Source organism: Hyperoodon ampullatus, assembly GCF_949752795.1.
Source record: "Hyperoodon ampullatus genome assembly, chromosome: 14".
Classification (NCBI taxonomy): domain Eukaryota; kingdom Metazoa; phylum Chordata; class Mammalia; order Artiodactyla; family Ziphiidae; genus Hyperoodon; species Hyperoodon ampullatus.
In genome coordinates, this window is record NC_136927.1 from 88,632,074 (window position 1) to 88,703,473 (window position 71,400).

General features: G+C 48.8%; 1 protein-coding gene across 2 annotated transcripts; it reads left to right on the plus strand.

The window, feature by feature from the left end:
• Positions 1–17,980: 17,980 nt before the first annotated feature.
• PCMTD2 (protein-L-isoaspartate (D-aspartate) O-methyltransferase domain containing 2) lies at positions 17,981–29,387 on the plus strand (the record flags this gene model as incomplete). 2 transcript variants are annotated; one of them, XM_079719992.1, is made up of 5 exons in its annotated part: positions 17,981–18,287; positions 22,840–22,942; positions 24,320–24,491; positions 26,233–26,356; positions 29,008–29,387. In XM_079719992.1, 5 exons carry the CDS (start codon positions 17,981–17,983, stop codon positions 29,385–29,387), a joined length of 1,086 nt encoding a protein of 361 aa, XP_079576118.1. The 2 variants fall into 2 exon arrangements, with proteins under 2 accessions (XP_079576118.1, XP_079576119.1); XM_079719993.1 differs by having other exon boundaries at positions 26,314–26,356.
• Positions 29,388–71,400: the final 42,013 nt, after the last annotated feature.

Genomic DNA, 71,400 nt, shown 5'->3' on the forward strand with positions numbered 1-71,400 from the left:
CCATCGCATGTCCCTGGGAAGCCAGCTCAGAGGCATCTGTGAGAGGGCTTCACAGTGGTGGTCATCTCCATGCCTCAAGGCTCACCCCCGTCCGCAGAGCTCTGCCCCAGGGGCCATCCACACCCACCCCGCACTCATGCTGGAGGGGCCCTAGGGCACCTCCGACAGGTTTATGCGCCCCTGGGTGGCCAGTGGTGTGGGGGAGGGGATGCTGCTGCTGCCCTGCACGTTGGAGCCCTGGGTCGGGACTGGCGGTCTTCAAACATTGTTCAGTCACCTAAACCCTTTAAATGGAGTGTCGCCTGGAGCCCGCATGCTGCTGTGGCGGAGGCTGAGGGTCAGACTGGTGTGGCCGTGGGCAGCCAAGCACAGAACTCCTGCTCAGCAGGGTGGGGGATCTGCAGGGTGGGAGGAGGGCCCAGGAAGTGTGTCTGGACAGTGGCCAGGAGCAGCACATGGACCTGAGTTAGGAGTGCCGACGAGACGCCCCTCATGGGGGCTCCTGGCTTCTGATACGTTAGCACAGGTGTCAGCTCTCTGGTTTGAGTCCAGGCCCGTCTCACACCTGGGAACCTTAAGCAGGATACTTCCAGCCTCGGTGGCTCAGTTGTCTTCTCTGTAAAGGGGTCCACAGCACATGCTGCTGAAGGAGAGTGGGAGGGAGTAAGCGGGAGCCCAGGCCCCGGGCCACATGCCACCTCTGACACTCTGGGGACACACTCTAGCCCGCCTCTCCTTCTTGCACCCCCCCATCAGCACCAGCCACCACTCCTGGCTCCAAGATCTGCCCCTGGTGGGTTACCAGACACCTGATGTCTGACCACAGCTGCCAGCTAAGCCCTGGGTTTGGAGGTGCAACCCAGGGCACTCCTGTCTGCAAAGTCTAACTGCCACCCACCTGGTGCCCGCAGAGTGAGTACGACTGCTGCTGCCACCTGCACTAGCAACTGGTCTTGTCCACTGACAGCTGCAGCCAGAGGTTCTGGAGTTCGCTCTTCCCAGGCTGGCCCCATGTCTCTAAGGCTGCTACCCGCTCACGCTGTCCCCTCAAGCTTTCCCTCTCATAAGTCATAAAACACAGTGAGAGCTGGCTAAGGGGGAGGGGCCCCTCGAATCCTGGGAACGGCACCCTAAGAAATGCGGGTGTCAGCCCCTCAGGGTGCTTCCACCCCAGGTGTCCTGTAGACAGACCTCTGGACCCTGATATGGCACCACTCCTGTGTCAGGACCCTGTATTAGCCAGGGTTCTCCAGAGACAGAACCAAGAGGAGACACCTATATCAGCTGTATCTGTATCTGTATCTGTATCCATATCTATATCTATATCTGTATCTGTATCCATATCCATATCCGTATCTATATCTGTATCTGTATCCGTATCCATATCCATATCTCTATCTGTTTCCCTATCCGTATCTATCTGTGTCTGTATCTGTATCTGTATGTGTATCTGTATCCATTCCGTATCTATATCTATATCTATATCTATATCTGTATCTGTATCTATTATCAATATCCGTATCCGTATCTACATCCATATCATGTGTATCTATCTATACCCGTACATCTATATCTATATATGGAGAGTGGTTTATTTCCAGGAACTGGCTCACGCAATGTGGGGGGGACAAGTCTGCAATCTGTAGGGCAGGCCAACAGCCTGGAGACCCAGGAAGAGTTGATGTCTGGAGGTGGGTGGCGGTGAGAGGGTGGGGAGTGGGATCTCCATCTTTGCTCTTAGGGCCTCAGCTGCATGGCTGAGGCCCTCCTCCATTCTGATGGGTAATTTGCTTTATTCACAGTTTACTGATGTAAATGTGAACCACGTTTAAAAAATACCCTCACGGCAAGACATAACTGGTATTTGACCAAATATCTGGGCACCATAACCTAGTCAAGTGGACACATAAAAGTAATCATTGAAGATTCCTGTGCCCGGGCATTGCTAACATTTTATTAAGGTGGTTTGTTTTAAGATGAGTATTTTTCAGAATCCCTTCCCAGTCATTTTACTTATATGAATACATTTGAGTTCACCAGTATTTTCAGATCAATATCAAACTGCCGTCACCATATAGTACAAATAGCAGAGAAGCCTCAACTCATGTCTGAAACTGTGGTTAATTCCACCACAAGTGGCTACAAACGGCTTAAAATGAAGAAGAACAAACTTTTTTCTCTTTTCAGATGACCTAGTTTGGACGCTCTCAACACAACAGTGCAGCGGCGACGCCTTGTGGTCAATGTTGGGTCTCATCATTGCCATGGCCTGGCCCTGGGATGCGGATCCGTCCTGCCTCACTTCACAGCTGGCCAGAGGCAGGAGAGAAGGTCCAGGTGTAACAGCATTCACTTGCTCTGAGGCCCCCCCCTGACCCCCCAGTGGAGTCTGATGCCTCTGTGGGCAGTAATCTCGCTCCAAGGCCCCAGATGCGTAGAGCGGACGTGAGCCCTTCCCCCTCCGTTGGAGGAGACGTTGGAAGCGGGGCTGGCGGTGGGGTGGGGTGGGGGAGGCAAGTTTTAGTTACTGTAATTGCAAAGGCAATTCTTGTCCATCGTAAAAACAGCACTGAAGTAGGTAAAGTGAGAAGCGACGTCCTTGTCCAGGACTGAGGCACACTAAGAAATAATCTTATATATTTACCCACACAGTTATCACTTCCAGGGCTCTTCATTCTTTTGTGTAGATCTGTATTTCCATCTGTTATTACTTGCTTTCTGCATGAAAAACTCACTTTATCATTTCATGTGTCAACTTAAAAAAATGCACAACGTGAGAGTTGCGAGTTAAGTTTTATTTGGGCAAAATGAGGACTGCAGCCCGGGAGACAGTATCCCAGATATCTCTGAGCAACCGCTCCACAGAGGTGGGGGGGAGGGTCAGTATAGATGTGATTTTGGTGAAAGGGGAGTACGTGCAGTCAAACTTTCTGCTAGTCGCGAGGAGCAGATGTCACCATGAAGGATTTAGTGCTTTTCTAGATATGAGGAGGTACAAGAAGTGGGCTCATAAAATCGGCTCCGGAAAATATCTAACTATCTGAAGCCCTGTTCTGCCACTTTTTCCCAAAGCACCGAGTGCCTCATCTCTGCTCTCCACCCTGAGCTCCTTTCAGGGGGTGTCGAAGGTCACCAGCTGCAGCACCATGTGATTTAATCCTTGTAGAGGTGGATGGCAAGTGCCCATGGCAAGGGCTGATTTGTTGTTGACACATGTTGTGTGGGTCTGCTGCTGCTTCTAGCTTTTGTATGTCTGAAAAAAATTTCATCTCCTTTTAAAAAAATTAATATACTTCATTTTTGCAAGTAGTTTTATGTTTACAGAAAAATAGGCGATAGTACAGAGGCTTCCTGTATACCCTCTCTCCCCTGCACACGGTTTCCCCTATTATTAACATCTTGCATTAATGTGGTACATTGTTACACTGACATACCAATAATTGATACAGTATTAAAGTCCATAAATTACATTAGGGTTCACTCTTGGGGTTGTACATTCTGTGAGTTTTGACAATGCATGTGTCATATAGCCACCATTACAGTATCACACAGAACAGTTTCACTGCACTAAAAACCCTATGTGCTTTGTTTATTTATCCCCCCTTCCCCCAACCCCATCCCTGGCAACCACTAATCTTTCTACTATTTCTACAGTTTCGCCCTTTCCAAAATGTCGTATCATACAGTATGTACGTAATCACACAGTCTGTAGCCTTTTGAGACTGGTTTCTTTCATTTATTTAGAAATAGCATAAGGTCCCTCCCAGTTTTCATGGCTTGACAGCTCATTTCTTTTTAGTGCTGAGTAATAATATTCTATAGTTGGGATGTACCACAGTTGTGCACAAAAATTGGCAATTATGAATAAAGCCGCTGTAAACGTTTGTGTGCAGGTTTTTGTGTGTACATAAGTTTTCAACTCCTTTGGGTAAATACCAAGGAGACTGCTGTATCTAATAAGACTGTTTAGCTTTGTAAGAAACTGCCAAACTGTTTTCCTAAGTGGCTGTACTATTTTGCATTCCTACAAGCAATGAATGAGAGTTCCTCTTACTCCATATTCTTACCAGCATTTGGTGTTGTCAGTGTTTGGGGTTTTAGCCGTTGTAACAGGTGTGTAGTGTATCTCATTGTTTTAATTTGCATTTCCCTGATGACATAGGATGTTGAACATCCTTTTATATGCTTATTTGTCATCTGTATGTCTTTTTTGCTGAGGCATCTATTCAGGTCTTTGGCCCATTTTTAAATTGGATTATTTGGCTTCTGTGGTTGTTGAGTTTTAAGAGTTCTTTATATATTTTGGATACGAGTCCTTTATAAGTTATGTGTTTTGCATATAGTCTCTCTCAGTCTTTGGCTTATCCTTTTGTTCTCTTAATAGTGTCTTTCACAGAGCAGAAGTTTTGAATTGTAATGAAATCCACCTTACTGGGACTTCCCTGGTGGCACAATGGTTAAGACTCTGCGCTCCCAATGCAGGGGGCCTGGGTTTGATCCCTGGTCCGGGAACTAGATCCCACATGCGTGCTTCAACTAAGAGTTTGCATGCCAAAACTAAGGAGCTGGCGAGCCGCAACTAAAGAGCCCGCCTGCCTCAACTAAGATCCAGTGCAACCAAAAAAAAAAAAAAAAAAAAAAAAAAAAAAGAAATCAACCTTACCAGTTGTTTCTTTCATGAATACTGTCTTTGATTTTGTATGTAAAACATCATCGCCAAGTCAAAGGTCACCCAGGTTTTCTTCTATATCATCTTCTAGAACTTTTATGTGATAATTGTGAGGTTTGTGTCTAGATCCCTTTTTGTGTATCTGTATGTCCAGTTGTTCTAGCACCATTTGTTGAAAAGACCTTCCTTTCTCCACTGAATTGATTTGCTCCTTTGTCAAAGAACAGTTGACTATATTTGTGCATGTCTTTTTACGGGCCCTCTATTCTGTTCTGTTGATCTATTTGTCTATTCTTTCATCAATACCACACTGTCTTCATTACTGTAACTTTAAATTAAGTCTTGAAGTCGAGTAGTGTCAGTCTCCAATTTTATTCTTCTCCTTCAATATTGTGTCGGATATTCTTTTTATTTTTATTTTTTTGCCTTTCCACATAAACTTTAAATCAGTTTGTTGATATCCACAAAATAGTTTTCTGGGATTTTGCCTGGATTGCATTGAATCTACAGATCAATGTGGGATGAACTGACATTTTAAGAACATTGAGTCTTCCTATCTGTGAACATGGAATATCTATTCATTTATTTAGGTTTTCTTTGATTTCTTTAATCAGAGTATTGTAGTTTCCCTCTTATCCATCTTGTACTTTTTTGGGTTAGATTTATACCTAAGGTTTTTTGTTGTTGTTTTTTGTTGTTGTTTGTTTGTTTTGGTGCTAATGTAAATGCTGTTGTGTTTTTTATTTCAAATTCCAGTTGTCCATTGCTGGTAAATAGGAACGGGGTAGATTTCTGTACATTAACATTGTATTCTGAAACCTTGCTGTAATCATTTATTAGTTCAGGAGGTTTTGGTTTGTTTATTTTTAATAGATTTTGGGGGTATATTCTATGTAGACAATCTTGTCATCTGTGAACATAGACAGTTATTTCTTCCTTCCAAATCTGCATACCTTTTCTCCCCTTTTCATGTCTTATTGGATTAGCTAGAGCTTCTAGTACAATGTTGAAGAGAAGTGGTGAGAACATTCTTGCCTTATTCCCAATTTTATGGGAAAGTATCTGTTTTCTCATCCAGTATGATGTTCGCTGTGGGTTTTCTGTAGATGTTCTTTGCTAAGTTGAGAAAGTTCCCCTCTAATCCTAGTTTGCTGAGACTCTTTATAAAGAATGGGTATTAGATTCTGTCAGATGCTTTTTCTGCATCTGACAAAATCCAATTTCATATCCAAAATTGATATGATCATAAGATTTTTCTTCTTTAGCCTGTTGATGTGATGGATTACTTTGAAATGTTAAATGTATCCCTGGAGTAAACTGCACTTGGTCGTGGTATGTAATTCATTCTATATATTATTGGATTCAATTTGCACATATTGGATTTTTGTGTCTATGCTCATGAGAGATATTGGTTTGTATTGGGTTGGCCAAAAAGTGCCTTCAGTTTTTAAGTAAAAATAAAAGACAAATTTTTCATTTTCACAAAGACCTTTATTGAACAATGTATTCACTCTTTTGTTCCACTACCTTCTGCCATTTTTCAGGCAACTTCATCATTCCATCTTCCCAAAACTTTTTGTCTTTTTGAGCAAAGAACTGTTCCAGGTGCTTTTTACAGTCTTCTAGGGAATTGAAAATTTTTCCATTAAGAGATTTTGTAAAGACCTAAATAAATGGAAATCCAAAGGTGCAATACCTGGGGAATATGGCAGATGAATCAGAACTTCCCAGCCGAGCTGTAACAGTTTTGCCTGGTCATCAAAGAAACATGCGGTCTTGCATTATCCTGATGGAAGATTATGCATTTTCTGTTGACTAATTGTGGACGCTTTTCGATTTTGTTGAGTGCTGCTTTCAGTTGGTCTAATTGGGAGCAGTACCTGTTGGAATTAATCGTTTGGTTTCTGGAAGGAGCTCAGAGTAGAGGACTCCCTTCCAGTCCCACCATATACACAACTTCACCTTCTTTGGATGAAGACCGGCCTTTGGTGTGGTTGGTGGTGGTTCATTTCGCTTGCCCCACGGTTTCTTCTGTTCCACATTATTGTACAGCATCCACTTTTCATCTCCCGTCACAATTTGTTTTAAAATGGAACGTTTTTGTTGTGTTTAAGTAGAGAATTACATGCAGAAATACGGTCAAGAAGGTTTTTTTTTCACTTAACTTATGTGGAACCCAAACATCAAAGCAATTAACGTAACCAAGCTGGTGGAAATGATTTTCAATGCTTGATTTGGATGTTTGAGTATGTCAGCTATCTCCCGCGTGATATAACATTGATAGTTCTCAATCAATGTCTCAATTTGATCCCTGTCAACTTCAGCTGCTCTACCTGACTGTGGAGCATCGTCCAGTGAGAAATTTACAGCACAAAACTTCACAAACCACTTTTGACCTGGTCAGTTAGTCACAGAACCTTCTCTATACACTGCACAAATCTGTTTCTGCGTTTCGTTGCATTTTTACCTTTCTTGAAATAATAAAGCATAATATGCTGAAAATGTTGCTTTTTTTCCTTCCATCTTCAATATTAAAATGGTTACACAAAAATTCACCAATTTTGATAAGTCTTGTTTTAAATGTATGCTGATATGACAGCTGTCACATACAATCTAACAAAATTGCTTCGAATGAAGTTAAAGACAGCTAAGTGCTACTAGAGCCATCTTACAGAAAAAAACAAATGAAACTTTTGGTCAACCCAATACTTTCCCTTTCTTGTAATGTCTTTGTCTAGTTTTGGTATTAGGGAAATTCTGGTCTCGTAGAATGAGTTAGGAAGTGTTCCCTAGCTTCTGTTTTGTGGAAGAGATCAAGTAACTGGTATCATTTCTTCCTTAAGTATTTGGTAGAATTCACCAGTAAACCCATCTGTGCCTGGTGCTTTCTGTTTTGGAAGGTCATTAATTATTGATTTCTTTAATAAATTTAAATAATTTAATAAAATAAAATTAAATTTCTTTAATGTAGGACTGTTCACATGATCTATATATATATCCTTGTATGAGTTTGGTAAATTGCATCTTAAAAGGAACTGGTTCATTTTTTTTAGATTATCATATTTGTGAGCTAGAGTTGTTCACAATATTCTTTTTTAAAAAAATTAATTATTTATTTGGCTGCACTGGGTCATCGTTGCTGTGCACAGGCTTTCTCCAGTTGTGGCGAGTACGGGCTACTCTTCACTGTGGTGTGCAAGCTTCTCATTGCAGTGGTTTCTCTTGTTGCGGAGCACGGGCTCTTGGTGTGCGGGCTTCAGTAGGTGCAGCACGTGGGTTCAGTAGTTGTGGCGCACAGGCTTAGTTGCTCCGCAGCATGTGGGATCTTCACGGACCAGGGCTCGAACCCGTGTCCCCTGCACTGGCAGGTAGATTCTTAACCACTGCACCACCAGGGAAGTTCCCACAATATTCTTTTATTATGCTTTTAGCATTCATGGGACCCATAGTGATGGCCCTTATTTCATTTCTGATAATTAATCATTTGTATCGTCTATTTTTCTCGGTTAGCCTGGCTAGAGGTTTATCAATTTTATCAGTCTTTTCAGAGAACCACCTGCTGGTTTCACTAATTTCCCCTATTGATTTCTTGTTTTCTGTTTCATTGATTTCTGCTCTAATTTTTATTATTTCTTTTCTTCTGCTCACTTTGGATGTAATTTGCTCTTTGCTGTGTCAGTCCCAGCCTGTTGATGGTGATGCTCTCAGCTAGGAATGCCTGAGGCACTTTCTGGGCCTGTATTACTTGTAGTGAGCCCTGGAGACATCCCCCCCTAACCCTGCTACTGGGGCAATGTTGTGGCTGGACTGGCTCTGTGGTTCTTATTATGATCACTGGATGCACTTCAGCAAAAAACGTGAGGGAACTCTGAGGAACAAGATTTATTACTCACAGGTGCTGGAGGGAACATGGCACAGCTCAGGGCCACACAGCAAGGTCAGAGGGGGAGAAAAAGAGCCTGGGGCTTTGCCTTTATTAGGGTCTGAGGGTGGGTTGTCTAGGATCATGGGGTCACTCATTACTGGCAAGCCTGGAGCATAAGGGCAGGAATTAGGGTGTAGGCAGGATTATTCAGGTGCTCAGTTTTCTAGGTCTCCCAGGGTTTTCTGAAATGGGAGCTCCATGCAAGGAGAGAGGGGAATTCCCTACCTGATTGTTTTGCTAGTAGTCGTGTCATACAGCTGGTGATATGTTTATTCACGAGCCATGTCATCTGACGTGGATGCCTCGGTAATCAAAGCTTCACGCCAGGCACTTACACTACACTCTTCTCCCCTTTGTTTTTGTTTTTTAATTTATTTATTTTTGGCTGCGTTGGGTCTTCATTGCTGCACGAGGGCTTTCTCTAGTTGTGGCGAGCGGGGGCTACTCTTCCTTGCGGTGCGCAGGCTTCTCCTTGTGGTGGCTTCTCTTGTTGCAGAGCATGGGCTCTAGGCGTGTGGGCTTCAGTAGTTGCAGCATGTGGGCTCAGTAGTTGTGGCACAGGGGCTTAGCTGCTCTGTGGCATGTGAGATCTTCCCAGAGCAGGGATCAAACCTGTGTCCCCTGCATTGGCAGGCGGATTCTTATCCATTGCACCACTGGGGAAGCCCCTCCCCTTTGTTTTTGAAAGCTAGAATCCTAGGGTGGCAGGGTTTGGTTCTCCCTTTTAGTATTTTAAATATGTTACTTCACTGTCTTCTTGCTTGTATTGTTTCCATCAGGAAATCTGCTGTCAGCCTTATTTTTATTCCTTTGTACATAATGTGTCTTTTTTTCTCTGGGTGTTTAAAATTTTTTTCTCTTTATCACTGGTTGAGCAACTCGATTGTGTTATACCTTGGTGTAGTTTCCTTCATGTTTCTGAGCTTGAGGTACATTGAGGTTTGTAACTTTCATCAAATTTGGAAAATTTTCAGCCTTTGTTTTTTCAAATAATTTTTTTCAAATAATTTTTTCTCTCCCAACCTGTCTTTCCTTCTTTCTGGGACACTAATTACATGTATATTAGGTCACTTGAGGTTGTCCCACAGTTGTCATTGAGGCTGTTAACTTTTTATTCTCATTTCTCTTCATGTTTTATTTGGGACAGTTCCTATTGCTACCTCTTCAAACCTTTCTGCAGCAATGTCCAATCTGCTGCTAATAATATCTGCATATTTTTCAACTCAGACATTATAATTTTCATTTCTAGAAGTTATATTTGAGTCTTTTTTGTAATCTCTATGTCTCTACTTAACTGTTTTCAATACTTGATATTCACTTATAGCACCCATGTTAGTGTCTTTGTCTACTGATACTAAGATCTATGTCGGCTCTGGGCCAGTTTCAATTGCTTGATTTTTCTCCTCATTATGAGTTGTATTTTCCTCCTTTGTGTACCTGACAATTTTAGATTGGATGCCAGACACTGAATTTTACCTTGTTGAGGGTTGGATATTTTGTGTTCTTAAAAATATTCTTGGGCTTCCCCGGTGGCGCAGTGGTTGAGAGTCCGCCTGCCGATGCAGGGGACGCGGGTTCGTGCCCCAGTCCGGGAAGATCCCACATGCCGCGGAGCAGCTGGGCCCGTGAGCCATGGCCGCTGAGCCTGCGCGTCCGGAGCCTGTGCCCCGCAACAGGAGAGGCTGCAACAGCGAGAGGCCCGCGTACCACACACACACACACACACACACACAAAATATATATATATATATATATATATATATTCTTGAGCTTTGTTTTGGGATACAGTTAGAAGGAAATAGTTTGATTCTTCCAAATCTTTCTTTGATTTGTTAGGTGGGGTCTGTGCAGTGACCAGTCTGGGGCTAATTATTCCTCACTACTGAGGCAAGAGCCTTCTCCGTCCTCTACCCAATGTCCAATGAACCAAGAGGTTTTCCAGTCTGGCTGGTGGGAACCCGCACTACTTCCTGCCTTGTTACGGTGCGGGGCGTTACCTCGAATCCTTCTGGGCGGTTCTTCTCCCAGACTTGGGTTGTTTACTGACATGCATGTGCTGATTAGTTCTCTGCTGAAAATTTGGCGGGGGGGGGGGGTCTCCTGCAGATCCCCAAGTTCCTTCCCAATGTCGCTTTCTCCTCACCAGCTGTGGCCTCTAGCTGCCTTCGCTTCCCTGAATTCTCAGTTTTATCTCCTTGACTCAGGGAGTCCTTCTGGCTCTGCTTGGGTTCCCTTTCTCTGCACTGCAGCCTGGAGATTCTCACAGTGGTAAGATGGGGGCAATTGCAGGGCTCAGCCCATTGGTTCTTCATCTCTCAGGAGTCACTGAGCTTTGTTGCACAATGTTTAGTGTCCCGAGAACTGTTGCATCACGTATTTTGTCCATTTCTTTGTTGTTTCACGAATGGGGGCAAGTCCAACTCCTGTCACTGCATCTTGGTAAGAGCTTCAGAGTTTCTTAGTACAGAGTTTCAGTTTGGAATTATGAAAAAATTCTGGAGATCGATAGTGGTGATGGTTGCACAACAATTAGAATGTACTTGATGCCACTGAACTGTTCACTTAAAAATGGTTAAAATGGTAAATTTTATGTTATCTACATCTTACCACACACAAAAAAAACCACCTTAAAAAAAAAGGGCGACCTGAACAAAGAGCCTCGGGGATGCTCCTGCCTCAGGCCGATGCGTGACCACCCCTGTGCCTGCGGACCCCTCCTCCAGACACATCAACCATGAGTGGCCCACACATCACCCAACCCAAGCCTACAGCTTTCAGTGAGCTTTCCCAATACCCGTTAGAGGCACCCCACAGCTCCCCATGGTGTGCCCCCCACTCCCTGGGACAAGGAATAATCCAAGCTCACCCAACTACAGTGTGTCTGGTGGCCTTGGCAGGGCACTGACATCTCTTTTACAGACGGACACATTCTGCATGGGCTGGATGCTGTCAGGAAGCAGGGGCGTCTAAATGAGTGATACCTGTGACGGGCAGGGCAGAGGGAGGCTCAGCCATGCTGAGGCAGGAGCAGGCCTCACTGCTGTCGGCCGGGAGAGGGCACGCTGGTGGCACAGAGACCTGGTTTTGGCTTCTGCCTGGACACAGTTATGATGTGGTGTTTGTCACACTGCAGCGCTTCTGCCAGATGTCTGTGTCCAGCAGGACAACCTTGCTGTGGGCCCAGGCCGACTCCCATCGTCAGGACCGCTCTTCTCCTTGTAGGAGAGCACGCTAATACCTATGCCAAGGAAATAATCTCTGTAAAGTGCTTAGCATGATGCTCTACAAAGACCAATACTGATGGTATGTTGTCTATTATTTATATCAGGAAGACCAGTCGGCACAGCAGAGGGAGGGGTGGTGAGATGCGAGGCTACAGCCTGGCCCCACAGAGATGAGGGAAGCAAGGCCAAGGCAGGGTGGGGTGGATGGAGGGCCTATACCCTCACAGCAGGGAGAGGGTCAAGGATGGCTCCAGGGCCTCTGTAATTTGAAACAGCCACAGACTATCACAGGCAATCAGGTAGGAAGGGCTCTGAGAGCCAGTGTGACCGTCACCAGGTTGGCGGCAACCACAGGGCCACTGATTCGGGGCTGTGGACCACCAAGAGAAGCAAGCCTTCCCTGGAACATGGAAAGTGGTGACAACCATGCCCCCAAGTGGAGCTCAAGTCTGGCGAGGAATGTGGGGGCAGGAGGGACCCAGGCAGCAATGCTTGCAGCTGTTAAATATAAGGGCTCCCTTATAGGACTGTGTCTAAAGAAAGGGCTCTGCTGCTAAAGACTCAGTTGGAAAACCTATGTGAGGTTTGGGCTGAGCAAAAGGAGGTTCGGGCAGATTTCACAAAGTTTACTGGGTAGGCCGGGCAGGTGGCCCACAAGGGACGTGTGGCATCGGGGCAGAAGGCCCCCCCGCGTCGGTGGGCGGCTGGGGAGGTAACACCGAGGCAGGCCACTTCTGAGACGCCGAATGACCCTGACTGATGCCCCAACAACTCTCACAGGAAGGGCTGATCAGGAGGCGGCGTGGGAGGCGGCGGTGAAGCCAGCGAGGGTGGGTGTGCAAGTCGGGGCTGCGTGGAGCCCTCGCAGGGGTGGGCATGGTAGGGGCTCCTGCCCACTTCAGCTCTCCCTGGCCTGCAGCCATTGCACCCTCTCTTGGCACAGCTGGATCCTTCTGGTCCTGCAGATCTTCGCCTGAACGTCCCTTCCGTGTCATCCAAGCAGCAGCAGCCGCCGCTGCCGCCAGTTACTGTCCATCCCCTGTGTTTTCATTTCTTCCTCACCGGTCGGTCCCCTCCTGGAAGGTCACTTCCAAGGAGTGAGCCCTGCCTGTCGTGGTCACAGCTGAGTCCTGGCTCGCGGTGGGGCGCGGAAGAGATAACGCTCACCTGCGGCTGCCCTTTGACTTCCGCCTCCCAGCGGAGCGCATGGTCGGCCGGGACGTCTGGATGGGGCCCACCGCTGCGCCGTTGCCCCTTTAAGCGCTGGGCCCGGGCGCACGCGCAGTAGGGCGTTCGGGCGCGCAGGCGCAGTGGGGCGGTGGATGTTTACGGCGGCGGAGGTCGGGGCTGCGTAGTGGGAGGCGGACTGGCGAGGGGCGCCAGAAGAGCTGCAGGTGCGGCCCAGCGGCCGATCCCGCGGGCCCGCCGAGCCAGGAGGTACTGAGCCGCCGCCGCCGCCGCCCTCGGCCCGGTCTGTAGCGGGGTATGGGGGGCGGTGCGGCCCCTCGTCCCCCTCCCCCTCTCTCCTTCCTCTCCACCCCTCCCCTTCCCCTCGTCCCGGGCTCCCGGACCCTCCCCCAGGGCCGCCCTCTCCTCTCCGCGTCTTCCTGTCCTCTTCCGCTGTCCCCTCGTTCCCCACCCCCCAAGCATAAACACCTCTCCGCGTCCCAGGCGTCTCCCGTCCCCGCTCCCCCCTCCCCGGGGGTCCGCCCGTCAGTGTTCCGGGGGTTCCCGAGGTCTCTCCAGGTGCGCATTGCTTACATCCCTTGGGTTGACTTAACTCTCCAGACGCGTAGCTCGTCCCTAACTTACTAAGTAGGAAACATTTGCAATTAGCACGGCAAGTGGAGAGTTACCAAGATTTGAGACAGGTTGTACCTTTTCAGAAGGTGATAGAGTCTGTTAAGGAAGTATTGGCCCTTCAAGCCTTGGGGACTTAGCTTCAGGCAAGACCTGAAAGAGGCGTTCGGTTGGGAAAGGAGAGCTCGCCGGGCTTTGGGGCGTGTGTTTTGTTTGTGTTTGCGAGGGCCTGTGTCTCCCAAGTTGATGTTTGCACATCAGAGAAGTCTTTTATCTCCCCCCTTTGCTCATGTGCCTGTCAACGTTTTCTTCGTTCTTTTTGGCCAAGGAGGGGCTGAAGTGAACAACTGCATTCTCAGTGTTGGGTAGACCGGCAGGTTCCTGTATAAACAAGTCCGAACTTGTGGCTCTGCCGGGGGGGAAATAGAGCCATACGCTAGGGTGGGAGGGGCCCTTGGAGACGGTGGGTTTCGGCTCCTGAGACCAGCGCCTGGGCCCCCTCCCTGTTGGTACTTGGCGCGGGACGTCCCTGGCGGGGAGAGACTCCTCGTTCTGACAACGTGTCAGTATTTTCAGTTCCAGTTTTAGAAAGCTTTTTTTGGTGTGTTTAGTAGAAATTATCTCCATCCAACACGTGTTCCACTGGCCTGGCTTTTATCAGGCTCATGTATAGTGTGTATATGGCAGCCTTTCAAGTATTTGGGAAAAAAAGTCCCTCTGCATTCCTTGTAAGAGTTTTGGTTTTCAAAATGAAAAAGTCTCCCTTTCTTCCATTATGCCTGCGGCAGGAGGTGTGGTTTTGGTTCCTTCTCCCCAACTCATCTTCCAGCTGAATTACTTTGTCCGTGTTGCCCTTAATAAGTAGCCTGATAAACGCAGCGTCGACTTGAATCTTGGCCCCGGGTATCAGAGCTTCATGCTCTGTTAGCCTGGCCACTGTCACAGCCTCCTCCATTGTCCACCTGAGACCTTCCGATGCCTCCTCCTGCTCAGCCGTCTCCTCCCTGTGCCCTTAACGGCTGGTTTTGAAAGAAGCAGCATTAGAGGAAGGCTTTCTTGGGTGGTGCCCGGTTACTGCGGAGCGGTGAATTCAGGGTTGCAAAGTAGAGTCGAGTGCAGCATCCGAAAAATGACTTGCCATTACTTTGAAAAATTGAATTTGAGTGGCTTGTAGGTCCAGATTTGGTTTGGCAAGGACATCTCTTAACCTGTTGTTGGTGTTTTTGGTGGCGTTAGGACTGATCACATTCATGGTCAGTAATAAGCAGGGATTGTTTGCAGTGTGGGGGAGGGTTAGATTGCCCGGGAGAGTTAATAGTAAATATCAGATCCTACAGGTTATCCCGTGCAGCCTACCAGTGGCAGCAGATAGGGTTACCACACAGTTATTTAGTCTGTCATTTTGGAGAGAGATGACCAGTGTGTTCATTGACAAAGAGTTTTGCTCCCTTGAGAACTGTTTAAAGCTGTATTTGGTGTGGGGTAGAGAATATAGGCCCGGGGTTGAATGGCAGCCCTGTCCTTTCACACTGGTGTGTCATCATGAGCGGAGTGACTTCTCAGTCCCAATATGCCTGATAATGTTGTAAAGCCAAGATGAGGTCGTGACTGGCAGGTGGTGCCTGTAAAAAGGTTGCAGTTAGTTGCTAGTTTTACTAAAAAGCTAGCCTTTGCACGTGGAATAAACTTTCAAAGTGAGGCAAAGTTGAAAATAAGGGATAAATACTTGGTAGACAATGAAACACACCCAACATATACTTCGTGTTTGCTTTCTGAGGATAGAACATTATACTTTGCAGGCTTCTGGGTGAAGAGGTGGCTTTCAGATCCACCCTGGAGGATGTGTGGGTGCCAGACATTTCCCTAAAGCAAGCAAACATGACTCAACTTTTAACTAGTGACCCAAATTTTAAGATGACTGTCCAAGACTAGGGGTAAAGGCTTTAGCCTCAGAACTAAGTGGCTCATCCAGGATTAAACTTGACCTCATTAGCACCTTATCCCATCTGGCTAAGTTAACTGGCCGTGGACTGTAACCAGCAAGGTCTCTGAAACAGTTTAAAATGGGGGTGAGAATCTAATAATTGGAAGATCCTAGTGATTTGGAAGTCTGATATTCAGCTCTAAAATCTTTATTTTATGTATTTTTTATTTTTTAAATTAAATAAAAATTTTTTATTTATGGCTGCGTTGGGTCTTCGTTGCTGCGTGTGGGCTTTCTCTAGTTGAGGCGAGTGGGGACTACTCTTCGTTGTGGTGCACGGGCTTCTCATTGCGGTGGCTTCTCTTGTTGTGGAGCATGGGCCCTAGGGCATGCGGGCTTCAGTAGTTGCAGCATATGGGCTCACTAGTTGTGGCGCGCAGGCTCGGTAGTTGCTTAGTTGCTCTGTGTCATGTGGGATCTTCCTGGCTCAGGGCTCGAACCCACATCCCCTGCGTTGGCAGGCAGATTCTTAATCACTGTGCCACCAGGGAAGTCTTCAGCTCTAAAATCTTGCCGATGAACATGAACTGTTCCAGCCATAAAATAGAAGAGCGTTTGTATTAAAAGTCCCACCTTTCACACATTTTGTGTCCTTGTGAGAAGCTGAAGATTAATCTGTGTGGTCGGTGGCTTTCATTCCTGGGGAAATCTCTCCCACCGCAATTGCCAGTTTTGTGTGTGGGGTGTGTGTGTTTGGAACTCTTAGTTGTGGCATGCAGACTCTTAGTTGTGGCATGTATGTGGGATCCAGTTCCCCGACCAGGGATCAAATCTGGGCCCCCTGCGTTGGGAGCGCAGAGTCTTACCCGCTGGACCACCGGCAAGTCAGTGCTGTTTTCTTTTTTCCCAGCAATTTATAGCAAATGTTTTGTAAACATTACCATTTTATTTGAAGTAAAAGTCCCTAGGGTAAGTATAAAATTGGAGTTGTTTAGGAAGAGTAAAACCTCTACAGGTGAAGGAGCATTTTCCCTGTGAACTAGAGGAGGGTACGCGGTGTTTTGGTAGCCGGCTCAGAGGGGAGCACATGCTGTTACTTTGTCTTCTTGAAGGCCGTTGGGAGGAGAGCGGAAATGTACTTTCCGATGTTGACGAGCTGGAAAGGTTGTGTAGTAGGCATTTCGAGGAGTTGAGGGAGTTCTAGTAGCAGCTTCTCTTGCTCTGAAGCTGTAGCCTTGAGACGGCTGCTGTGTTTGTTACAGTGAGGTGTTTGTCACAATATGTTTCTTGGGGAAGAGGGTTTTGTGGATGTTGTTTTTGCCTGAATTTGTACATCAGAACGTCCAAATCAGAGATTGAATGGATTGCTTGACTTGATGTTTATGCGTATGTGGGATGTGGAGTTGCTAGATAAAATATAAGACAGCAGTTAAATTTGAATGTCAAATGAACAATGAATAACTTTTTATTATTTGTTGACCTGAATTAAAAAAATTTTTTTTTGCTTTTGAAGATTTATGTACAAAAAAAAAAAAGGATCTACAGCACTTGAAATATTCAAAGAGGTTGATACTAGAATGATTTTCTAGTCGACATATCTGCTCCCTTTTTATGTTTACATTCAATGATTTTTCCATATGTGGATATATACCTGTTAAGATAGATACATGTTCAGGATTTCCATGGTGGTCCAGTGGTAAAGAATCCGCCTTACAATGCAAGGGACGCAGGTTTGATCCCTGGTCGGGGAACTAAGATCCCACATGCAGCGGGGCAACTAAGCCCGGTACCATAACCACTGAGTTCGTGTGCCTCAACTAGAGAGCCTGAGTGCTGCAAACTACAGAGCCCACTTGCCCTGGAGCCTGCGCGCCACAACTAGAGAGAGAAAACCCACATGCCACAACTAGAGAGAAGCCTGCATGCCGCAATGAAAGAGCCTGCATGCAGCACTAAGACCCGACCAAAAAAAAAAAACAAAAAAAATCTTAAAAAAAAAAGAGATAGGTGTATATTCAAGATGATTTTAATCCTAAATGCTTGACTTTCTAGAATGATGACTTTTAGTAAAGTTTTGAATTCATGCTTTAGTGATGTTTTTAAGTTGTCAACTATGTTTTAGGGATTGCATGTTCATTTGTATTCAGTCGATACTATAAATTACAAACTTATTTTTGGATGGATATAATTGAATTTCAAATGTAACTTTTTTTTTTGAATCTGGCCTTCTTGGGAGTGGAGGGGGACGGGGTGGGGTGGAGGGGGATGGGGTGGGGGGGTGGGTGTTGAATAAATGTATTCCATCTGTGTTACTTTCAGAATTCAGAATCTGGAATTGGTAAGTGTTTAGAACTTCTGTCGCTCTGCCCTAACCTTTAGTACGAATTGCTCTTTTGAACATTTTAAAACGGCAGCTTTCCGTAAACGTGGTCTCGAAGATGGGAGGCGCCGTGAGTGCTGGTGAGGACAACGACGAGCTGATAGACAATTTGAAGGAGGCGCAGTACATCCGCTCTGAACTGGTGGAGCAGGCCTTCCGAGCTATCGACCGCGCAGACTATTACCTCGAAGAGTTTAAGGAGAACGCCTATAAAGACTTGGCGTGGAAGCACGGTAACATCCACCTCTCCGCTCCGTGCATCTACTCAGAGGTGATGGAGGCCCTGGACCTGCAGCCTGGCCTTTCCTTCCTGAACCTGGGCAGCGGCACTGGCTACCTCAGCTCCATGGTGGGGCTCATCCTCGGTGAGTCTGGCCCTGTCCCACGTGTCGGAGGGAGAGCCTGCCGGCAGCGTGTCCTTTTGTGGGGACCGAGTTGTAACTGCTCTCGGCCTTCCCAGCCGTCGTGGTGTCCGCACAGTCCCTGGGTGGGGGGGTGATTGGATTAATCGAGAAATCCCCATAAGGAATAGAAGGGTCCTTCTGCAGCTTTCCTGTCCCCCCAACCTGCGCCTCCAACATCTGATCGGCACACCCTCCTTTTGGACAACAGAGGACCTAGAGATCGTATAAATCTGGACCTCATGGTCATTTCTCGATTAATCCAGTCACTCAGCCCGCCCTGTCATGGTCTCTAAACTGGGAATAGTTAACTTTAAAGTCCCCTGGAAGTTAAAGTTCTTCCAAGCACTTTTTGTTTTAATACTAAAAAAGTTAATACTTGTAAGTTGTTTATTTTAAATATATTTCAGGGATGGGAAGGATTTCACAAGTTATCTCATTTGAAGCCATTTAGCCTGTTTTCCCAGGTTTGCTAAATATCAGAGCTTTCAGCTTAAGTATCTTAACATCATTACTAGGTCAGTATAAGATTCCAAATATTGGCGATTTCAAGTAATAACGGCTTTAAATTCATATTTAAATCATTAGCGGTCCATCACAAGATTGTTTCTTTGTGGCTGATATAGGCACTTAAGAAAATCTTAGCAGTAACAGTTGCTTTTTGTGGATATGGAATGAAACTTTTGGTTTCTTTATAAGTTCATATACTTTAGAATTTGCTGAAGTTTTGAGATTCTGATCATCTGACTTTAGGCTATAAATTGCTACCCTCAGATTATTAAATGGGAATTTTTTTTTAAGCTAAATGCTTTTTGAATTTAACTTGTCTTGGATTGAAACTGCTTTGCAAAGGGAGCCTGGGTTGTTCATCATTCTGGAATTAATGAATTGTAATTCCCTCTGGTGGAGCTGAAAAATTGGAGGAGCTAAGGATAAGGTGGTCAGGATATCAAACTGATTAGATTAGAAATGCTATTGAAAAGAAATGAAATGCTCAGGAAAAGATGACTTAAAGTAAACCTCAGCTGCCCTGCTGCACTTGATGTTGTGTAGAAGTTATAAAGAAATGGCTTACAGTTGATGTTGTTGTTTGTCTTTTCTGAATCCCCTCTTTCTTGGGAATTTCACTAGATACTAGGGGAGGAGAGTTCTGAAGGAAGGAAAGCTGTGTTTTCGGCTGCAGTGGACACTGCGTGCTGCTTTGATATATTTGAAGGAGGTAACTTGAGAGTTTGCATTCACGGGTAGACATCTTGGATCTGCAGGGAGAAAGCTGCGCGCACTGGACTGTGTTCACTGTCTGGATGCTGTGTGTCCTGGGCCTCCCTGTCTGGTTCATTCAGCCGTGACGGTGCTTCGTGCAGATCACTGCAGAGGTGAAAACCTTGCTGGCCTCCCCGTGCCTGCAGATGTGAGGCTTGGAGTGTTTCGTCTGACTTAGGGGCTCTTATTCTCTGACCGCAGCCTTTCTGCCCGGCTCTGAACCGTGTCCCCTTTCTGCCACATTCCTGTGCTCATTCTGTGGCTCCACCCCTTTGCTGAGGGCGCTCCCTTCTTGAGGTCCCAGCTGGCGGTGGGGAGGATGCAGCACTTGTCAGCTTAACCTGAAAGTGTCGTGTGATGTCGTGTGCTGCTCTGCTTGGGGGCCTTGTGGGACTAGTTTCCGTGTTGTGTCTTTGGTGCCACCGTCCTGACCGCCTCCTGCACTCCCTCCGCTTTTAGTTCTCTTTTTATTGGGGTGGGTCAGGGGATATGTGTTTTTAGTCTGGTGTGAAGCTTCTTGGGAATAGGAGGTGTGTCCTCAATAAGTGTCTAACAAAGGTGAGGGGCTAATGAGAACATGATGAATGGGGAAAAAAAGCAAGCTTTCTTGGTCTCTGGCAAGTGACCAAGAGAGCAGTGGGGATGGAAACGGAATAATGTGGATGTGATATAAATACTGGAAATGTGACTTCTCAAGTAGGCTGTGTTTTTGCTTTTTATAACTATGTTTAATTTTTTTTTAATGATATTTTATTTATTTATTTTATTTATTTATTTTTGGCTGCGTTGGGTCTTGGCTGTGGGGGGGCTTTCTCTAGTTGCGGCGAGCGAGGGCTACTTTTGTTGCGGTGTGCAGACTTCTCATTGTGGCGGCTTCTCTTGTTGCAGAGCGTGGGCTCTAGGTGAGTGGACTTCAGTGGGTGTGGCACGCAGGCTCAGTAGTTGTGGCTCGTGGGCTCCAGAGCACAGGCTCAGCAGTTGTGGCGCATGGACTTAGTTGCTCTGCAGTATGTGGGATCTTCCTGGACCAGGGCTCGAACCTGTGTCCCCTGCATCGGCAGGCGGATTCTTAACCACTGAGCCACCAAGGACGCCTGTAGGCTGTGTTTTGATGAGAGAATGTTTTAGCAGCGGCTCTGTACATGACAGGTGTTGAGAAAGGAGAGCATGTGAGTCATCCAGCAGAGGCAGGGAGGCCTGGGCCTGGGGCCAGGCTGCTGCACCAGGAAGGGGCCAGATGAACCAAGTGGCAGAATGCAAAGCTGTGGGTGCACAGATGGTTGCATTTACCAGTATTTCTGTTGGACTGTAGGGTTGAATGCTGCCCTGTGACTTTATATGTATGTCTTTTATTTATTTTTTTTATAAGATTGTTTTGATGTGGACCATTTTTTAAAGTCTTTATTGAACTTGTTACGGAATTGCTTCTGTTTTATGTTTTGGTTTCTTGGCCATGAGGCGTGTGGGATCTTAGCTCCCCAACTAGGGATCGAACCTGCACCCCCTGCATTGGAAGGCGAAGTCTTAACCACTGGACTGCCAGGGAAGTCCCTGTATGTCTTTTAAATAAAGCCCTACGTGCCCTGTTTATTTTCACATGATTTTTTTAAATTGAGGTATAACTTACCCGTAGTAAAGTAACAAGTGTGAAGCGTGGAACTTGGTGAGTTTTTACATCCACCTCCATGTAACCATCACCCAGAACAAGATGCAGAGTCGAGTCTGTGCCCCAGAGTTTCTCATGGCCACCGCCCCGTAGCAGGACCCCACCCCTCCAGAAGGGGGAGGATGCTCACCTCCATCACACAGATGAGCGTTACCTGTTTTGACCTTCATACAAGTGTTTTTATTTTAATTTAATTTAATTTTTTTTATTTTTTAATTTCTTTTTTGCATGTTTTTTAAAATTTATTTTTGACTGCATTGTGTCTTCACCACTGTGCGAGGGCCCTCTCCAGCTGCAGTGAGCGGGGGCCACTCCTCGTTGCGGTGCGCGGGCCTCTCACTGCGGTGGCCTGTCCTGCTGCGGAGCACGGGCTCCAGGCGTGCGGGCCCCAGCAGTTGCGGCAAGTGGGCTCAGCACCTGTGGCTTGCGGGCTCCAGGGCGCAGGCTCAGCAGCCGTGGCTTACGGGCCCAGCTGCTCCGCGGCATGTGGGATCCTCCCGGACCAGGGCTCGAACCCGTGTACCCTGCACTGGCAGGCAGACTCCCAACCACTGCGCCACCAGGGAAGCCCTATTTTTATTTTTTATTTAAAAAATTTTTTGGCTGCATTGGGTCTTCGTTGCTGCATGTGGCTTTCTCTAGTTGTGGTGAGCGGGGGCTACTCTTCATTGCGGTGCGTGGGCTTCTCTTGTTGCGGAGCACGGGCTCTAGGCGCATGGGCTTCAGTAGTTGTGGCACGCGGGCTCAGTAGTTGTGGCTCACGGCCTCTAGAGCACAGGCTCAGTAGTTGTGGCGCACGGGCTTAGTTGCTCCGTGGCATGTGGGACCTTCCCGGACCGGGGCACGAACCCGTGTCCCCTGCATCGGCAGGCGGACTCTCAACCACTGCGGCACCAGGGAAGCCCGGCAGGTGGATTCTTAACCACTGCACCACCAGGGAAGTCCGACCTTCATGCAAATGGATTCTTACAACACAGAGATTTAACGAAGCTGTTTGTGTCAATAGTTCTCACCGAGATTTAACCCAGGGGCATTTGTATGTGGAGGAAGCAGTTTCATCACGTGGGCTCCTGACTCTTCTCACAGCTTTATTTCCAGTTACTGATAAATTTCTTTTGGTTAAAAAAAGCTTCATTTTGATTTTGGAATTATAGTTTTATTTTGATGATGATTTAAACCTATTTTGTGAGAATTAAACACCACATCTGAGTGTTTGGGGAGCCCTTTGATGGAAAACAGGCCCGTGTCCACTTTCATTTGCAAATACATGTTTCTTCTTTAATTCATTCGTGGCACTTTGAACTCCTGGTTACAGGCCTTGGCTTTTTTACATTTTCAAATGATTCCTTAGAAGCTTGAGGACAGGGAGGTCCAGGCTTCAGGAAGCTGTGAGAAAGAGTACTGATGATGTGGTGAGCAGAGGCCAGCCTGCATATTTAAATATTGGGTTGGGTGATTTAGGCCCAGTAACGTGTATTTCTGTAATTATACATGCCAAATCAAATGTGTTGTAGCCTATGAAACAGAAATAAAGAGTAGGGGTTCTCGCCCTAATTCTACATGTTTTCTTATCCTGAAACCGTTTAGGTCCTTTTGGTGTGAACCACGGGGTGGAACTCCATTCAGATGTGACAGAGTATGCAAAGCAGAAGCTGGACTTTTTCATCAGGACAAGTGACAGCTTCGACAAGTAAGATCAAATCTGTCCATGGTTCTGGGTGTCAGTTATAACTTAAACTTTGGATTAAATGGAAAGAAATCAGTTTATTACTGTTCGTGTTCCAGGAAACATGATTGAACTGTGGCAGGAGAGTCGGGGATATGTGTGTATCTGTTCTAATTATTCTTAAAATATTTTGTGTTTTTAAGGGCCTTATGTTTTTAATTTATTTATTAATTTTTATTTTCGTTACAAATTTATTTATTTATTTATTTATGGCTACGTTGGGTCTTCGTTGCTGTGTGCGGGCTTTCTCTAGTTGCGGCGAGCAGGGGCTACTCTTCGTTGCGGTGCATGGGCTTCTCACTGTGGTGGCTTGTTGTGGAGCACGGGCTCTAGGTGCACGACTTCAGAAGGTGTGGCACGTGGGCTCAGAAGTTGTGGCACATGGGCTCAGTAGTTGTGGCTCACGGGCTTTAGAGCGCAGGCTCAGTAGTTGTGGTGCACGGGCTTAGTTGCTCCGCGGCATGTGGGATCTTCCCAGACCAGGGCTCGAACCCGTGTCCCCTGCATTGGCAGACGAATTCTTAACCACTGTGCCACCAGGGCAGTCCAGGTTTTTTAATTATGATACCTGAAAGTAATTTCTCACCAGTATAAGAGAACAAATAGAATGTTCATTTTTCCCAATTTTCGTGTTTCCAGTAGAGACAACATTTTATCGCCTACTTGTTTGTAAAATGGAATTGTTGCATTTATCTTTATTTTTTTATTTTAAATTTATTTATTGATTTTGGCCGTGTAGGCTTTCTGGTTGCGGCGTGCGGGCTTCTCTAGTTGTGGTGCGTGGGCTTAGTTGCAGTATGTGGGACCTTAGTTCCCTGACCAGGGATCAAACCCGGGTCCCCTGCGTTGGGAGCACAGAATCTTAACCACTGGACCACCAGGGAGGTCCCACATTTGTTTTTAAATGGCACCATGTAGCTAGCTCTTGCATTTTAAAGCAAAGCATTAAAGTTCATATTTTAGGGAGTAAAAATTTTAGAAAAACCAAATATAATTTTCCCTCTTTTTACTCGGTTAGTAGATCTTGAATAAGATAATAAAGATAGAAGATAATAAAATAAGATAATAACAATAGCCAATAGTGATGCTTGGAGCTTGGCTGATTGAAGCTTGGATTGCACTTACGATACTGACTTTCATAATATTTGGTTTGGAATTTCTAGCGTTCTGATTATTACTCGCGTAATTCTTTCTGAAGTCTGGCGTCCAGCTTCTGCCTCTGATTTTGCTGTGTTGCTGTGGGATTGTGCGATGAAAACATACCCGTGTTTAGTGTAGATTTGCCATGTAGGCTTGTTCTAAGGTGACATATTGAGTTGTGGAAAACATTGTTTGCTTCAGGTTTGACTTCTGCGAGCCGTCCTTCGTCACCGGCAATTGCCTGGAGATCTCTCCAGGCTGCTCTCAGTATGACCGGGTGTACTGCGGGGCAGGCGTGCAGAAGCAGCACGAGGGGTACATGAAGAGCCTCCTCAAAGTCGGGGGCGTCCTGGTCATGCCGCTGGAAGAGAAGGTCAGGTCCCCGTGTAACCCACGGTTTTGCACACTTAGCTGCCTGCCAAGGTCGGTTCCGGGGAGCTGACGTGCGCTCTCCTTCCTAGCTCTTGTAACAATGCCCTCCATCTCACCAATGAGGAGACAGGCCGTAGAGGCAGCCAGGGCGGGGCAGGTCCTGACTCAGGCGGGCATCCCAGAGCCTGCACTGCAAGGCTGACCTGCCGCCCTCTCTCTCCTCCTCCTCTTTTCGGTCCTCTCCCCGTCCTCCCCCCGCCCCCTAAAAGCTATTCTTTTATGCTTTTGCTCATATTGGAATTACTGTACACATAAAAAAAATTATTAGAGTAATTCTATTTTGGTAGCTAGTCTAATTGTTAAATTCCATGGTGGAGGGTACTTTACAGAATCCCTTGCCGAGTGGGAATCTTGTCCAGGTCTACTTGGCTATGCATGTTTCTGTATGTTTTAGATACTGTGTTTCTTTGGAAAAACAGATTGCAATAAATGAGCAACCTATCCGTCACAAACAACGAGGAAAAACAGAAATGATAAATGTTAGGAGATTGTGCGTTTTGGTGAAATTTTCTTCGGTTTTAAAATATTAGCATTAAATTCATTTTGTTTGAAAAGTAATTATTTATTTTAGAAAATCCAGAAGATATGAACATTAAGAAAAACTATTCACAGTCCCTCATGACTGTTAGCATGTGATTCTTGTAGCACTCTCCTCTTAGTTTGTATCCTTTCAGAAAGGTTATTGTACACTAAGGTGTTGTAGTTAATATGTGAATATAATTTTAAGTTACTTAATATTCCACATCATCATTTTTTAGTGCTTATGTGGTAGCCAGTTGAACCATTGACCAGTTAATTATCTGGCTCCTATAATCAGACATTAGGTTGTATGTCGTTTTTATTGTTAGTTACTGTTATGTAAAGACTGTAGTGAATGTCCTTAATAAAAAATATACATATTCTTCAATATTTCAGTTTGTACCTGCAAAAGATAAGGGCTCTGTGTTTTTAAACTTCATAACAAAACCATTACCAACCTAAAAAAATTAATAGTAATTCCTTAATATCTTGAAATGTCCAGCTAGTGTTCAGGTTTTCCTGATTGTCTCAAAATCAGATTGAACAGCTTACTTGAATGAGACCCCATTTAGGGCTGTGCACTGCACTTGGTGGATTATCTCTTCAGTGTTGTTAATCTCTAAGTTTTCCTCCTTTCTTGCAATTTATTTGTTGAAGAAATCAGGCCATTTGCCTTAGAGAGGTTCCTGCTGCCGTTCAGTGGGGCAAGATGGTCTTTTTCCAGTTCCCACCCTCCAGAAACCACAGCCCAGGACTCCATCTAGGCTGGAGTATCGCAGCTGGTTGTGAGGGTCTCTAACGACTTGGACTTGAGAATCGCCCCATCTTCTTACGTTTCCCCCGCCACACGGACGTTTTTTGTAGAGTCCAAGGAGGCCGTCTCATCAGAATCCCCACATCCCTTCTCTGGTTGCTTCCTCTTGTTACCCGTTAACTTCTTTCCTTGTTATATATATTTTCTGTACTAGAAGCTTGAGTATATTTGCAAGAATATCATTACGTTATGTGTAATTCTTGTCACATCGCATTAGAGGCCCATATTGTCAGGTTTTTTCATTGTTAGTGTCTGTGTTTTTTTAGGTTGTGTACAGGAATGATTATATTTAAATAGACACTACCAGTAGTCAAATCTTTTGAATGTCCTCGTTTTGTCTTTGGGATAGTTGACTAAGATAACTCGGACTGGTCCTTCTGCCTGGGAAACAAAAAAGATTCTGGCTGTTTCTTTTGCTCCACTGATCCAGCCCTGCCAGTCAGAGTCAGGAAAATCAAGACTTGTCCAGTTACGTAAGTATGAAGATTCTTAATTACTTTTTAGATCTTTTTACTGTCGTTAGAATTTGAAGAGAAATAAAATTCATAAGAAACCTTTTAATGTTAAAGAACACTTTTCCACCCATTGAAGCCTTTAAAGTTTTACAAGTGATTTTTAAAAAAATCACTCAAAAAATTATAGTCTGCTTTTAGCCTATTTTGGATTATTTTAGGATGTTTGTGCTTGATATTCAAGGATGAAAAGGAACTCCCTAGAAAGAGAGAAAAGGGAAGAGAAGCATGAGCAGAGGCACACTGGCCGTGAGCTGGACGTCCCTGGTGTGTGGGGGATGTACGCCGGGGATGTCCAGGGTTAGGGTTAGGGTTAGCAGCCTTTGGCTGCTCTGTGTTATTTGAAGCCACGGGATGGTTGTCAAACCAAGGATTGACAGGCATAAGCGGAGAGGAGCTCGCCAGAGTGGGGGTCGTGGGAACATGAGGTGGGCAGGTGGGTTAGACCCAACTTTATCATGTAGGTGGTAGAGTCCGTCCCATGTTTTAAGTAGAAGATGTGGGGACTTCCCTGGTGGCACAGTGGTTAAGAATCCACCTGCCAATGCAGGGGACATGGGTTCGAGCCCTGGCCCGGGAAGATCCCACATGCCGCGGAGCAACTAAGCCCGTGCGCCACAACTACTGAGCCTGCGCTCTAGAGCCTGCGAGCCACAACTATTGAAGCTCACGTGCCCAGAGCCCATGCTCTGTAATAAGAGAAGACACCGCAGTGAGAATCCTGCGCACTGCAATGAAGAGTAGCCCCCGCTCGCCGCAACTAGAGAAAGCCCGCGCGCAGCAACGAAGACCCAACGCAGCCAAAAAATAAAAAACAACCCCCCCCCCAAAACACTCTAAATAGAAGATGTGGCACCTCCGTATTCTGGATTCCCTGGTGGTCAGGGGAGGGTGAATTTGTCAAATGTGTGCTCCCTGAAGATCCCACCGGAGTGGGTAGGCAGGCTTGCCCGCGGGCGGGGGCGGGCACCGCCTTCCAGAGCCCCTGCCGAGCTTCAGAAGGTGAGGCCACAGGTGGGATCTACGACAAGTGTCTTGATCATGCCTGGGTAAGAATCATGAAGACGTGGAGGGTACCCGAGATGCGGGTTTTGAGGCCAGGGCTTCAAAGCCAGCGTGGCAGAGTGAACAGTGTCGATGCTCGTCAGGGCTCCGGAAGTGCACTTGGAGTTTTGTCTCCCGGACCAGAGGCTCTTAGACGAGTAGAGTGACGTTGATGAGGGCAGTGAACATCGAGGCCGTGAGGATGCGGTTGTGTGCTGCACAGGGGATGGGGTCAGCTCTCGGATGGACGGGTGAGTGACCAGACTGCAGGCTGAGCTGGTCAGGAGGCCACTGGGATTTTCTGGGCAGGAGATAAAGACTGAAGCTGAGACACTGGGCTCTACAGTGGCAGGGACTCAGGAGGCGTGTAGGGCCTTTCTGAGGAAGGACGTGGGCCTGAGGTGGCTGCCATGTTATGGAGGCGGGGCTGCAGGAGGCCCTGACCCCAGCAGGACTGGGTTAGAGCCCGGGGAGCCTTTGGCTGCTCTGTGTTATTTGAAGCCATGGGATGGATGTCAAACCAAAGACTAACAGGCATAAGCGGAGAGGAGCCCGCCAGGCGGGGTGGAAGAGGAAGAGGCCAGGGGATGAGGTGGCCCCCACCGATGGCACCTCGGGGTGAGCTGGAGAGGCCAGAGCTGGCCCTTGGGAGGTCTGAGGAGGGGGCAACAGCAAGTGGGGTGGCGGGGGAGGAGTGCTGCCATGCGGCCGAGCAGGAGGCCATGTGGGGGTGTGAGGGGCGGGCGAGTGCAGGGCCCCCGTGTCCTGACAAAGGGGAGGAGGGTGCTGCAAGCCGGGGCGCCTCCAGGGCATTGGGCGCTGAGCAGGTTTTGCTCGGGCCTCTGTGATTCTGGTGAGAGACGTGGGCGACAGAGGAGTCCTCCGGATAGTTTGGGTGGTTATTTTTTTGGAGAAGTTAGGTTCAGGGGGGTAAGAAGTGATGCTGACTCTCAGTGTCAAGGCCCCTAATGATTCTCTTCCCCTCAGAGGAGCCGTTATATTGCTGTGTGTGTATTGCCTACACAGTGGCCTAAATTGAGCTTTAATTGCCAGATTTTATTTTTTCTTGATGTGCTTTGGGATTTTTGTTCTTAAAAATGTTTTGGAGCTGCTTTTTCTCTACTTAAATAAAAAAGGAACAAATTCTTAAATTTCTGAAATACTGTGAAAATATTAAAACAGATAAAAGAATTGTAGAGCCATGTGGTCACTGTATTTCCACTGGATGAGACAATGCATCACTGAACACGGCAAATAGGGAAATGAAGCCGGGTGTCAGAGAACCAAACGCTGTAACCCTGGTTCTTATTCTTCCATTGATTGATTAGCCAAGCAGCACCGCTTCCTTTTCTTATCTGATTTACAGGTCAGTGCATTTGAAAATATCTTTTGAAAAATACCATATGAATGCAAATTAGAGTATAATGAACATTTGCCTACAACACTGTCCTATTCTTGTAATGTGTTTGTAAGTACGCCAGTAAATGAAAATGTGGTTAGAATTTTCTCAGGTGTCTAGACCTTGTGGTGTCACGAGGCTGAGGCTGACGGTCTCGCTCTCTGCACAGCACCCCTGGCGGTTCGCAGCCTCCAGGACCTGGCGCGCATTGCCATCCGGGGCACCATTAAGAAGGTCATCCACCAGGAAGCTGTGAACAAAAACGGGAACGGACTGAAGAACACTCCCAGGTTTAAACGAAGGAGAGTTCGCCGCCGCCGAATGGAAACGATTGTCTTTTTGGACAAAGAGGTGTTTGCCAGTCGGATCTCCAACCCCTCTGATGACACCAGCTGCGGAGACCTGGAAGAGGAGCGGCAAGAAGAAGAGGTGACAACCCCGCCGGACGCCAAGCCAGAGCCCCCGGTGAACTTTCTGCGTGAGAAGGTCCTGAGCCTCCCTCTGCCAGATCCCCTGAAGTACTACCTGCTTTATTACAGAGAAAAGTGAGTCTGTGGTCCAGGGGAGGAGGCCAAGCCTTCCTGGAGGGCCGCCCGCAGCAGGTGCCCTGGAGAAGGAGTGGGCTCCCGCTCTGCGTCTCGTCTTCTCGTCTGTCCTTGACTGTCCTGGAGAGTTTTCATCCAGTCGTCTGATTTCTGTAAACACAGTCTGACAAACGTAAGGTGCAAGGGAGAATGTTGTCTCAAAAGGGTGAGAGTCTCCTGGAGGAGGGGTTGACTTCACACTCTCGGGAAATGCTGAGGTCTGCACGTGGAGGTGGCCTGGAGACCGTTTCTTACACGAGGTACACGTGTCTGCATCAGAAAGGAAAACTGAAGTTGAAATTAACTTGTGTTTCTTTTATAAAAGGTGAGACAAAAAGCACAAGTTGGTAAGTGTTTAAAATCTTTTCTGAGTGGGACATGCCTATGTGCAAGTTTGAATTTTACGGTATCAACCTCTTAATTACTGGCACTGAGTAATTAAAAGATTTATTAAAAGATTAATTAAAAAGATTTAACTAAATCTTTTAGTTATCTGGAACGTGGATACTTGATTGAAAAGCCCTCTCAAGTAAATTAATTACATCTTACCTGAGTTGTCAGTTGTAATTTTAAAAAAGGAAAATTGTGCTGAGGAGAGGAATGAACGTATCAAATTGCCAGATGTCTTTGTGGAATTGCAAAAGAAATTCCAAGGAATTTTTTTCTGACACCTTTTGTTACCTTTAAAAGAACCAACATTGAGTAATTGCCTCAAGGAAAGTCCTGAAGAATGAAACAAGTGTTGTGTGTAAGTAAGGAGCTACATTACTTTTGCCCCAGAGACAGAGGGTACTGTTGACTCAGCTTTAAATACAGCCACGGTGTCTAAGGCTCAGTCCTCAGAGCAGGTGGGAAGTACTGGCTGCAGGAAATGGATTGGGGACAATGTAGACGGCCTGTGGGTTGGGTTTTTTTTTTCAGTTGGCTATTTTTCTGTAATCACATTACAGTGCTGATTCATAGATTTTATCTTTTAGAATTCTGGAGAAAAATATTTGTTAGTTTTGTAATTTTTCCTGAGAACAAACTCGTGTTTAGTACATTGCATTAGAACAGTTTCACTCGAGTTTGACTTGTGGAATCCATCTTCTCCAGCGCTGTGTGTTGAGAGCTTCCTGTCTTATCAAGTCATGGGTCTAGAAGAAGAGGCCGTCCTTTTAATTAGGTGGCAGCGTGTTTACAAGTGACACTGCTTCTTCCAAAACATTGGTTCTTTTCATACTTTTCAGTTTTAACCAAAGGCTAGTATAAAATGTTAACACTAAACCCCAAATCAGAGTGCTGATGGAGGATTAATCATCCAGATTTTATGATTAATTTTATCTCTTAGCCTCTCAGGTGTTGCTGGATTTCAATGTCTTTGTGGTTTTACCAGCTTCGCTGAGTTCTGGTTATTTTGTTTTGCCATTTATGCTTTCTTTAAGTAACTGAGTCATTTTATCACAGAATACTGTGTGCACACATAGCTGGGAAAGCGTGTATATTGCCCTAAATTGGTACAGTTAAGCTATTGTAAAGAAGGGTTTCTTCATAGTTGTGTTTACCTGCCTTTAACTGGAAGTCAGGCCTCATTGTCTCAGAGAGAAAAGCATGAGTCACGTTTACTTGCTAAGACTTCAGTTTGCAGATCTTGTTGACGTTATTCTAATTGATTTGTAGAGACCTCTGCAACACGTGGACATTTTTGGACATGATATCTGAAATATTTTATATTAGGTGGCTTGACTAAATTTTTTTCTGTAATTGTATATGGATTTCCTTCTTTTTTTCAACCACATTTGCCTTTATGCTAGATTGTAAAAACTCTTTACGAGGCATAAGACATGTTTTCCCCTATATATGTTAAACCTTTCCTTAACATTTTGTATTTACATGTTGGTTTGTGACTTTTAAACCAGAATATGGTTACAAAATATATATATAGATATTGAATATAATATATGTGAAATAATTTGGTATTGATCTATCTAATAAACTTAAAGGAGAATCATCAGTGAGTTTCCCTGTGTGTCAGCATCTTTCTCCAGAGGCAGTCTCAGACACTACTTTCTGTTTTCAAACAGATGAATTATATATATAGTCTGTGTTGTCCGCAAGCTCTATATTGTAAACCACATTCTAGACAGTGGCTGACTTTTATGTTTTGATTAGTCTGTATTTTTATATGTGACTTTCGTCTTGAAAGTAGTACAGCCATAGACATGTGCAAAACAAATAACAAGTTTATAAATATTAAGTATATAATGTAGAAATCAGCTGTGTATTTAAAAATATTTTTGCCCATCTGGAACTTTCAGGGGATTAATGCAAGAAATATGAAACAAAGGTTTTAATGAACTGATATACAAAAGATACCAATAAAGGTAGTTACGACACTTTAGCCTTCTTGGCATTGCTTCTGTTTCCTGTGTGGAATTAAAATTCTTGGCTACATTTTTTTTTCCAAAAATGTTTTAAAATAAACGTTAAAAAGTTAGAATCAGGGCTTCCCTGGTGGCGCAGTGGTTGAGAGTCCGCCTGCCGATGCGGGGGACACGGGTTCGTGCCCCGGTCCTGGAAGATCCCACATGCCGTGGAGCGGCTGGGCCTGTGAGCCATGGCCGCTGAGCCTGCGTGTCCGGAGCCTGTGCTCCGCGAGAGAGAGGCCCGCGTACCGCAAAAAAAGAAAACAACAACAAAAAAATTAGAATCATGTGCTTTCTTTCACTGTTTGTATTATTGCTGAATTCTGTACCATTCTAGCACACCTAGGGGAGGCATGATATGTGATTGAACACAGGAAGTTGGAACAGACAAAGTCTGGCTACGTGAGAACATAGGCGTCTGGAGAGAGTCTGGTGAGTTTTTTGGCCCGATTTCCCCATATTGTGAAAATGTTAAATAAGAGATATTGGGTAATGGCATTATATCTTGTGGGGCAGCGGGGGTGAGGATGAGGGTTCAGGGTTGGCGCTGGGGTCAGGCCAGGGCCAGGGTCAGGATTTAGTGTCAGGGTCAGAGGGTCGTGGTCCAGACTTAAAAGTATTGAGGTGCTATTGTAAGTGAGCTTTTTTTTTTCCTTTTTCATTTAAAATTCCAGTTTTTCCTAAACACCGTTGCTGATTCTTTTAATCCATCTGGGCTGCTATAACAAAACACCAATTGGGTATTTTAGGTGGCTTATAAACAATACAAGTGTATTTCTCACAGTTCTGGAGGCTGGAAGTCTGAGATCAGGGTCCCAGCACGGTTGGGTGAGGGTGCCCTTTCTGGTGGCAGAGTATATTACAGACAGCCCATGCTGCTTTTACTTCAACAGGCCGTTTTTCTGTAAGCATATTAGAGCACAGTTTGGGGTGGTGCGAGCAAAGCCAGGAGGCCGCTGCAGTCAGTAGCCCTGAGTGAGTGGTGGGAGGTGTGTGGCAGGCTCCGCAGGGACGGTTGTCTTCCCACGGCGAGCACAGAGCCCTTGTTTTCTGGACTTTGTCACATGCTTAATCCTAACTGTCTCTGGGAGTTACTTCAGCAGGATGTGTTTTATAGAAGCTTCCCTGCCTTAAGGCTTAGGGACTCATGGTGTTTGGAACCAGGCTCGTTCGTCACACAGCAAGCCACATGCTTAGATGCCGAGGTTGCAAGGCAGCCAAGTGATGATATGAAGTCCACCTCCCCAGAGGCAAGGAAGGGGCTTGAGGTACTTATAGGATAAGGAAGCAAGGTGGTCTTAGGTGTGGGGAAAGGAGATTGGAGGTAGGGAAGAGGTGAGGCATGAGTGTATCTGAGTTACCTGCTTCTTCATGCGACTTCAGGGGATTGGAGTAGGGTTCACATTTTTAGTCTGTTCTGATATGAGCCTATAGTTAAGGGTTAAAGGTGGTGTAGGATCATGGTCAGGTCAGAGGTTAGGGTTAGGGAGTAGTGTATGGTTCAGAGTTAGAGGGTCAGGATTAAGGATTGAAATTCAGGCTCGGGGACTTCCCTGGTGGTGCAGTGGTTGAGGATCCACCTGCCGATGCAGGGGACACGGGTTCGAACCCTGGGCCGGGAAGATCCCACGTGCCACGGAGCAACTAAGCCCGTGAGCCACAACTACTGAGCCTGCGCTCTAGAGCCCACGAGCCACAACTACTGAGCCCACGCGCCGCAACTGCTGAAGCCTGTGTGCTCCAGGGCCCACGTGTCACAACTACTAAGCCTGCATGCTGCGACTACTGAAGTCCATGCGCCTGGAGGCCACACACCGCAACGAAGAGCAGCCCCCACTCGCTGCAACTAGAGAAAGCCTACGTGCAGCAATGCAGATCCAACGCAGTCATAAAAAAAAAAAAAAAAAGACTTGTACATTTCATAAAAAAAAATTCAGCCTCAGTGCTCAGGGTGAGAAGATAGGGTCAGGGTCAGGGCTAGAGGCTTAGGGACAGTATTAGAAGGTCCATTAAGAGGATGAGGTTTTGAGGGTCAGAGTTAAAGGATCTAGGTTAGAGGTTCAGGGTTAGAGGGTTAGGCTGGCTGTAGGTTGGCTCCCCAGCCCCTGGAGATACGGGACCCAGGGAGTGGGGACCAGGCAGTACCACTGCAATGGGGCTGCATTTGCTGGCACATCCTCACCAGGTGTCTCTCAGCGCCAGGAGTGTCCAGCCTTAGGGCCCTAGCCAGCTCTGGGTCTACATGATGGGACTCCAGGTTGGGTCACTGCTGCTGAAAGAATTTTTTTTTTTTTTTGCATTATACGGGCCTCTCACTGTTGCGGCCTCCCCCGTTGCGGAGCACAGGCTCCAGACACGCAGGCCCAGCAGCCATGGCTCACGGGCCCAGCCGCTCCACGGCATGTGGGATCTTCCCAGACCGGGGCACGAACCCGTATCCCCTGCATCTGCAGGCGGACCCTCAACCACTGCGCCACCAGGGAAGCCCTGCTGAAAGAATTTACTAAGAAGTTCTCTCTCTCTCTCTTTGTAATTTATCATTTTTATATAGTGGGTTATAGCTGATTTACAATGCTGTGTCCCTTTCTGGTGTACATCCACTTGGTTCACATAAAGAGAAACATCTACATATTTTTTTCCATATTCTTAGCCGTCTTTTGTATTCTCTTCTGGAGATTTCAATGTGTTGAGTTCTATGTGCTATACACTAGGTCCTTGTCGATTACCTATATTGTCCATGAAGGGTATGTATGCTAATTTCAACCTCCTGGTCTATGCCTCCCTCCACCCCGCCTTCCCCCTTTCGTAGCCACAGTTGTGTTTTCTAAATGTGTGTCGCTGTTTGTGTTTCGTAAGTTTGTTCATTTATTTGTATCCATGTTTAGATGCCACCTATAAGTTAGGGTTAGGGTTAAGGTTGTTAGGGTCAGGGTCAGGGTCAGGGTCCGGTGTGTAGGGTGTGCTGAGTCTAGTCCTTTGCGCTTTAGAGTAAGCCTTGTTGATTGCCTGTTTGGTCTGTGGAACGGTATCTGTGCTCATTTTAAACTCCTGGTTTATGCCTCACCTCAACCGACCTTTGCACTCTGGCGGTCATAAGTGTGTTTTCTAAATGTGTGATTCTGTGTCTCTTGACATTTAGTTCGTATATAGCAATTTTGATATTCCACCTATAACTGATATCTTATGACAAGTCTCTTTTTCTGTCTGACTTATGTCACTTAGAATGATCGTACCTAAGTCCACCTGAGTTGCTGCAACTGGCCTTATTTCATTGATTTCACGGCTGAGTTATATTCCATTGTACGTAAGTATCACATCTTCTTTATCCGTGTTTTCCTTCCAAGGAGATTTCGGTTGTATCCAAGTCAAGGCTCTTGTAAACAGACCAGCACTAAAAGTTGTGGTGCCTGTGTCCTGTCGAGTGTTGCTTTTCCCAAGATATATGCCCATGAGTGGAAGTGCCATATGCTCTGTAGCTTTGTTTCTTAGATTTTTTTTAGGAGACAGAATACACTTCTCCAGAGTGCCATTGGCAATTTACCTTCCCACAATCAACGTAAAAAGGCTCCCTTTTCTCCATGCCGAATCCTTCACTTCTGGTTTTTACACTTTGTGAGGATGGCCCTTCGGACTGATGCGAAGTGATACCTCCTTGTAGTGTTGATTTGCATGGTGCGCCTGCTTGGTTTGCCAAAAAGGGTGTATGCGTTTTCCCTGAATATATTCTTGTAGAACGCATACGCCCTTTCTGGCCAACGGCATCGTTGAAGAAGTTCTGCCCCTTTCCCTGTGCTTTCAAGGCGAGACCAGTCTCCCTATTGAAATTCCGTTCCTGCAATTCTGCCTTGCTTTCAAGTCCTCTTTCGTGACTTACCTCAAGGCATTTTTCCACGTTAGGTATCATTTACAGTCCTGCACGACTGTGAATTGCAGTGCCCCTGAGCTCCACTTTTCAACTTGTTTCTTTGGGCACTGGCCACCATACAGCAGGATTGCTTCAAGCCCTATTCTAGTTCTGAAGGCTAGCTGAGCCTTTTGTCACTTCCTCTTCCTCTTCGGAAATGAGAGTGGCATGTGCCTGTCCAGACACCTCAGCGCTGTCCCTCATTCTTCCCACCTTCCAGTTCATCTTGCGGACACATTCCAAAGTGTGCGAAACAAGATGTTGATGGTGCTGACTTCCCCTGGTGGGGAGATGGTTAGGAAAGAGGCTGGAGCGGGGAACCCGAGTGCCAGGAGATGAGGAGATGAGGTGCCTTTTCCAGACTGTTCCCGATGCGACAGTGTATCATCGTCAGGGTGTCCCATGCATGTTTTAGCTGTACGAAGGGTCCCCTGCACTTGGAGATTTGGGATCCATGGAATGGGGACCGGGCAGGATTACTCGAAAGGGGCTGCATTTGCTGACTCATCCTCACCATGCCTCTCAGCCCCACAAGTGTCCAGCCTTAGGGCCCATGCAGCTGTGGGTCTAGATGTGGTCAATCCAGGTTGCATCACAGCCCCTGAACGAATTTTGTAACATTTTCTTTCTGTCTTTTTTTAAATTTATTTTTATAATGGGGTAAAGGTGATTTTCCATGCTGTCTTTCTTGCTGCTGTACATCCAGTTAATTCACTTACAGAGAGACATCCATAAATTCTTTTAAGATTCTTACCAGTCGTATATATTCTTTTCTCGTGACTAGAGTGTGCTGAGTCCAGTTCTTGAGCTATAGAGTAGGTCTTGTCGATGACCTGTTTGGTCTTTGGAACAGTATCTGTGTTAATTTCAATGCTCTGGTTGATGTCTCACCCCACCCCCACCTTTTCCCTTTATCCGCCATAAGTGTGTTTTCTAAATGTGTGACCCTGTTTCTGTTTTGTAATTTAGTTCACGTGTAACCATTTTTAGATTCCACCTATAAATGATATCTTAGCTAAGTGTCTTTTTGTGCCTGCCTTTTGTCATTTAGAATGATCGTATCTAAGTCCACCCGAGTGGCTGCAACTGGCCTTATTTCATTGATTTCATGGCTGAGTAGTATTCCATGGTACATAAGTACCATATCTTCTTTATCCATTTTTTCCTTCCAAGGACATTTATATTGTTTCCAAGTCGAGGATCCTGCAAAAGTGCTGCACTAGTAATTGAAGTTCCTGTGTCCTGTCGATTTATGGTTATCCCGAGATATACGCCCAGGAGTGGTAGTGCTGTATGCTCTGTAACTCTATTGTTTTTTAATTAATTAGGTAATTAATTTTGCCTGTGTTGGGTCTTCGTTAGTTCGTGTGGGGTTTCTCTGTTTGCAGGAAGTTGGGGCTACTGTTCGTTGACGTACACGGGCTTCTCATTGCGGTGGCTTCTGTTCTTGCATAGCACTGGCTTTAGGCGTCAGGCTTCAGTAGTTGTGGCACACGGGCTCCGTAGTTGTGGCTCACGGGCTCTAGAGCACAGGCTCAGTAGTTATGGCGCACGGGCTTAGTTGCTCCGCGGCATGTGTTATCTTTCCCGACTAGGGCTCGACCCTGTGTCCTCTGCCTTGGCAGTTGGATTCTTAACGTCTGCGCCACCAGGAAGTCCCTGTAACTCTATTTTTTAGAATTTTTAGGAAACGTCATACCCTTCTCCAGCGTGGCTGTTAGCAACTGACATTCCTGCCATCAGCGTAGCAGCGTTCCCTTTTCTCCACATCCTCTCCTCCATTTCTGGTTTTTACACTTTGTGAGGTTGGCCATTCTGACTGGGGCAAAGTGCTACATCTCTGTAGTGTTGATTTGTATTTCCCGCATGTTTGGTTGGCCACAAAGGTCATATGGGTTTCAACCTGTACACCCTTTTTGGCCAACTGAATCATAGGCAATATTGAGCAGCTTTCATGTGCTTTAACGGCAAGTCCAATCTACCTCTTGCAGTCCGGTTCCTGCAGTTCTGCCTTGTTTTCAAGTCCTTTTCAGTTACTTACCCCAAGACTTTTTTCTACGATAGTTGTCATTTACAACCCTGCAGGCGTGGTGGATTGCAGTGCCCCTGAGCAACTGTCTTTAACTTGTTTCTGAAACCGGCTACAAGGTGGCAGGATTGCTTCAAGCCCCATTCTGGTTACAGGGGCGGCCTGAGCCTTTGGGAAATTCCTCTTCCTGATGGGAAATTAGAGTGGCATGTGCTGTCCAAGCACGCAGAGCTTGTTTTTCATTCCTTTTCCCCCTTCCCCTTCATCTTCCCGACAGATTCCAAGCCGTGCACGACCGGCTGTTGAGTGTGCTGACTCCCCAGGTGGGGAGACTAAGGAACGAGGCGGAAGCGGGGACCCCACCCCCAGGACATGTGGAGATGGGGTGACTTTTCCAAACTCTTCCCGCCCATCCGGCCCCCATCCTCTGGGGTTCTGTCCGGACACCGCGGGGTTTCCAGCGGTGCGGGGCTCTGGCGCTGCCCTGCAGGGAGCAGCCCTGCTACCCGCGCCTGCAGCGCCGCCTGCTGGTCTCTCCATCCTCCTGTCGGGCACAGTCTTCACCTTCCCCGTTGCCTTGGATGCTCTGTCTCCACACTGTCCTGTGATCACCCCCAGCTCCACACCCCTCGTCCAGCCTCAGGGATGACCCAGGACTGGGCTCCCCACCTGCCCACCCTGGTCGGTGTCCTCAGTCCACCTGTGCAGACAGGTGAGGATCCCCTCCAGAGGCTCCCAAACGCTTCACCCCTACATCCTCCCCGGGGTCGGCCCATGTCCTGTCGGGATGTTCCACCCTCACCAAGCCCCCAAGTACATGGCAGGGGCAGGCATCAGGCCTGCTGCGTGCACTGCTGTGCGTCCTGCTGTATACACAGGCATGACCCTGCCCCAGGATGCAGGAAAGGCGGCTCTACCTTGGGACGTGGGGAGAGGGGCTGCCCACAGGGCGGACGTCCGCTCTCGGCTCACCAGGCAAGGGCAGCCGGGTTCTCGCTCCTTGGACGCTTTCTCACCCAGCCTGACCAGGACCCAGCTTTGTTCCCACCCCCGTCGTCCCTCCATTGGCCTCGCTCTTGTGAGCAGAGCAGGACAGTGTGGTCTGTGGTCACAGGCTGAGAGACACAGACACTGGCTGACCCGCGTGCACCCATGCTTACCACGCGGAACGGGCACTGCACCAGGGCCCGTGTGGTGTGGGTTCATCTGCCCACAGAGAGGCCGGGCCTCTGTCCTGGCTCTAGGAGGTCACCTTGAGTCGGACGGGAGTGTCCGTGCTCCGTGGGCGAGGCTCCAGGCTGGTCTGTGCTGACGGCGTGATACACGGTGGGGCTTCCCGAGTCCCCCGGGGGCTGGAGGTCAAGGTCAGGCACACGGCGGTCCCCACATTGATGTGACAGACCCCAGTAAACCCTGCACTTCAGGACTCAGGTGGAATTCCCTGGGCTGCCACAGCTGAGGAGGCTGGACCCTGCTCATCCCCCCTGTCCTCACTGATTTTAACTTGCATCCTTCACCATAATAAACCCTGGGTATAACAGCTTCAGGGAATTCTGGGAACCTCCAAGAAAAAAGAAGCCGGGGAGGGGGTCTCTGGGTCCCTGACTTTACAGTTGGGGGCAGAAGTTGGTGGGGAGGATCTTGGGGCCCTGGAATCTGAAGGGCTACTCTACCAGGGGCGGGGTAGGAGACCCCGGGTGGTAGTTAAGCTGAGTCCAAGGCCCCCCTGCGTAGGAGGCATCCTAGCCCCGGGGATCCTGAAGAGGCCGGCTCCCTCCTCCTCTCAGCCCCCAGGCCTGGTCCCTGCTCTTGAGAAATTCCCTAGGGTGGGGTCCTGGTGCTGGAGGTGCCCCAATGCTGTGGCCTCCTGAGCCTCCAGTGAGGATAACGGGAGTGGGGGAAGACCTGCACAGAAAGGGAGCTTCTGCCGGAACAAAGCCTGGGTCTGCTGCCCCCGCCCCCAGGTGCACTGGGACAGGAACGTGAGAGTGAGGCCCCCTCCCCTCCCAAGACACCCAGGACACATGGGCGCTGGGCGCTGGCCTCCCACACAACATGAAAATCTCCCACGCAGGCCTGATGGGTGAGAGACACTATTTAAAGACTATTAATGGGGCCGGGGGGGGCCCGGGGGGTGAGGCTGATGTGGGGAGAGTTGGAAAATCACCCAAGGACGCGCTCTCCCTGCAGCGACCCCCCAGGTGAGCCCAGGTGGAGGTGGGCCCATCAAGTCAGAGCCCACATTCGGGGTCTTTGGGGGACAAATAGCCAAGCACCCTCAGTCCTTGCCTTCACCTGCTGCAGTTAGAGCCTGCCCTGTGTTCTTCATGGCCAAGTTCTCACCCCTCCCAGAAGGCCTCTTGGGGGTTCATGGGATGGGGGTGTCCATGGCAGGACTGGAGGGCCTGTGGTGGGCTGGAGGCCACGTGGCAGGCAGGAGGGCTCGCATCGAGCCTGCCGGTCCACACCTCCGGGTCACAGGCCCGCACAGAGCCCACCAGGCTGTGGACGTGGTAGAAAGCGCAGAGGTGTGGGGACCGGGCCAGCCATGCAGGTGTCTGACCACCGAGCGGTCAGTGTGGAGTATTCCCAGGGAGCCCTGGCCGTGCTCGCACCCTCCCGGGAAGGACACGTCAGCGTGGCCCCTGGAATGACCGGGAGGTCAGCCGGCAGCGCCCCCCACCCAACCTCACTGTTACCACAGGAAACACGAGGCAACTCCGTGAGGAAACACGGAACATCACCAGCCTGATGCTGTCCTGAGGAAGGTCGGCTGGCATCTGGGAACTGGCTGCTATAGTGGGTTGAATGGGGGGGTCCCCCAAGGAGTTATGTCCACGTCATGCCCCCCAGAATCTGAGAATGGAACCGTATTTGGAAGTATGGTCTCTGCAGGTATAATTAGTTATGGATATGGAGGTGAGGTCATCCTGGATCCGGGTGGCCCCGAATCAGTGACAGTGTCCTTCTAAGAGACAAGCAGAGAGACACAGACACACAGGAGACACCACGTGAAGACGGAGGCAGAGATGGGAGGGATGCAGCCACAAGCCCAGGGACGCCCGGAGCCCCCAGAAGCTGGAAGAGGCAGGCAGGACCCTCCCCTGGAGCCTCCAGAGGGAGCGCAGCCCTGAGACACCTTGACCTCAGACGTCTGATCTCCAGGACTGAGAGAGGACAGGTTTCTGTTGCTCTGAGCCTCCGTTTGTGGTCGTTCATCACAGCTGCCCCGGGAAGCTAATGCAGCTGGTGAGCAGCTCCCGGGCCTGATCTAAACCCTCCCGCCTCCCGTTAGGGGCAGCCCCCTGCGCCTGTGCTGTTGCACAAACCATGTGGCTCATGCTGGACCCCGGCTCCCCTTCTGGGCACCGGCATTTTGGAGGGTGAGGGCAGAGCACACCACGTGACCAGCCCCCAGCCGGTGCCAAGCCTCTAATGAGCTTCCCTGGGGGCAGGGGGGTGCGGGTAACTGTCGTGGTTCTGCCCTGCGTCGCTGGGGGAAGAGACACCCTAGAGACCCTCGAGGGAAGGAGGGGGCATGATGGGTCATGAGGTGACCGGAGCAGGGGCCCTCCCTCCCGGGCATCCCTACTGTGTGCTGTGACCCATCTCAGCTGTGAGGATACAAGCCACGAGCATGTGCTGGGTCCTGTGAGCCTCCCAGCCAGTCCCTGAAGGTGAGGGCGGCCCTGCAGACCCCAGCCCTCTCCTCCACGTCTAGTAGGTGGAAGACCCACTTCTGCTTGCCATTCCAGAAGTGGTTCTGGGGCTGTCCTGGGAGGGCTTCTGGGGTTATGCAGGCTGAGCCCCTGTTGCTAAGTCCCCACTTCCCCACAAGAGCCTCCAGAGCAAGCAGTTTGCCCTGTTGCCTGAATGACCGCCCACCAGTTTTCTCAGGAAAGAATCAGGGGTTTCTGTAGCAGCGTCTGCAGGCAGCTCTGCATCTGGACCCACGTTCACATCTTCTGTGTAAACACTGAGAACCTTTCCTGACACCTGCCCCAGCTGACCACCTCTGCATGCCGACCACAGGCCCCAGTGCGGGCGTCAGACTGACTGCCCGTCTCAGCCTCCTCTTGTTGTCAGAGCTGCTCCAGGCCCTGCTCAAAACCCGTGGACCCACCTTTCACAGGGCTGTCCTCCACCCCCCAACTTCAGCAGGAGTTCACCTAAGTATTTAAGTGAAGGGGTCCAGAGATAAGAAAGGCCGCTACAAACAAACAAACAGATGGAACCAGCTGGAAGGAAGATGGCAACGAATGTGACCTCCAACAGACCCTGAGTCTCATCACATGCTGAATTTACTATATCGGCATATTAAGTGATACACCCACCGGCGGCCATGACTGGACATGAAGGACCAGAAACGGGTAAAAGGAGGTGGTGCCCCGCCCCCTTGGGAAAAGCCCCGCCCCTTCCCCGGAAGGCCTCTTCATCCCATCACTAGCCTCACTCCTCCTCCCTTTGTCTTTACTCTTTAAAATTGAGCCACTCTCTCCAGGAGGGCGAGAAGTTGATCTGTGAACTTAGTTCCCGCTTCTCCATTCTCTGGCCACTGAATAGAGCCTGTGTGTGGTGGTCTGGGCTTTGGTTTTGTTATTTGCCTACTTGAACCCACGTGGAAAAAGGAAACCTTCCCCGCGGAGGCAGAGTGCCTCGCCAGGCTGGGGCCCGAGCAGGGTCCACGTGACTTCACTTGGTAACAGTCTGTAAGGGGGCGGTGGTCTCTGCCCGTGGGGTGGGGGCAGGGAACACCTACAGCCACAGCGCCGGCTCCGTGGACGGCACGGCCCCTCGTGGGCCTGGACCGTGTGCTCTCGTCCCCCCATGCCTGACACCCCCGGACAGTCGTGACGTGGTGACACTGGCTGCTGGGCGTCCCGTCAGGAGGGACCAGAGGCAGCACCTGGTGCCAGGTGAGACGTGCCTTTTCATGGGCAGGGGACGTAGGAGATATTAGGACTTTGTGTCTAGAAAACAAACCAAGCGGCTAGAAGGTGATCTGAGCTGTGGACCTGAAACCCACATGCCAGGTGAGAGCTCCCACTGGACACTGGCTTGGAAGCTTCTGCACAGGCGAGACCACACCAGTGCTTCCTGCCCAACCCCTCCAGGCCTCCCTGTGGACACAACTGGACCTGCACTCCTGAGGCTCCCCGACCCAGAGCCTGAAGGGCTGATGCTGCCAGGGCCTGGGGACGCGAGGGGTCCCTCCACCAGCGCTGCTCAGCCCCTCCTCCCCAGTGACCAGGGGAGGGAAGCCTCGTGGAGTCTCAGACCCGGCACAGGCAAAGCTCGCACCCGCCCCCCCCCAGGACCCCCGGCCCAGCCCTGCTTCCTCAGGCCCACCGTCTGCCCCTCCCGGTGCCTGCGTCCCACCGACCCACATTCCCGGTGTGGACGTCCACGTGCACAAGCTGCTCCGTGTCCTCTTCCCACATGGGACACCCCCATCCGTGCTTCTCCCTAATGACGGCCTGGACCCCGAATGTTCTGGGCAGGAAGAGGGCCGAGGAGGAGGCCAGCCTGTCCCGTCTGCCTCCTGGGGGCCCAGACACAGGGCTCAGGGTTGCTGGGCCTTGAGGTCTGGATGCTTCCAGGTGTGGGATGAAGATGCCACTGCCCGCTGGAGCTGCTCCTTCCGAGACTCAGGAAGCAGGGGGACCCACCACACAGAGCCTGTCCCCAGGCTCTGCTGCAAGTCTGCTCAGATTTTCTCTCCTGGTCCTGAAGGCAGAGCTGCGGGAAACAGGGCCTGCGATTCCTATACTGACGGTGTTCTGTGGAATTTCCACTAGACCCCTTCCTACCCTGTTCCGAGCAAATCACTAGTCAGTCCGTGCTACCATCACCCCACGAGCAGACCAGGAAGCTGAGGCTCCGAGAAGCCAAGTAATCCAGCCGGAAGCACAGATGTGGGACACGGAGTGGGGTCTGCACCCGCCGCCCACCCAGGGGGACTGCCCACTCCCCGCAGGTTCCACGCCTGTTCCCTTCACCCCCCTCCCGGGACCAGCTCACAGAGCATCCTCTTGCGGGGGATTCACTTACCTTCTTTTAACAGGATCCGTCTCACTATCCTGTTTTGTGATCATCCGGAAGGCTTGTCACTCTGAAGCAGGTTCAGCCTCACGTCACCAGAGCAGATTTCCTGGATCACACTCACCACCTGTCCACTCCCAGCTCAGACCCAGAAAGGCCCCCTTGGCCCCGAGCCCCATGGCTCTGCCTGGGCTCCCACCCCCTCCTGCCTGGTCCATCCCTCTCATGTCCCCTGCAGGGTCACCAGAGGCTCCCACCTGCCCCAGGCAGGCTGTCTGCTCTGTCCTGGGGAGGCCTGCATGGTGTCAGGTGGAAGACACAAGAGGTACCCGTGGGGCCTCCCTTATGCAGCACAGTGGCCAGCACCCACCTACTGACCTCATCACTCTAGATGGACAGGGTTTCAGGGGGTCTGTGGCATCTCCTGGTTCTCATTTCATCCCAGCACTGCCCACAGGGAAGTTGCTAAGCAACTCTGTGCTGGCTGCACAGAGAGGACGCTCATACATGCCCCCCTCCCAGCACACGGGGCCCTCGTGGTCAGGCCCCTCCCAGGATATGGAGCTCACCTGAGCAGGTACCCAGCAGCCCCCGGGGCTCTCATGGTCAGGCCCCTCCCAGGATATGGGGCTCACCTGGGCCGGCACCCAGCAGCCCCTGGGGCCCTTGGTCAGGCGCCCTCAGGATATGGAGCTCACCTGGACAGGTACCCAGCAGCCCATGGGGCTCTCATGGTCAGGCCCCTACACGGGTATGGAGCTCCCCTGGGCAGGCACCCAGCAAGGCTGGGCGCACAGGAACCGTGCACGTAGCCCTCACTGCAGAGCACCCCCAGCCCACCTGTTGGTCAGAGCTGACCTTGAGCACCTCAGAGCAGGACCTGAACTAACAAACAGCAGCTTCTGGATAGGTCTGTGACCCTGGGCTTCACTCTGTGCGGCCTCCCTCTGCCTGGTCTTCCAGAGGCTTCCACTGCAGCCGGGGCACCAGGCCTCTGTCTCCACCCGCCACCCCTCCTCTCCCTGACTCCTGGGTTCCTCTCATTAGGAGAGGGTCTTCTTGAAGTTGTCTCCCACTCATGGGCCAGATAAAATGATTAGAAAACAAGCAGAGCTGCAGCCCCTTGTCTATCCTGACCCTCAGGACCCTACACCTGTTCCTTGGACCTGGCCGGTGCAGCAAGGCCCATTTTCTGCAACTCTGAGTCCCTGATGGGCAAGGATTGGCTGACCTGGGCAGCCTGACCCTGCCGGCCGGCCCTCCCCCGGTGTGCCTGGGTGGAGGTCAATATAAACACCGCTCCAGGCAGCAAGAGCCCCTGAAGCTGTGCCTGACACCATAGTCTCTGCCCCGTCAGCAGCCTCGGGGCTGTGCTGCTGGGAGGGAGTGAGGGGCCACGGCTTTGTGGGTGGCCCGGTGTGAGTGGGTCTCTGCTGGACTTTCTGCAGGAGTTGCCAGGCTGCCACCTGCTAAAGAAGAGGATGTGTCACCCATACCTTCCGCTGGAATTTCTCTCCGGACAGAGGTGAGGAAGGAAAAAAGCAGTGGGGGCCGGGACAGGAGGGGTATCTCACGCAGGGCAATGGAAAGCTTCCAGAAGAGCGCCCGGGGCCAGGACCATCCTGGCTGGCCTGCAGGCACCAAGTCGGCCTGCGTGCTGTCGCTGGTGTGGCTCCACGGCCCTTCCTCTAGGCTTTCAAGTCCTTGTACATATTCAGGTGTTTTACCTGGGAAGGGTGGGAACAGTTCAGCTTTAGCTGGCCTGGGGCTCAGCTCACGTTTACTCACAGACGCCTCGGCACGGTCTCCCAGCTTTGCAATGAGGACGCTCCTTGCGGGGGGGCTGCTGGCTGCATGGGAGACGATTCCCCAACTCTGACCAACTTCAGAATTGTTTACCACTGGAGCAAGTGCCCTGATAGGGTTTTCCTCTGTGTAACTAGTGGGTTCTTAATTAGTAACGTGAACGGTGACATCAGAGGTCCTGAATCAGGATGGAAATACTTATCCCCAACATGTACAGACGTAAAAACCTGGGGAGGCCGTGTGCAGCCGGCACCCTTAGGGATGGGCTTCCGACTGACCCCTCAACATGCTGGTGTCCAACCACTGCTTTAGGATTTCTGGGTCCCAGTGCTGACTCTAAGGGTTCTGCAATCCAGTCTCTGTCGGCCTTTAATGAGACCCGCACTTCCAGGATCCTACAGAGCAGGGTCTGTGTGACTGTTCTGTGGCTTCTGTAACAAATGACCACAAGCTGGGTGGTTTAAGACAACAGGAATTCATCCTCCCCCAGTCCTGGAGACCAGACATCTGAGATCAAGGTGTTGAAGGACGGAAGTCTCTCCAAAGGCTCTAGGATAGGGTTCTTCCTGCCTTTTCCAGATTTTGGGGGCTCCAGGCGTCCCCAGGCTTACGGCTGCGTCCCTCCCGTCTCTGCCTCTGTCTTCACGTGGCTTCTCCTCTATGTCTGTGTCTCTCCTCTGTTGTCTCTCATAGGGACTCTCTCAATTGGATTGAGGGCCACCCTAACCCAAGATGACCTCACCTCGAGATCCTTCACTACATATACTAAGACACTTTTCCCAGATATGGTCCTGTTCACGTGTTCTGGGGGGCACATCTTTTGGGGCCAGCATTCAACCCATTACCTGTGTATAAAATAACCCTCATTTTAGGAGGTAACCAAGGTCCCGTATAGACTGGCACAGGCAGCAGCCATGTGGGTGGGGTCTGGGCAGAGTGAGGACCCTGGAATCACCTGGAAAGGATGAAATCCCGGCTTCATTAGGTGAGCTCTTCCACCACGGGGCCTGTGGAAACAGCCACTCCACTCTGTCCGTGGAAAGGGACCCAGTGCCGAGTCCAGAAGTGGTTATACTGCAAAGCTGGCTCTTCTGGGGTTTCATCATCAATAGCATCATGTAACCAATAACTACGGGCTTGGAGGAGTCACTCTCTGGCACATGATGACAGCACTGTCACTTTAGGCTCATCAAGCCTAGAATAGGAATGTTTGAAGGAGAAGAGTTTGGGAAATTGCAAAGCTTGGTTGTCAAGGAAACTGAGCAGGTTTGTTAAGGTTGTCAAGGAAACTTCTCCCTTAAACTGAAGGCAGGGCCGGGAGAGCTGAACTCCAGGGATCTTTTAAAGGGGCTGCTTTTAAGCACCATCACCTGAGAGGTGGTCTCAGTGTGAGCCGGGGTTTGAGAAAAGTGTGATGAGATTAAGCCTGACTTTCTGTGACACCTGGGGAGGAGTTTGTAAAGCACCTTGGCTTTTTTTTTTTTTTTTTTTTTTTGCCGTACACGGGCCTCTCACTGTTGCGGCCTCTCCCGTTGCGGAGCACAGGCTCTGGACGCGCAGGCTCAGCGGCCATGGCTCACAGGCCCAGCAGCTCCACGGCATGTGGGATCTTCCCGGACCGGGGCACGAACCCATGTCCCCTGCATCAGCAGGCGGACTCTCAACCACTGCGCCACCAGGGAAGCCCCTACCTTGGCTTTTAAGGCAAAAGTCTGTTGCTGGAACAAAGTGTCTCCCAAAACTGGGCTGGAGCTCAAGACGTCTCTGTCACCTTCTTGTGAGAGTCCAGGGCAGGTGGGTGTCAGGTCCCAGGCTCTGTCCCCCTTGTTTCTCCTCCCTGCTTCCAGGTGAGGGCTCCAACCAGCAGGGTGGGGTGACCAGGTGGGCATCATGCCCTCCGTCCTAGGATGCAGGCTGGTCAAGGCCCTCACCACCTCCACCCCTTCCCCTTGGTAACACGAGACACTGTGCGCCAGCTGTAAGGGGTGGGAAGGCTGGGAGGTGCAGGGTAGCTGTGAACAGGAAAAAGGGAAATGGTTTCTCACGGGCAGCTGCACGGCTCTCCTGTGAGGGTTACCTGGACGCTAGCGCACAGACTCTGGGGCCTGTGAAGCTTCGATGCTTTGTGGTTCTGGAAATCCTATAGGAGACGGTCCATGGCAGGTGAAGCTAATGCTCTCAGTGGAGCTGGTGAAGCCAAAGATCTGCAGTTCAGACTGAAGGTGCTGATGTGGGCATACATACAGGACAAAACCATCTCGTGTGAATGGACTTCAGGCACGTTTAACGTGAATGCAGTCATGTTAATGCCTAGCGTCTTCTATCTCGTGCCTCCCCTCAGGGACCCCCTCCTCAGGTCCTGAGGATCCTGTAACTCACATACAGGGGGATGGAGAGTGGGCTCTGTCCAGTCTGAGCCCTGAGTTACCCTGTGTGTGAGTCTGCTCAGGACCACCATAACAAATACCACAGACTGGGCCGCTTGAATAACAGACCTATCTCCCAGTCCTGGATGCTGAGATCAAGGTGTCTGCAGGCTGATTTCTCCTGAGGCCTCTCTACTTGGTGCTTAGACAGCCATCTTCTCCCCAGGTCCTCACATGGTCTCCCCCTGTGCCTATCTGTGTCCTAATCTCTTCTTGTAGGACATCAATCCTATTGGATTAGGATCCAGCCTAGTGACCTCATTTTTACCTTGATCGCCTCTTTAAAAATCCCATCTCCAAATACAGCCACATCCTGGGGTCCTGGGGGTTAGGGATTCAGCATGTGGATTTGGGGGGACGTGACTGAGCCTATACCATCCTCCTTAGGAACCAAGGGTGCCTCGGTCCTTCCTTCCCTCAAGTCACACGAGGTGATGTAATGGCTCAAGGAGAGGCCACTCGTGCAGAGTTTGTGTCCCAGCTGGGGAACCCTTCCCTGCTCTCTTTGATCAGGCAGTGGCAGTGCCAGTCCCCTCCAGAGGTGAGCAGTTCTGGGGTTTCCTGCCGTGTCTCCTGGCCTGCTGAGGTGCTCATTGTCAGGGAACTCAGGAGCCAGCAGCCTAGTGGGGATGCTGGGAACCCTCAGGGCCTTGGCAGATGTCTCTCCCAGCAGATACCCTAGCGAAAGTGGGGAAACATTTGGGGGATTACAGGTGGGAGAGTCACAGTCTCGTTTTTGCTTCAGAAAGACCACGTTGGGGTGGGATGTGAGACGCACTGTGGGGCAGGGAGCCTTGTCAGGCCTGATGGAGGAACCAGGCACAAAATTGGGCTTGGGCCAGGGCTGTGGGCGTAGAGGGGAATTAGTGTGGGAACTGGCCACAGACTGTTGTCAAAATATCGGCTTCGCTGTGCACTGAGGCCGAGCAGAAATACAGAGACAGGGATTTCTGAGGATTTCTGAGAGATGGCTTTATTTTTCTGCCAGGCAGAAGGGAAGACACAGCTGGCTAGAGCCTCAAGAACTGGGCACCCCTCCTTGAGAATCAGGGAAGATTTTATATGTGGGGCTCTCGCAGTCCGGGGTATAGGATGAGGATCAAAGTAGTGAAGGTCTTGCATTCCTCCTTTCCTTTGCATTGTTTCAAAACAGTCATAGTTGGCGTCAGGCTGCCCGGTAATTGGGGTCCAGCAGTCTGGTAATTGCATCCGTTTGCCTCTGGTTTATCGGCCGGTGACCTTGTTTCTGAAATGAAAAACTATAGGGGGTGACTTGTTATGAGGGGCGTATAGAACGTAAGTGCTGGACATAATAAGGTGAGGGAGCGAGAGGCAGGGGATGTAACTCACCCAGAGTCATGGGTGATGAGGGCCGAGTGTAAATTACATAGCGTCAGGGAGTGAGGTTAGCTTTGTAAAGTACAAACCTAGTTACTACAAATGAGTGACAAAGTCAAACAAGGAGTGATGAACTCTTTCAGGCCAGGTTGTGTTTCTTCTCTAGCCTGTTCGCTGTTCCCTTTGTTTTCCTTGTTCTCAGGGGAGGGAAAACTTCATTTCTATTTTTGCTGCAACAAGGCTCTGGAGGAGCAGATGACAGTCACTGGGGCACAAGGAAGGTGGGAGCCTGGGAGACCCCAGTGTTACCGAGCAAAACGTGGGTCCGCTTGCCCGAGTGCAGTCAAGCCAGTCTACTGACACCGGGTGTGGTGAAGGAAAGTGCAGCTCTAATTGTACAAGTGCCAATACAAGGAGGCCAGGTGGCCTGTGCTCTAAAACCCCGAACTCCCTGAAGGATTTCAGCAAAGCAATTTTAAAGGCCAAGTGAAGGAGGGGGGTCGCAGGGTATGTGATCAGCTGGTGCACAATTCTCTGGCTGATGGTGAGGTAACAGGCGGTAAACATTGTAAATTCTTAGGCCCCAGAAGCTCCGGGGCTACCTGTTCATGATCATCAAGTAGTTAATTCCTTCCACTTGGTGGTGGAGGAAGCGTGCGTCAGACACTGTTATCCGGGTACTTCAGAGAGGACCTACAGCAGAGGATGTGGGGGAGGGGTCTGTCCTGGGAAGGCCCTGTAGGGTCCTGCTCGGTTACACCCGGTGCCTGGGCTCAGCAACCTGGGAAGGTGGGGCTGCTCCTGGCTGTGGGGAGCTGCGGGATCCCAGTCCTCTGAGGGCCCTGTTAGCCCCCAAGGTGAGATGGGGGTGCAGTGGCTGGACAGAGGCGTCTGGCCTGGGAGAGGGGTCCAGGCTGGAAATGTCACGGGAATCATCACAGGGAGGGAGAGGAAAGGCCAATGGAGGCAGGTAGGTCACAGCAGACTATGTGCAGGTGACTGCGGTCCTGTTGGAAGCAACTTAGAGCCAGAAAGGAGTGGCCGTCAGGGGCTCAGCTCCATTCTCTTGTTCCTTTGTAAAACCGCTGTGTCAGAGTTTGAGACACCGCCAGGAGACGTCTGGGCCCAGTGCTGCCATGGCTTCATCAAAGGCCCCAGGGGGAACAGAGAACCACTGCAGGCCCTGCCCATGTCCTCACTGGGAATGAATCCCATCAGGGCACCAGGGCTCACAGACTTCAGGGAACCTCGGTCCTCAGGACTGGTCTTCCTCCTTCCTCACACCTGCTGGTCAGAGGCCCAGGAACCCCCAACCTGGCTCCACCCCGAGGGCCTGGATTCAGAGGCCCAGGAACCCCCAACCTGGCTCCACCCCCAGGACCTGGATTCTGGGACAGCTGAGGGGTAAGAAAGACCCTCATGCTCCTTTATCCGCCTGGGGGTGAGAACGTCTAAAAAGCTGCAATTGACTGATTATGGAGGGATGAGTGTTTCCAGCAGTTATGGTGGAAATATGGGGTGTGAGGTTCCTATGTCTGCAGGGTCTTTCCAGTGTGAACATGTGTATGTTTCCCTCAGCCAGTCAGCATCCTCCCAGGAAGCCCAGATCCAGGATTACGAGGGCAGAGGCTCTCCCCTTGCTTATCTGTAACTTCCCGCTCCCACAGCAAGGAGCCTGGCTCCCACCATCTGCCATTTACGTGTGCATTGCTCCTTTCCAGGTTACATGTGCAGAGGTTTCAGAATTGTTAGCTACTACACCCTGCAAAGAACTTCGTAAAATAAAGCCCACTGTTTATATATGGTCCATTTTGCCTTTAGTTTACAGATTCTGTTCATTTCCAAAGTTAACTTAGGTCAGCACCTTTTACCCCATCCTCTACAGTGAGTTTTTTCCATGCATTTCTAATACAGTTAGATTCTGTCACATTGAATATTCCATCCTGCAATATTCCTACACCCTAAATAACTAAATTTGAATAAATTTTGATTGACCCCTTGGGCTATACAAATCTATGGGCTTAGACAAATGCATAGTGTCAGGTATCCATCCTAGAGTATCACGTGGGCTACTTCAAACTCCCCACCCCATGATCTGCTCTCATCTATGTAGCTGTGCCTTTCCCAAAATGGGATCATACTGTGTGCAGCCTCCTCAGACTGGATTCTTTCACTTAACAATATATACTGAAGATTTATCCATGTCTTTCCATGGGTCGATGGTTCATTCCTTTTTATTGCTGAGTAGTATTCCACTGCATGTGTATGGGAGGAAAAGCAATGTTCACTCTATTTTTCTAGGTTCTTGGTTGAGGCCCCCCTGCCCCTGTAATAAAAGACAGATTATCAGGAGAAAAGCAGAAGTTTAAAAACATGTATACCTTCTGAATACAGGGGGCATACCAAGAAAAACTGAGTCACTCCCTGAGATGGCCAAAGCCATCCCCTTAAATACCATCATCTTCAGCTAAAAACAGAAGAAAGATGCTGAGGAAGGGGAGAAGCCAGTTATGGCAGGTTATCATGCAAAGCACAGTAAACAAAGGTATGGTTGTTTGCAGATTTAAGTCAGGACTTCTCCACTGATAAGAGTTACTTGAGATTTCATTATCCTTCTATTTCTGGTACAAAGAGGGACATACCCTTATAAATGGAGACTGCTCTATTGTAAATGTCCTTCACAAAAGGACAATCTCTACTCAGTTTTTTTCTTTCTTTTTTTCAATCAGACTGAAATAATCCTTATGACAGAGAGGCACAGTTTGGGGTGGCATATTCCACTCACCTTGACATGGATGTACTCCACTTTGCTTATGCATTCATCTATTGAAGGATATCTTGATTTCTTCAGGTTTTTAGCCATTATGAATAGTGCTGCTGTGCATAATTGCATCCTTGTTTGAATTTGGACATAGATTTTCAAAGCAGTTGCCTAAATACTGGAAGCATGATTGTTGGATCCCAAGGTGAGACTTGTTTAGCTTTGGAAAATAAAACTGCCAAACTGTCTTACAAAGTGGCTGTACATGCATCCCCCCAGCTATGAGGGATAGTTTCTGTTGTTCTTCACCCTCCAGCAATTGATATGGTCATATTTTTGGAGTTTAGCAATCCTAATAGGTGTGCTGTGATATCTCATGATTTTAATTTGTAATTCCCTAATAGTATATGATATTTTTGTATGATTTTTACTATCTGTATATCTTTTTTGGCCAGGTGTCTTGTTCAAATCCTAACCCATTTTTTTTAAATGGGATTGTTTTAGAACTCTTTGCCTGTTTTTAGTCCAAATTCTTTATGGGATATGTGGTTTACAAATATTTTTCTCCCAGTTTGTGGCTTGTCTTTTGACTTTCTGAATAAGGTCTTTCAGAGTAGAAATCTTTAGTTTTTATAAAGTCCACGACAGTTTTTTCTTTTGTGGATTGGCTGTTTGTGTGTTAAAACTCAAAGCTCATGATCTACAGACCAAACCCAAGGTCATGTAGATTTTCTTCTGTGTTTCTATGTAATTTTGATAGCTTTGCATTTTAAATGTCTGATAATAAATTTGCATGAATTTGGTGTAAGTTTTAAAGTTTGTGTCTACAGTCATTTCATTTCATACAGTTTCCAGTTAATTGTTCCTTAACTATTTTGGAGAAGTCATGGGATACTTGACTGTATTTCAGTTTGAATTTCCACATTTTAGTGAATGCTGCAGAAGTGCCCTCAGGGGGCGGGGCCTCCACTGAACTGGGAGGTGGCTTGGTCTGCACGTTCCCATTGGCTGGCAGGGAACGCGAGCCCGCCCCGCTGACCCTCCGCGGGAAGGCGCATTCTGCCTGCGGACTTGGCGCCGCGCGCAGCTGACGGGAGCCTCGCCTCCTCAGGACCCGCTGGGGCTTTGGCTTCTGGGACACGCGGGGCCGAGTCCACGCTGATGGCCAGGCTTCGGGACAAGCCGGGGTCGAGTCCACAGTAACAGAAGCCGGGTCTCCTCAGGACCCGCTGGGGCTTTGGCTTTGGGACACTGTGGGGTGCAGTTCATGCTGACAGGAGCCTGGTCTCCTCAGGACCTGCCGGGAGGTGATGCCGCTGAAGGAGAAGGTGAGGAAAAGTGGGGAGAAGGTTCCTGTGCGTGGCTGACCGCTGAGGGTGTCTGTCTTCAGAGGACCCAGGAGGGGAAGGGCTTGATGTGGAAAACTGGGTTTTTGGCCACTTCTGTGTGTGGTGTAGACAGAGTTCGGTGTTCTTTGGCAAGTGGCGTCTGGTTTTCCCAGCACCGTTCACTGAGGGGACTGTCCTTTCCCTGGTGTATGTTCTTGGCTCCTTTCTTGTGAATTAACTGACCACATACCTGTGGGTTGATTCCTGGGCTCTCTGCTCTGTTCCTCTGGTCCACGTGCCTGTTTTTGTGCCAATTCCCCACTTTTTGGTGACTGTAGCTTTGTAATGAAGTGTGAAGTCAGGGAGCAAGATGCCTCCAGCCTGTTCTGCTTTCTCAAAATCCCTTTGGCTATTCAGGGTCATTTGTGTTTCCACACAAATGTTAGGAATGTTTGTTCCGTTTCTGTGAAAAATGCCATTGGAGTTTTGAGCAGGCTTGCTTTGAATTTGAACATTGTTTTGGGTAGAATGGACATTTTAACAGTATTCTTTGCATCCAACAAATGATAGCTTTCCATTTATTTGTGTCTGTTCGTTCCTTTCGTCAGTGTTTTACATTTTTCAGTGTGCTTTCACATCCTTGGTTAATTTTTCTTTAATACATCTTTATTGGAGTATAATTGCTTCACTGTACTGTGTTAGTTTCTGTCATACACCAAAGTGAATCAGCCATATGCATACACATGTCCCCATATACCCTCCCTCTGGAGCCTCCCTCCCACCCTCCCTATCCCACCTTCCACTTCCCACCCCTCTAGGTCATCCAAAATCACCAAGCTGATCTCCCTGTGCTATGTGGCTGCTTCCCCCTAGCTTTCTATTTTACATTCGGTACTGTATGTAGGTCGATGCTACTCTCACATCACCCCAGCTTCTCCCTCCCACCCCATGTCCTCAAGTCCATTCTCTACGTCTGCGTCTTTATTCCTGTCCTGCCCCTAGGTTCTTCAGAACCATTTTTTTCTTTTCTTTTCTTTTTCTTTTTTTTTTTTTTTTTGAGGTACGCGGGCCTCCCACTGTTGTGGCCTCTCCCGTTGCGGAGCACAGGCTCCGGACGCGCAGGCTCAGCGGCCATGGCTCACGGGCCCAGCCGCTCCGCGGCATGTGGGATCTTCCCGGACCGGGGCACGAACCCGTGTCCCCTGCATCGGCAGGCGGACTCTCAACCACTGCGCCACCAGGGAAGCCCCGTGGGGAGTTTCTCGCCTTTTGGGAGGTCTGAGGTCTTGTGCCAGCGTTCAGTAGGTGTTCTGTAGGGGTGGTTCCCCGTGTAGCTGTATTTCTGATGTATCTGTGGAGAGGAAGGTGATCTGCGTGTCGTACTCGTCCGCCATCTTCCCCCTCTCCCAAACATTTTAATAATAGTAATTTTTCTGACGCATGAGCATGGAATACTGTTTTCTATTGTGTCTTCAGTTTCTTTACCAGTGCTTTATAGTTTTCTGAGTATAGGTCTTTCGTGTCCTTGGTTAAATTCATTGCTAAATAGTTCGTTCTTTTGGATGGAATTGTAAATGGGATTGTTTTCTTAATGTTTCTTGCTGGTGGTTCATTATTAGTGTATAGAAACGAAACTGATTTGTGTATATTGAGTGCATATTTTGCAACTTTACTGAATTTATTTTTCAACATATTTTTTGAAGTAATGTGAAAACTTGCAATACTAAAATCTCACCGTTTCTACTGCCCCCCAGGTGATCCACAGGACCCACGACATGGTAGCTACTACTATACTCTTCCCACGGTGCCTCTTAATACCATGCGGACTCCTACAAGGGAAATAAGTATCACAACTTTGGTTGAACGTGGTCTGGGTAAGTCTTGGCCTCTATAAGAAAAATTTGATGTCTGTCTTCTCTGATTTTCTGGCATGATGCTGACATGGTTGTCTAGAAAAGTAATTTACTTTCCAGTAATTTAAAATGTACAGAAAAGTTGCAATAATGTCAAAAAGTACTCACATTTGCCACTTGACACAAAATGCTCAGTGTGTTTTGCCCAAGGCACCAGCACATAACCCCTAAATGAAGAAATCCTGATGTCCACATTATAATTTAATACTCAGCCCCACTTCAACCTTCACCTACTGTCCGAACGGTATGAAAATGTCTTTTTCCATCTGGATCCAGTTTTCTTTTTCTGGAACCATGACTGAGTTTCTCCCTCATTTGGACGACCTTGAAGGATTTGAAGCAGACAAGATGAGTATGGGATCTAGGGGGCCTTTTCTGTATGGCTTTTTTCACTAAGAATGTTTTTAACGTTCATTTTTGTAACAAATATCAGCGCTACACTTTTTTTTCATTGTCATTAAAAATACAAAACACGACTTTAGCATTTAATTCACTTTATGTATACAGTTTTGTGGTATTAACTACCTTCATTTAGTTGCACAAACAAGTTAACTAACATGTGTACCTCCTGTGTGCATGGCAGACACCCAGGAAATTGAGTAACACCCTGAAACGGCCCAAGACATCACCTTAAATACCGTATTCATCTAAAAGGGGAAAAAAGGAAGGCTATAGTTGTTTCTGTCTACATTCATTTGATTGTATATGGTTTCCAATTGATGTTGTATAGCTAGTTGTGGAGAAGTCATGGGATAGGTGGCTTCATTTCAGTTTGAATGTCCAAATCTAGTGGATTCTGCAGGCTTGTTACAAGGTTTACAAACTTCATATTGGATCAGGACATCCCATGGTGTAACTGGTATTCACGGTTTGTTCAACAATTAAAGTTCTGTGTGATATGAGTTCATCCGGGAGTAATCCAGGTTAGTTTCTGTTATACATTTGTCCCAGGATGAAAGGACAAGAGAACTAAGACCTAATTTATAAAAGTGCCTTCAAACTAATTGATACTGAAGTATAGTTAACCTACAATGTTGTGTTAATATCTGCTGCACGGCAAAGTGATTCATACATACGTACATACATATATACATATTTTTCATATTCTTTTCCATTATGGTTCATTACAGGGTATTGAATACAGTTCCCTGTGCTGTACAGGAAGACCTTATGTATCCATCCTATATATGATAATTTGCATCTACTAATACCAAACTCCCAATCCCTCCCTCTCCCCTGTCTTCCCCTTGACAACCACAAGTCTGTTTTCTCTATTTGTGAGTCTGTTTTTGTTCTGTAGATAGGTTCATTTGGGTCTCATTTTATAATCCACATATAAGTGATATCATATGGTATTTGTTGGTCTCTGTCTGACTTACTTCACTTTGTATGATAATCTCTAGGTCCATCCATGTAGCTGCAAATGGCATTATTTCATTCTGTTTTATGGCTGAGTAATATTCCGTTGTATATATGTACCACATCTTCTATATCCATTCATCTGCTGAGGGACATTCAGGTTGCTTCCATGTCTTGGCTATTGTGAATAGTGCTGCTGTGAATGCTGGGGTGCATGTATCTTTTTGAATTATAGTTCTGTCTGGATATGTGCCCAGGAGTGGGATTGCTGGGTCATATGGTAATTCTAGTTTTAGTTTTTGAGGAACCTCCATACTGTTTTCCATAGTGGCTGCATCAATTTACATTCCCACCAGTAGTGTAGTAGGGTTCCCTTTTCTCCACACCCCTTCCAGCATTTCTTTCTAGACATTTTAATGATGGCCATTCTGACCACTATGAGGTGATAACTCACTGTAGTTTTGATTTGCGTTCTCTAATAATTAGCGATGTGGTGCATCTTTTCATGTGCCTGTTGGCTATCTGTATGTCTTTGGAGAAATGTCTGTTTAGACCTTCTGCTTATTTTTTGACCTTTTTTTTTCTTTTTTGAGCTGTATGAGCCGTTTGTATATTTTAGAATTAAGACCTTGTTGGTCGCATCATTTGCAGGTATTTTCTCCCAAACAGTTAGCACAGGTAGTGGAACAACTGGATACCCACACGCAGAAGAGTAAAGTTGGACCCTTACCTCCCCCCACCCCACATACAAAATCAACACAGAATGGACCAAAGGCCTAGGTGCAAGAGCCAAAATTATAAAACTCGTAGAAGAAAACATGAGAGTAAATCTTCATGACCTTGGATTTGGTCATGATATCTTAGATCTACCTAAAGCACAAGCAACAAAAGACAAAATAGATGAATTAGACTTCCTCAAAATGAAAAGGAGTTGTGTATAAAAGGAGCAAGGAATAAGATAATCCACCATCCAAAATGGTGCAGGATGTTTGTAAACCATGTATCTGATAAAGGACTGTATGTAGCCCCCCGGCCAAGCCCCCGGTGGTCCAGTGGAGTGTCTGTGCGGCCCCTCCTGTCCTCGGTGATCAGGGAATTTCAGGCCCCACGGCACCCGAGGGGTGGTCACTGGTCATCCTCGGCACCCTCAAGGAGTGAGTGAGTGCTGGATGGTTTTGAGCCCCGATGCACTCCCATTACTGCCCTCAAAGGCTGAAGCCTTCAGCATGCCTCCAGAAGGACACAGAGTATTTGCAAGTCTTTGAGAGCCAAGAGAACAGTCTTCACTTTTCTGAAAAGGGCATCTTACTATCTCACAGCATGACCATTTTCAATCTGGCTCTCGGGGTGCCCTCCCACCTTCTTTATTTCTCTGAGAGTGGCCATGGTGGTTTGGCTGTCCCCAGTCCCCACACCAGGTGACAAGGCCAGTGGGGCCAGATCCTGGTGGTCCTTAGCTTCGTTGGAGATGAACCCAGACTCTCGGCCTGCGATTGAACGGGGATGCCCCTGCTTCTCCCCATCACCGATTCTCATCTCCTCCTCTATCTCTTTTCCTCTTGCTTTTCCGTCTCAGATTTACCTGATGGTCACCACTCACAGCTCCCGCAGAGCCCAGAGATTTCTCCTTGAAGGAAAGGTTCTGGAAAATCAGAGGGAAAAATAAAGGATGCAGCTGATTCCCGCCTTGTGCTGACACCCAAGAGGGTGAGGAGAGTGAGTGTGTTCTCATTAGAATTTTAAATCCTGCAGGTAATAGATCATTGGGGGTGGGGGGCATCTAGTGTTTTCCTGCTCATTCTAATAATGTCATTCCTGAATTTTTATGTGGTAAATAATTTATATTGTTTATCAATAATTTGATTATTGATATAATCAAATTATTATCAAATTATCCTGAGGGGCATATCCATTTAAAAAATGTTAGAGGTAACTCCAAGGGATTTACAACAAACAAGGACACAGAACCCGTTCTCCAGACACTGGCTGAGAGATTCCTGTCCTGAGCCGCAGTCCCCTGGAGGGCGGAGTGGCCATGACTCTCCTCCCACAGGTGAGCCTACACAGGCACATCCCACGTGGGACGACTGCATCGCAGAATCTTCGAGTGGCCAATGGCAGGCAGCTGGCCAGAGATGCGGACAAGAGAAAACTGCCCAGCAGCCTGGGACAACCCCGGGGTGAGGCCTTAGGAAGGGCCAGTGTCAGAGCCTCAGAGATAACTTGAAGAGAGTTCAGGCTGTTAAGGACATCGTCAGAGATGCACTTAGGGACATATTCAGGGCCGTAGTTATGGACAGGATCAGGGCATTATTTAGTGACAGCTTAGACTACAGGGGACAGCATCAGGGCCTAAGTTAGGGACAGTGTCAGTGCTTCAGTTAGAGAGAACGTGAGAGCCTTAGCTAGACACAGTTCGGGCTGTTACTTAGGGATATCTTCAGGGCCTTAGAGCCAGCACCATGGCCATAATTAGAACCAGTGTGAGGGCGTTAGGTAGGGCCAAAACTGTGGTGTTAGTTAGGGAAAGAGGTCATTAGTTACAGACAGTGTCAGGGTTTTAGGTAGGGACAGCGGCAAGTCCTTAGTTAAGAAGAGTGTCAGGGCCTCACTTAGGGGCAGCGTCAGGATGTTAGGGAGAGTCGGGACATTAGAATTTCAGATTCTGAGGTAGAGACAGCATCCGGGCCTTAGTTAGGAAGAGGGTCAGGGCCTTGGTGAGGGACAGGGTCAGGACAACGGTGAGGGACATCTAAGAGTATTAGGGACATCGTCAAGGCCTTAGACTGGGCCAGCATCAGGGCTGTGGTGTCGACCAGTGTCAGGGCATTAATGAGGGACAAAATGAGGGTGTTAGTTAGGAAAAGAGTCAGGTCATTAGTTACAGACAGTTTTAGGGCCTCAGGTAGAATGGGCATCAAGGCCTTAGTTAGGAAGAGCATCAGGGCCTCAGTTAGGTTCAGCATCAGGACGTTAGTTAGGGCCAGCAACGGGGCCTTAGTTAGGGACAGTGTTGTCAGGCCCTCAGAGATCACTTGAGGGCCTTCGTAAGAGACAGTCCAGGCCATTAGTTAGGGACACTTCAGAGACTTTCTTGGGGATATATTCAGGGCCTTAGTAATAGAATCAGGGTGTTATTTTGTAACCGCTTAGGCACTAAGGGACAGCATCAAAGCCTCAGGGAGGGTGTCAGCGTCCTGGGGATAGTGTTAGGGACTTTGTAAGTTATAGCTTAGGCCATTAGCTAGGGACAGTGTTGGGGGCTTATTAAGGGCAGTGTCAGAGACTTCATGAGGGACATCTTCAGGGCCTTAGTTATGGACAGGATCAGGGTGATATGGAGGAACACCTAAGGGTATTAGGGACATGTTCAGGGCCTCAATTCGGGGCAGCATCAGGGTGTTCGGGAAAGAGCCAGGCCATGATTATAGATAGTGTCAGTGCCTTAGGTAGAGCATCAGGGCCTTAGTTAAGGACAGCGTCAGAGACATACTAAGGGACATATTCAGGGGCTTAGTTATGGACAGGATCAGGTCGTTACTGAGAGATACGTGAGGCTATTAGGGACAGCATCAGGGTGTTAGGGAAAGAGTCGGCCGTTATTATAAACAGTGTCAGTGCCTCAGGTAGAGATATCATCACAGCCTTAGTTAGGAAGAGGGTCAGGGCCTTGGTGAGGGACAGGGTCAGGACAACAGTTAGGGACATCGAAGACTATTAGGGACATCGTCAAGGCCTTAGATTGGGCCAGCATCAGGACTGTGGTGTCGACCAGTGTCAGGGCATTAATGAGGGACAAAATGAGGGTGTTAGTTAGGAAAAGAGTCAGGTCATTAGTTACAGACAGTTTTAGGGCCTCAGGTAGAATGGGCATCAAGGCCCTAGTTAGGTTCAGCATCAGGACGTTAGTTAGGGCCAGCAACAGGGCCTTAGTTAGGGATAGTGTTGTCAGGCCCTCAAAGATCACTTGAGGGCCTTCATAAGAGACAGTTCAGGCCGTTAGTTAGGGACACTTCAGAGACTTTCTTGGGGATATATTCAGGGCCTTAGTAATAGAATCGGTGTTATTTTGTCACCGCTTAGGCACTAAGGGACAGCATCAAAGCCTAAGTTAGGGAGGGTGTCAGCATCCTGGGGAAAGTGTTAGGGACTTCGTAAGTTATAGCTTCGGCCATTAGCTAGGGACAGTGTCAGGGGCTTATTAAGGGCAGTGTCAGAGACTTCACGAGGGACATCTTCAGGGCCTTAGTTATGGACAGGATCAGGTCCATACTTGGGACAAGTGTCAGGCCGTTATTTAGGGGCAGTGTCAGGGCCTTCTGTAGAAACAGCGTCATACAGGTATGACTGTCCATGTTGCCTTGAAAAGATGCTTTCTAGGATTTGAAAGCAATGAGGAATGAACAACAAGATGCAGGATTTTGCCAAGGAATCATTTTTTTAACATCTTTATTGGAGTCTAATTGCTTTACAATGGTGTGTTAGTTTCTACTTTATAACAAAGTGAATCAGTTATACATATACATATGTCCCCATATCTCTTCCCTCTTGCGTCTCCCTCCCTCCCACCCTCCCTATCCTACCCCTCTAGGTGGTCACAAAGCACCAAGCTGATCTCCCTGTGCTACGCGGCTGCTTCCCACTAGCTATCTCTTTTACGTTTGGTAGTGTATATATGTCGAAGCCACTCTCTCACTTTGTCACAGCTTACCCTTCCCCCTCCCCATATCCTCAAGTCCATTCTCTAGTAGGTCTGTGTCTTTATTCCTGTCTTAACCCTAGGTTCTTCATGACCTTTTTTTTACTTAAATTCCATATATATGTGTCAGCATACGGTATTTGTCTTTCTCTTTCTGACTTACTTCACTCTGTATGACAGACTCTAGCTCCATCCACCTCATTACAAATAGCTCAATTTCGTTTCTTTTTGTGGCTGAGCAATATTCCATTGTATATATGTGCCACGTCTTCTTTATCCATTCATCCGATGATGGACACATAGGTTGTTTCCATCTCCTGGCTATTGTAAATAGAGCTGCAGTGAACATTTTGGTACATGACTCTTTTTTTTTTTTTTTTTTTTTTTTTTTTTTTGTGGTATGCAGGCCTCTCACTGTTGTGGCCTCTCCCGTTGTGGAGCACAGGCTCCAGACACGCAGGCTCAGTGGCCATGGCTCACAGGCCTAGCCGCTCCGCGGCATGTGGGATCTTCCCGGAACGGGACACGAACCCGTGTCCCCTGCATCGGCAGGCGGACTCTCAACCGCTGCGCCACCAGGGAAGCCCTACATGACTCTTTTTGAATTATGGTTTTCTCAGGGTATATGCCCAGTAGTTGGATTGCTGGGTCATGTGGTAGTTCTATTTGTAGGTTTTTAGGGAACTTCCATACTGTTCTCCATAGTGGCTGTACCAATTCACATTCCTACCAGCAGTGCAAGACTGTTCCCTTTTCTCCACATCCTCTGCAGCATTTACTGTTTCTAGATTTTTTGATGATGGCCATTCTGACTGCTGTGAGATGATATCTCATTCTAGTTTTGATTTGCATTTCTCTAAAGATTAATGATGTTGAGCATAGTTTCATGTGTTTGTTGGAAATCCATATATCTTCTTTGAAGAAATGTCTATTTTGGTCTTTAACTAAGACCGTAATGCAGATCCTACAGAGGCCCTGATGCTGCTCCTAAGTCATGCCCTGATAGTGTCCCCAGCTAAGGGCCTGATGCTAGGCCTCACTCAGGCCCTGTCGCTCTCCCTACATCAGGCTCTGACGCTGTCCCTACCTGAAGCCCTGACACTGGTTCAAAACAAGGCCCCGATACTCTCAGTAACTAAGATGTTGACACTATACCTGGGTCACTTCTGACAGTACACCTAGGTCATAGCTTATCCCTGTCTTTAGCTAAAGTCGAGCCTCTTATGGCAACTAAAGCCCTGATGCTGTTCTTTACTCAGGCCCTGAATTTAGCCCCAAGGCCTTAGTAATAGAATCTGTGTCCCTAACTAAGGCCTAGATGGTGGTCCAACGTCAGGGCCTGATACTGTCCATAACAAAGTCCCTAACACTATGCCTGACTCAGGCCCTGACAGTGTACCTAACAGAAGGCCCTGACGCCAGTCCTAGCCAAGACTCTGACACTGTCCCTAACAAAGGCTCTGATGGTAGTCCTAACCAAGGCCCTGACACTGTCCCTAAGTAGGGCCTGAGACTACGGCTAACTCAGTCCATGATACGATACCAAACCAAGGCTCTGATGCTCGTCCTCAGTAAGGCCCTGACACTATCCTAACTTACGCCCTGACACTGCACCTAACACAGACACTGACACTGTTCCTAAGAGAGGCACTGATTCCACTCCTAACTCAGGCCCTGACGCTGTCCCTGACTAAGGCCCTGATATACTTCTACCTCAGGCCCTGACTTTATACCTAACAAAGGCTTTGATGCTAACCCTAACTAAGGCCCTGACAGTGACCCTAACTAAGGCCTTGACACTATTCCTAACTAAGGCCCTAGCCCTAACCCTAGCCCTAGCCCTCCCCTACCCGATCCCCATCCCCATCCCCATCCCCATCCCCAGTCCCTGATGCTGATCCTACAGAAGTCCTTATGCTCCTCCTAGGCCTTGCCCTGACACTGTCCCTACCGAAGGCTGTGATACTGGTCCTAAAAAGGCCCAGGTGCTCTCGATAACTAAGGCCTTCAAAGTGTCCCTAGCTCCGTTCCGGACTTTATCCCTAGTGCATAGTTAATGTCCTGCCTCTTACCCTACCTGAAGCCCTAATGCTGTCCCTAACTAAGTCTCTAACTAGTCATCACTAAGGCCCTGACACTGTTTGTATGTAAGGCCCGGAAGCTGTCCCTAATGCAGGCCTTGCTGACGGCAATAACTAAAGGCCTAACACTATCCTGAGCGAATATACTGACCCATCTCGAACCAAGGTCCTGAAACTATCCCTAAGTGAGCCCTGAGGCTGTCCCTAACACAGGCCCTGAAGCTATCCATAACTGCTGCCTTGACAATCCACCTAACTCAGGCCCTGATCATGCCTTTAACTAAGACCGTAATGCTGATCCTACAGAGGCCCTGATGCTGCTCCTGAGTCATGCCCTGACAGTGTCCCCAGCTAAGGACCTGATGCTAGGCCTCACTTGGGCCCTGTCGCTCTCCCTACGTCAGGCTCTGACGCTGTCCCTACCTGAACCCCTGACGCTGGTTCTAAAGAAGGCCCCGGTATTGTCAGTAACTAAGGTGTTGACACTATACCTGGGTCATGTCTTGACAGTATACCTAGATCATAACTTATCCCTGTCTTTAGCTAAAGTCGAGCCTCTTATGGCAACTAAAGCCCTGATGCTATGCTTAACTCAGGCCCTGAAATTAGCCCCATGGCCGTGATACTGTCCCTAACTAAGGCACTGATATTGTCCCTAAGTAAGGGCAGTACTCTCTTCCTAACTCTGGCCCTGCAATTATATATAACAAAGGCTCTGACGCTTGTCCTAACCAAGGCCCTGACACTGTCGTTCACTAAGGCCCTGACACTGCTTCTAACTCAGGCCGTGACATTATTTTATACCTAACGAAGTCTCTGATGCTAACCCTAACTAATGCCGTGACAGTGACCCTAACTAAGGCCTTGACACTATTCCTAAGCAAGGCCCTAGCCCTAGTCCCAGCCCCATCCCCAGCCTCAGCCCCAGCCCCAGTCCCAGCTCCGGTCCTAGCTCCTACAGAGGCCTTTATGATCCTCCTAGGCCTTGCCCTGACACTGTCCTTAACTAAGGCCTTGACACTAGTAGTAACTCAGGCCGTGATACTGTCCCTAACTTAGGCGCTGACAGTGTCCCTGACTCATTGCCTGACTCTCCTAACTCTGGCCCTGCCATTATACATAACAAAGGCTCTAACGCTCGTCCTTACCAAGGCCCTGACACTACTTCTAACTCAAGCTCTGACATTATACCTAACAAAGGCTCTGATGCAAACCCTAACTAAGGCCCTGACAGTGACCCTAACTAAGGCCTTGACTCTATTCCTAAGTAAGGCCCTAGCCCTAGCCCCAGCCCCAGCCCCAGCCCCATCCCCAGTCCCAGCTCCTGCCCCAGCTCCTACAGAGGCCTTTATGCTCCTCCTAGGCCTTGCCGTGACACTGTCCTTAACTAAGGCCTTGACACTACTACTAACTCAGGCTGTCATACTGTCCCTAACTAAGTCCCTGACAGTGTCCCTGACTAGTTGCCTGACTCTCCTACTAACTCTGGCCCTGCCATTATATATAACAAAGGCTTTAACGCTCGTCCTTACCAAGGACCTGACACTGTCCCTCACTAAGGCCCTGACACTACTTCTAACTCAAGCTCTGACATTATACCTAACAAAGGCTATGATGCTAACCCTAACTAAAGCCCCGACAGTGACCCTAACTAAGGCCTTGACAGTATTCCTAACTAAGGCACAAGCCCTAACCCTAGCCCTAGCCCTCCCGAACCCGATCCCAATCACCAACCCCATCCCCATCCCCATCCCCATCCCCATCCCCATCCCTAGCCCCTGATGCTGATACTACAGAGGCCCTTATGCTCCTCCTAGGCCTTGCCCTGACAGTGTCCCTACCGAAGGCCGTGATACTGGTCCTAAAGAAGGCCCAGGTGCTCTCGATAACTAAGGCCTTCAAAGTGACCCTCGCTCCGTTCCGGACTTTATCCCTAGTCCATAGTTAATGTCCTGCCTCTTACCCTACCTGAAGCCCTAATGCTGTCCCTAACTGAGGCCCTGACTAGTCATCACTAAGGCCCTGACACTGTTTGTAAGTAAGGCCAGGAAGCTGTCCCTAATGCAGGCCCTGCTGCCGGCAATAACGAAAGGCCTAACACTATCCTGAGCTAATATACTGACCCATCTCGAACCAAGGTCCTGACACTATCCCTAAGTCAGCCCTGATGCTGGCCCTAAATAAAGCCCTGAGGCTGTCCCTAACACAGGCCCTGAAGCTATCCGTAACTGAGGCCTTGACACTCCACCTAACTGAGGCCCTGATCATGTCTTTAACTAAGACCGTAATGCTGATCCTACAGAGGCCCTGATGCTGCTCCTGAGTCATGCCCTGACAGTGTCCCCAGCTAAGGACCTGATGCTAGGCCTCACTCGGGCCCCGTCGCTTTCCCTACGCCAGGCTGTGACGCTGTCCCTACCTGAAGCCCTGACACTGGTTCTAAACAAGGCCCCGATATTCTCAGTAACTAAGGTGTTGACACTATACCTGGGTCATGTCCTGACAGTATACCTAGATCATAACTTATCCCTGTCTTTAGCTAAAGTCGAGCCTCTTATGGCAACTAAAGCCCTGATGCTATGCTTAACTCAGGCCCTGAATTTAGCCCCAAGGCCGTGATACTGTCCCTAACTAAGGCACTGATATTGTCCCTAAGTAAGGGCAGTACTCTCTTCCTAACTCTGGCCCTGCAATTATATATAACAAAGGCTCTGACGCTCGTCCTAACCAAGGCCCTGACAATGTCCCTCACTAAGGCCCTGACACTGCTTCTAACTCAGGACCTGACAGTATACCTAACGAAGTCTCTGATGCTAACCCTAACTAAGGCCCTGACATTGACCCTAACTAAGGTCTTGACACTATTCCTAAGTAAGGCCCTAGCCCTAGCCCTAGCCCCAGCCGCAGCCCCAGCCCCATCCCCAGTCCCAGCTCCTGCCCCAGCTCCTACAGAGGCCTTTATGCTTGCTCCTCATAGGCCACGCCATGACACTGTCCTTAACTAAGGCCTTGACACTACTACTAACTCAGGCCATGATACTGTCCCTAACTTAGGCACTGACAGTGTCCCTGACTCATTGCTTGACTCTCCTCCTAACTCTGGCCCTGCCATTATACATAACATAGGCTGTAACGCTCGTCCTTACCAAGGACCTGACACTGTCCCTCACCAAGGCCCTGACACTACTTTGAACTCAAGCTCTGACATTATACCTAACAAAGGCTCTGATGCTAACCCTAACTATGGCCTTGACACTCTTCCTAACTAAGGCCCTAGCCCTAAGCCTAGCCCTAGCCCTCCCCTACCCGATCCCCATCCCCATCCCCATCCACATCCCCAGTCCCTGATGCTGATCCTACAGAGGCTCTCAAGCTCCTCCTAGGCCTTGCCCTGACACTGTCCCTACCGAAGGCCGTGATACTGGTCCTAAAGAAGGCCCAGGTGCTCTCGATAACTAAGGCCTTCAAAGTGTCCCTCGTTCCATTCCTGACTTTATCCCTAGTCCATAGTTAATGTCCTGCCTCTTACCCTACCTGAAGCCCTAATGCTGTCCCTAACTAAGGCCCTGAGTAGTCATCTCTAGGGCCCTGACTCTGTTTGTAAGTAAAGCCTGGAAGCTGTCCCTAATGCAGGCCCTGCTGCCGGCAATAACTAAAGGCCTAACACTATCCTGAGCTAATATACTGACCCATCTCGAACCAAGGTCCTGACACTATCCCTAAGTCAGCCCTGATGCTGGCCCTAAATAAAGCCCTGAGGCTGTCCCTAACACAGGCCCTGAAGCTATCCGTAACTGAGGCCTTGACACTCCACCTAACTGAGGCCCTGATCATGTCTTTAACTAAGACCGTAATGCTGATCCTACAGAGGCCCTGATGCTGCTCCTGAGTCATGCCCTGACAGTGTCCCCAGCTAAGGACCTGATGCTAGGCCTCACTCGGGCCCCGTCGCATTCCCTACGTCAGGCTGTGACGCTGTCCCTACCTGAAGCCCTGACACTGGTTCTAAACAAGGCCCCGATATTCTCAGTAACTAAGGTGTTGACACTATACCTGGGTCATGTCCTGACAGTATACCTCGATCATAACTTATCCCTGTCTTTAGCTAAAGTCGAGCCTCTTATGGCAACTAAAGCCCTGATGCTATGCTTAACTCAGGTCCTGAATTTAGCCCCAAGGCCGTGATACTGTCCCTTACTAAGGCACTGATATTGTCACTAAGTAAGGGCGGTACTCTCTTCCTAACTCTGGCCCTGCAATTATATATAACAAAGGCTCTGATGCTCGCCCTAACCAAGGCCCTGACACTGTCCCTCACTAAGGCCCTGACACTACTTCTAACTCAGGCCCTGACATTATACCTAACGAAGGCTCTGATGCTAACCCTAACTAAGGCCGTGACAGTGACCCTAACTAAGGCCTTGACACTATTCCTAAGTAAGGCCCTAGCCCTAGCCCTAGCCCCAGCCCCAGCCCCAGCCCCAATCCCAGTCCCAGCTCCTGCCACAGCTCCTACAGAGGCCTTTATGCTCCTTGTAGGCCTTGCCCTGACACTGTCCTTAACTAAGGCCTTGACACTACTACTAACTCAGGCCGTGGTACTGTCCCTATCTAAGTCCCTGACAGTGTCCCTGACTAATTGCCTGACTCTCCTCCTAACTCTGGCCCTGCCATTATACATAACAAAGGCTCTAACGCTCGTCCTTACCAAGGACCTGACACTGTCCCTCACTAAGGCCCTGACACTGTTTCTAACTCAAGCTCTGACCTTATACCTAACAAAGGATCTGATGCTAACCCTAACTAAGGCCCTGACAGTGACCCTAACTAAGGCCTTGACACTATACCTAACGAAGGCCCTAGCCCTAACCCTAGCCCTAACCCTCCCCTACCTGATCCCCATCCCCATCCCCATCTGCAGCCCAAGGCCCTGATGCTGATCCTACAGAGGCCCTTATGCTCCTCCTAGGCCTTGCCCTACACTGTCCCTACCGAAGGCCGTGATACTGGTCCTAAAGAAGGCCCAGGTGCTCTCGATAACTAAGGCCTTCAAAGTGTCCCTCGCTCCGTTCCGGACTTTATCCCTAGTCCATAGTTAATGTCCTGCCTCTTACCCTACCTGAAGCCCTAATGCTGTCCCTAACAGAGGCCCTGACTAGTCATCACTAAGGCCCTGACACTGTTTGTAAGTAAGGCCAGGAAGCTGTCCCTAATGCAGCCCCTGCTGCCGGCAATAACTAAAGGCCTAACACTATCCTGAGCTAATATACTGACCCATCTCGAACCAAGGTCCTGACACTATCCCTAAGTCAGCCCTGATGCTGGCCCTAAATAAAGCCCTGAGGCTGTCGCTAACACAGGCTCTGAAGCTATCCGTAACTGAGGCCTTGACACTCCACCTAACTCAGGCCCTGATCATGTCTTTAACTAAGACCGTAATGCTGATCCTACAGAGGCCCTGATGCTGCTCCTGAGTCATGCCCTGACAGTGTCCCCAGCTAAGGACCTGATACTAGGCCTCACTTGGGCCCCGTCGCTTTCCCTATGTCAGGCTGTGACGCTGTCCCTACCTGAAGCCCTGACACTGGTTCTAAACAAGGCCCCGATATTCTCAGTAACTAAGGTGTTGACACTATACCTGGGTCATGTCCTGACAGTATACCTAGATCATAACTTATCCCTGTCTTCAGCTAAAGTCGAGCCTCTTATGGCAACTAAAGCCCTGATGCTATGCTTAACTCAGGTCCTGAATTTAGCCCCAAGGCCGTGATACTGTCCCTTACTAAGGCACTGATATTGTCGCTAAGTAAGGGCGGTACTCTCTTCCTAACTCTGGCCCTGCAATTATATATAACAAAGGCTCTGACGCTCGCCCTAACCAAGGCCCTGATACTGTCCCTCACTAAGGCCCTGACAGTACTTCTAACTCAGGCCCTGACATTATACCTAACGAAGGCTCTGATGCTAACCCTAACTAAGGTTGTGACAGTGACCCTAACTAAGGCCTTGACACTATTCCTAAGTAAGGCCCTAACCCTAGCCCTAGCCCTAGCCCCAGCCCCAGCCCCAGCCCCAGTCCCAGTCCCAGCTCCTGCCACAGCTCCTACAGAGGCCTTTATGCTCCTTGTAGGCCTTGCCCTGACACTGTCCTTAACTAAGTCCTTGACACTACTACTAGCTCAGGCCGTGATACTGTCCCTATCTAAGTCCCTGACAGTGTCCCTGACTAGTTGCCTGACTCTCCTCCTAACTCTGGCCCTGCCATTATACATAACAAAGGCTCTAACGCTCATCCTTACCAAGGACCTGACACTGTCCCTCCCTAAGGCTCTGACACTACTTCTGTCTCAAGGTCTGACATTATACCTAACAAAGGCTCTGATGCTAACCCTAACTAAGGCCCTGACAGTGACCCTAACTAAGGCCTTGACACTATACCTAACTAAGGCCCTAGCCCTAACCCTAGCCCTAGCCCTCCCCTACCCGATCCCCATCCCCATCCCCATCCCCATCCCCAGGCCCAGTCCCTGATGCTGATCCTACAGAGGCCCTTATGCTCCTCCTAGGCCTTGCCCTGACACTGTCCCTACCGAAGGCCATGATACTGGTCCTAAAGAAGGCCCAGGTGCTCTCGATAACTAAGGCCTTCAAAGTGTCCCTCGCTCCGTTCCTGACTTTATCCCTAGTCCGTAGTTAATGTCCTGCCTCTTACCCTACCTGAAGCCCTAATGCTGTCCCTAACTAAGGCCCTGACTAGTCATCACTAAGGCCCTGACTCTGTTTGTAAGTAAAGCCTGGAAGCTGTCCCTAATGCAGGCCCTGCTGCCGGCAATAACTAAAGGCCTGACATATCCTGAGGTAATATAATGACCCACCTCGAACCAAGGTCCTGACACTATCCCTAAGTCAGCCCTGATGCTGGCTCTAAATAAAGCCCTGAGGCTGTCCGTAACTGAGGCCTTGACGGTGCGCCTAACTCAGGTCCTGATCATGTCTTTAACTAAGACCGTAATTGTGATCCTACAGAGGCCCTGATGCTGCTCCTGAGTCATGCCCTGACAGTGTCCCCAGCTAAGGGCCTGATTCTAGGCCTCACTCGGGACCTGTCGCTCTCCCTACATCAGGCTGTGACGCTGTCCCTATCTGAAGCCCTGACTCTGGTTCTAAACAAGGCCCTGATATTCTCAGTAACTAAGGTGTTGACACTATACCTGGGTTATGTCCTGACAGTATACCTATATCATAACTTATCCCTGTCTTTAGCTAAAGTCGAGCCTCTTATGGCAACTAAAGCCCTGATGCTGTGCTTAACTCACGCCCTGAATTTAGCCCCAAGGCCGTGCCACTTTCCCTAACTAAGGCCTAGATGCTGGTCCAAAGTCAGGGCCTGATACTGTCCCTAACAAAGTCCCTGACACTATGCCTGACTCAAGCCCTGACAGTGTACCTAACAGAAGGCCCTGATGCCAGTCCTAACCAAGACCCTGCCACTGGCCCTAACAAAGGCTCTGATGGTAGTCCTAACCAAGGCACTGACACTGTCCCTAAGTAGGGCCTGAGACTACAGCTAACTCAGGCCGTGACACGATACCGAACAAAGGCTTGATGTTAGTTGTAAGTAAGGCCCTGACACTGTTTTTAACTGAGGCGTTGACACTACTACTAACTCAGGCCGTGATACTGTCCCTAACTAAGGCCCTGACAGTGTCCCTAACTAAGGGCCTGACTCTCCTCCTACCTCTGGCCCTGCCATTATACATAACAAAGTCTCTGACGCTCGTCCTAACCAAGGCACTGACACTATCCATAAAAAAGGCTCTGATGGTAGTCCTAACCAAGGCCCGGACACTGTCCCAACTTATGCCCTGACACTACACCTAACACAGA